This window comes from Apodemus sylvaticus, chromosome 16 (assembly GCF_947179515.1).
Source record: "Apodemus sylvaticus chromosome 16, mApoSyl1.1, whole genome shotgun sequence".
In the NCBI taxonomy this organism is placed as follows: domain Eukaryota; kingdom Metazoa; phylum Chordata; class Mammalia; order Rodentia; family Muridae; genus Apodemus; species Apodemus sylvaticus.
The window spans coordinates 83583549-83655637 of record NC_067487.1 but is presented as its reverse complement, the minus strand read 5'-3'; the positions used below and the strand labels follow the sequence as shown (position 1 = coordinate 83655637).

The 72089-nt window shown below is 42.9% G+C and overlaps 1 protein-coding gene, 1 long non-coding RNA gene and 1 pseudogene across 2 annotated transcripts in view; 1 reads left to right on the top strand and 2 right to left on the bottom strand.

Moving 5' to 3' along the window:
• Nr2f1 (nuclear receptor subfamily 2 group F member 1) overlaps positions 1-5390 on the bottom strand; it is a 9674-nt gene extending 4284 nt beyond the window's left edge. Inside the window, exons 1-2 of the mRNA XM_052159617.1 lie at positions 4663-5390; positions 1708-2235 (exon numbers count right to left, since the gene is read on the bottom strand). Of these exons, the coding sequence (XP_052015577.1) occupies positions 1708-2235; positions 4663-5113 (979 nt within the window). The 5' untranslated portion in view covers positions 5114-5390. The remainder of the gene's footprint in view (positions 1-1707; positions 2236-4662) is intronic.
• Positions 5391-42843: 37453 nt separating this feature from the next.
• On the top strand, positions 42844-64654 carry LOC127666791 (uncharacterized). The gene is made up of 3 exons (XR_007973716.1): positions 42844-42905; positions 44687-44788; positions 62839-64654. It is a non-coding gene; the product is annotated as an uncharacterized LOC127666791 (long non-coding RNA).
• Positions 57807-58130, bottom strand: LOC127666790 (bolA-like protein 3; annotated as a pseudogene).
• Positions 64655-72089: the final 7435 nt, after the last annotated feature.

Genomic DNA, 72089 nt, shown 5'->3' with positions numbered 1-72089 from the left:
TCTCTTCCTGGTGGATTTGGCTAAAGGGGTGGGTAGGAGAGCGCCAGCCAGGCCTGGGCCTGCCAGAGTCAAAGGATCCTGCTCACTGCTTCCCAGGCTCTTTGTCACTTTTGAAAAACACATTTCCATCAAGAAGACTTATTAAGATAAAATGCATTCAAAGTCGGAGGAAGCTATTCAATAAATCTTCCATTTGTTTTAAGTTTTGCACTTTATCCCCTTGCAAAGAATGACTCCCTCCCTCCCTAGCAGAGCCGCATTTGCACTGAGAGTAAAAGGGGAGGGGGGGCAAGTCCAAGGCTCTGGCCACCTTGCATACAAATGAGCTGCTCTTGTCTAAATAAATTATCTGCTGTTCAGATCGATATTAATACTACATTTGCTACATTACAATATTGTGCAAATTTTAGAGTCATTTTGATACAATGTAAATATGACTCTCCATGCATGGAAGAGGAGAAATCGTGATAGATTACCCCACTGCTTACTGTTCAACAAGGCCTTGGGAAAAAAGAGTTTTGCCATTTCTGCTCAAGAATGGTTTTAATTTGGCTTTTGGAGGGCCTGACTGGGATAGATTTATTAGAATGATGTATTTGTTCTCCTAATCGAGGAATTAAAAACAATAGTATCAATAACGGTAGTAAGATTGTAGCTAACCTTACTTACAGTAGGCAGAGCCCAAGGCCCACATCTTAAGCAGCTCTGCCCAAGCAGAATTCTCTCTGGCTTTGTTTGTATTTCCCGTTACCTGCTGTCCCTGGTGTGTATATATTTTCCTCTTATAGGTTCCAATAATAAAAAGCGGATAGTGTTCTCACAGGCTTAGACCAGAGCCCTTCAAAGACAACGTTAATGCACTTTCCTGGAAGTTAATTTGAACCATCTATCATAAGAAAGATTGTTAACATGCATGTTACCACCGCCTGCACTTAATTTGATATTTTAAGGCATCCTTTTAAATTTCCAGTGTTTGTGTGTTTGCATAGCTATGAAATTTATCTCCCGGCCCTAGTCCTCTCATGCTTGCGGTTTTTACAGTATTGCTTTTGTTTTTATCTTTCTTGTTTAGATCGAATCCGTTTTTTACGACCCTCAATAACCTCAGCAACTGCAAACATGAATGGTTTCCGATAAGGGAAAATCAGGCAGCAATAAAGCGGGATTATTTATGATTTATTTGTGCGTATTCTTCTCTTTCCGCCTCTGTCTGTCTCTCTGTCGGGAAACTCATCCAAGGAGAGTGCCACACAGACTAGGAAGCCACCTTCCCACGTTCTCTCCTTCCTTCTGTATCGTTCCTCCCCCAGAAACACTGAGCTCTTGTACACACACACACACACACACACACACACACTCACAGAGAGTTCACACACAGAAGCTAGACGATCCACAATGCCCTGCCTCCCCAGACACACAGTCGCCCCACTCTCGGGGCGCGCGGGGTCCAGGCCATCCATCAGGCCAGGCCGCCGGCCTCACCCGAGCCTCCTCTGCTCCAGCACCGCTATTCTCCCAAGATGGCAGCGGCGCGGCCGGCGACAGCCACGCACCCGGGCTGCAGACCCTGGGCAGGCCCAAGGTGGCTCGAGCGCCCGGCCGGCCTGGCGGCGACAGCGGCGGCGCGGAAGCTGCAGGAAGCCAGGCACCCGCCGCGCCCGCGCCAGCTCCCCGCACTGCCTGCCCTCCCCGCGACCGCAGCCTCACCTGACGTGAACAGCACGATGGCTTTGAGGCAGCTGTACTCGGCTGAGTCGACGTGCAGCGCCTTGAGCTTCTCCACCTGTTCCTGAAAGATGCGGATGTGGTCCATGAAGGCCACGACGCGGTCCGCGGACATGGGCGAGGCGTGCAGGCCGGCTGCGGCCAGCAGCGGCGCCACGTGCAGGGGCATGGAGCACTGGGCCGCGTTGAGCACGAACAGCTCGCTCCAGGTGAGGCGTAGCAGAGACACCTGGTCGGTGATCTGCAGATCCGGGAAGAAGGGGATGTTGCGGGCCCACTCGACGGCGCTGAAGAGGAGGCGGGCGGCCAGCTCGCAGATGTTCTCGATGCCCATGATGTTGTTGGGCTGCATGCACTGGCTGCCATAACGCGACGTGGGGTAGGGCTCTGCGCGCAGCAGCAGAGAGATGTAGCCGGACAGGTAGCAGTGGCCGTTGAGGGGATCCCCGTTTGTGAGTGCGTACTGGCCTGGATTGGGCTGGGTTGGAGGCATTCTTCCTCGCTGAACCGCTGATAAAAAGAAAGAGAGAAAAGAGGCAATGTGCAACCAGGGGGGCTTGTGAACATCACCGAGCCGCAGCGCGCCCGCCCGACGCAACGTGGGTCTTCCCTGCAGCCACTCGCTCCCGAAGCATCTTCTCTTGCTGGTTCTTACTCACAGACCACACTGCCAGGAGATCTGGGGTGAACCTTCATCGGTCCCACATATCCACCCACAGTCTGCATCCCTGGCTATTATAGCTCGGGAAGAACTAGGCCTGACTGCAAGGCCCCTAGCTCAGGATAGCTTAAGAAAGTACCACCCAACCTCCCAGCTTCTAAGAAGCAACACAGAGATAAATGAAACCCCATTCATCCTTCCAGAATGATACTAATCAAAGTTTTTTTTAAAAAAAATAAGTGAAACCTGAGAAAAGCTGTGGTAGCAGCCACAAACCTTAGAGCACTCTTCCCTTGCAAAGCAGCAAGTGTATAAAATGTTCCCATAATCTCTAAAGTGCTAGAGAATAATCTTTAAAAGAGACACAAGTTCCATATCTTACTGAGCACTTACACGTTGGGACCAGGAGTAAAGCATCACTCACACCTCCTCCCGTCCTCCCTCCTCCTGATTGCCCCACACAAAGTTCTCACTATTAAAAGCAACAGAAAATTTAAAAATTTCAAGAAAAAGTTGAACTTACAGTAGCCAAACATTATTGAAAAAAGTAGAAACTACAATTAATGTCTGTCCTGTGCGATGCCCCACTGCAACCTGCAGCCAGCTTTGCCCAGTGACTGTGCGAGCTTGCAACTGCAGAAACACTGGATTCATTAGCCATCTGAATGCAAAACGTAAGCATGCTTTGAGTTCTTAAAGCTGACCAAAGTTTTTTTTTTTTTTATGTGTATGTTTTACTTCAACAGTGCCAGCATTTTCAATTGCCATGTAAACAAAGACAACTCTAGAGAAAGTTACCGAGCTGCCACCCCCACCCCACAAATTAGTAAGGTAGGTTCATGGTCACAGAGCTACCCTACCTATCTCAGGCTCTACACTGTTTTCTTTGGTTCTAATTCCAACAAGAGTTCCAGTGCAGTTTACGCTCTTGAAACACAATGGTTAGAAGACTTTTTCTAATTATAGTTTTGAACTTGGCAGTTATTTTTCAATTAAATGAGAGCACAATTCAAAGTTTTCTTTTTTTCAGATGCCTGCACAATTTCCCTGGAGCTAGAAATGAAGTCGTCACATTTGCCTTCTCCCTGAGATCTGAAGGAATTCAATTTCTTTTCTTGTGGTATATAAAATATAATTTTGAAGTCAATTACAAGAAGTAATCTACATTCTTCGAAATTGACTGGTTTACTAATTTGACTGTAAGATATCTTTAATGATTGTCAGGAGATAAACTTTAACTATAAACCGCTACATATATTTGAAAGAAAAGTGTTCCATCTCATGCCACACGAACATGAAGCATATCCAAATTAAACATCAAAAGTTGTGTTTAATAAAAAAAAAAAATCCCACACATCGATTAAATGACGCAGAAGCTCATGCCAGCCGCAGCCTATGCATTAGAGCCAAATCAGAAGGCTCGGTAAATGCCGCTGTAAATTGTAATTTGTATGCAGTATTTAAACAGAGGGTGGAGTTTGATGAAGAAATAAACCGAGTATCAAGCTTTAAAAATGACACTACTATGAAAGCAGGGTTCAGTCACAAACTTTCCTTTCAAAGTATAGGGGTGAAAACAAGGCCACAGCTCGGGAGGAGGCGGCCCTAGATCCCCGAAGAGGAGAGGGAGCCAGTGAGCAGGCCAGACGCCCCCCTTCCCCCCTAATTAGACCTACAAGTGCAATAAATCTCACTCCTCTTTTTCCAAGCTAAGCTTCCTAAAGGATGGTGGCAGCAATGAATCTACGGTTCAGGCTCCTCTAGCCCCAGTCCTCTCCCATTCTAAATAAAAGGTACGATGAGACAGAGGAGAAAGTGGAATGGAAAAACAAACAAAACAAAAAACAAAACCAAAAATACACACAGAGAGAAACGGTTTTCTGTGGAAAATCAGCACCCCTCCCAAGTTCATGCCAGCACAGCCCCAAGCATCCTCACACACAAGCGGGAGCGAGACACACACGGAGCACATCCAACAGAGGAAGGGAGGGATTTTGAAGCCACAGCTCACGATCCCAGGGACACAATCTTGAGCAGGCAGCGGGCGGGGTGGAGGAGCCAGGGAGAGGAGCGCAGGCCGGGAGGGGGAGGCAGCGGCAGCGAGCTGGGAGGGGGGGGGGGACGCTGGGGGAGGAAAGCAGCGAAGATTGGGAAGCCCGGACGGGCTGGGACCACAGGAGCCCCATCCCCACAGCCACAGGCACCAAGGCGAGAGAGAAAGAAAGAGCTGGGAGGCGGGCGAAGCGCAGGGAGAGAAGCAGAGAAGAAATATTCACCTTCCCGCCTCATGCCCACTTTGAGGCACTTCTTGAGGCGGCAGTATTGGCACTGGTTGCGGTGGTGCTGGTCGATGGGACAGTTCCTGTTGGCACGGCATGTGTAAGTTAAGTTCCTGCGGACGCTCCTCTTGAAGAAACTTTTGCAGCCCTCGCAGGTGAATTGGCCGTAGTGCTTGCCGCTCGACTTGTCCCCGCACACCACGCACTCGATGTGCTGCTGGCTCTGGCCCGAACCGGGCGGGCCCTGGCCCTTGTCCCCCGCCGTGCCGGGGGTGGCAGGCGCTCCGGGCTGGCCCGGGGTCTGCGGCGTGTGCGGCGCGCCGGAGCCCGCCTGCTGCTGCTCGCCGCCGCCGCCGCGGGCTGCCTGCGCTGCGGGGTTGGGGCCGCTGGGGTTGCCCCCGGCCACGTCGTCCTGCGGATCTCGCCAGCTGCTAACTACCATTGCCATATCTTTGGGCCCGGGGAGCGCTGGGGGGAGCCGAGCTGCTCGCCGAGGGCCGCGGGGCGCGCGGGCGCGCTGGGAGGGGAAGGGGAAGGGGAAGGGGGGAGGGGGAGGGGGCGGGGGGCCCACCGGGCGCCCCGGGGTCGCCGGAGCCGAGCCCGAGCCGGGCACCGGCCTCTGCCTGCGCCGCTGCCGCCGCCGCCGCCGTTACTGCCTCGGCCGCCCCGCTGCTGCTGCGCGCCCGCCCGCCCGCCCTGCTGGCGTTTTGTTGTGGTTCCTGCTGTTTTCTTTCTCTCTTTTTGCAGCCCCCCCAGGCTCTCAGGCTCCCCCCCCCAACACCCCTGCTCCCCTCGCCCGCTCCCCCCGCGCTCCGTTCCTGGGGGGGCCGCGCTCTCTCTCCCCCCTCCCCACCCCCCGGCGAGCGAGCTCCCTTCTCTCGCTTTTTTCTTCTTCCCCAAGTTGCAAAATCAGAAATGGCACAGGCGGCAGCCGGGAGCGGCGCGGGGCGCAGCGCCGGGGGCGGCGGGCATGGGCCACGGCGCGCGCACACACTCGCCCTCCGCCTCGCCCGCACCCCCGCGCACACACACACTCGCACACACACTCGCTCACCCGCGCCGGGCGCCCGCCCGCCCGCCCGCCGGCTGGCCGCTGGGGCTACGCGCAGAGCGCGGGCTGAGCCGACATAGAGGAAGCGGCGAGGGCGGCGGCGGCCGCGGAGGAGGAGGTCGCGGCTGCAGACGCTGCTGGAGGAGCCGGCCGCCCCTGCGAGCGCCGCTGGAGGAGCCGGGGCCCGGGCGGGAGTCCGAGCCGGAGTCGGGGCCGCAGCCCGAGCGCGAGCCGAGGCCGGGGCTGCCCGCGCCGCCGCCGCTGTCCCGGCGGGAGCCCTCGCCCGGTTTCAAGAGTGCGGGGAGCTGGGAGAGTCGAACAGGATGCGGGGCGAAGCTGCCGGCGACGATCAGGGCGCTCGGGTGTCGGGGGGCCAGGTCCAGGGCCGGACGCAGCCAGCCATTCAGGAAGGCAGCGCTGGAGAGCGGGAGGCAGCCGGCGAGGAAGATCACACACTTTGCTCTTTTTGTTGTGCGGGTGGCGCCGGGTTTTCTCTGCCTTCTTCTTTCGGGAGGTGACGGAAGGGGGAGAAAAATACGAGATAATTCACGCCAGCGACGAATTCACAGCGAAATAGGAAAAAATAAAAATCAGAAGAAAATACTTGAGAACAAAATGAAAAAGAGAAAGCGAGAGAGACATCCAAAGTAGGTCGAATAAATAATCCTCTTCTTTTCCTCTTTCTTGCTTCTTCTGCTTCTTCTGCTATAACACACAGAGCTAGTTAAAAAACCCTGGAGATCGCCCAAAAATGTTCTTTTTTTAGTATTTTAAATAAGTGCTCTTCAGCCGGGAACCAACACCCTCCCTCCAAAAAAAATCATATATATGTATATATATATACATATATATATAATAACGATAAGAAGAATACTGAGGGGGTGCCTCCTTTTTTCAAGTTTAGTCACTCTTCTAGAGGAAAGGAGTGAAAGAGAAAAGGAGGAGGGAGAGAAAGAGGAAGGGCGACAACTAGTAGAGTATGTAAGGAAAAGAAAGGGGAGAGATAGGGCAAGAGGACAGTGGGTGAGAGAAAGGAGAGGAGGGAAGAGAGGGGCGAAAGAGAGGAGAGGTGAGGAGAGGAGAGGAGAGAGAGGAGAGGAGAGGAGAGGAGAGAGGAGGAGAGAGGAGGAGAGGAGAGGAGAGGAGAGGAGAGAGAGGAGAGGGACCAAAAAATTGAATGCGTTTAAACGGGAGGACACTCAGAGCAAGGTTTCCGAAAGGGGGATCTGCGCGAATGTCTGTATATAGTGAACTTTGACACTACTATTGAAACTGACACGTTTCTATGGAGATCGCTGCCTTATATGGAGCTCGTGTCAAGGAGCCAAGAGAAGGGCTGCTGGCAACTGATAATCAAAGGCGACTGACTGGTCAGAGCCCTGAGTGGGGGTGTGTGTGTGGGGGGGAAGAAAATGGGAGACTAAGGTTAGCCAAGCCTCCTGTACGCCATTGGTTGGAAAGTCCTTTTCCCCTCCCCCCAGCTACCTACAGCCTGGGACGTCGTGGGGAGGAGGAGAGAAAGTGAGGGAGGGGGTGTGCTTCTGACAAGCGTAATTTACATTGAGATCGCCCTGCGCCGCTATTTACTCTGAGACCTGATTAGTATGGGTCGTGTTTGGTCACACACACACACACACACACACACACACACACACACACGAGGGGGGAAGGGATGATGAGGGGAAAAGGCGTTGTGATGGGAAAAAAAAACGAGAAAGAAATTACTGTATATCTTCTGAAAAGTTTTCAGAATTAGATTTTATGAGCGTAAGTAGTGTCACTGAAAACGTTAAGAAAAAAATTAATGAGGACAAAACTCCATTTTAATGATTTGTGAAGTATACTTGGTTTAGAATCTTAGTTCACATTCAATATAATCTTAGTCTGTATCCCGCTCATTTTATATAATTATGGAAAGCCTCCTCATTTTAAAATCTGAAGTATATCATAGTTTCGGAGGCATAATTGCGACAAAGCAGACGCATGCAACTGCAGCCCTGCCACAAATTCGATCCGAATCGATGATTCCTATTCATTCCAATGATGATCTTAAAATAAACTTTCCAATCAATCCTGCTTTTCCTTCTTCATCATTCTTATCCCCAGGATGCTCCAACTCCAAACAATGCTTCAATAATTATTAATAAAGCATTAGTAACTCCTCATATTGTCGTGGGACGGCTGTTAGGACCGACAAGTCAGTCACAGGAAAAAGAGCAAACGAAGACCGGGAAGAGGGAGAGCGGAGGGGGGGGGGGCGAGAAGTGGGAAAAGGAGGGGGAGGGGGAGAGGAGAAGGAGAAAGAAGAGGGGAAGGAGGAGGGGGAGGAGGAAGAGACTGAGTCTCTCACTTGCTGTGGTGTGTGTGTGTGTGTGTGTGTGTGTGTGTGTGTGTGTGTGTGTGTGTGTGTGTGTGTGTGGGGGGAGTGTGTGACTGAGACCCCATTCCCGAAGGTGATTGGTCGCAGAAGGAGGGGCAGGCAGGAGGAGCGGGTCCCGCCGCGGGGCTTGCTGGAATCGCTAGGTCCGCCTGCCACCTAGCGGACGGGAGCCGCTCCCAGGCGGCACGCAGCCGAGTCCCTCCTCCCTTCCTCACTGGCAGCCAGTGCCTTTTCTCCAAACGAAGACAGCACTTTGAAAATTCTTTCAATGGATTTTTTTTTTCCTTGAAAGATCGTACTGGGGAAAATGATACTTCTATTAGTTACATATTCTCCAATCCCACACTCGCACCCCACCCTCGTTTTAAAATCGCTCCCCTAGGCAGGCTCAGGCAGGCACAGAGCGGCAGAATGACAAAGCCGCGGCTGCCACCACCCGAAGTGGGAGTGGGAGAGGGAGTCCCTCTTACCAGCCCTCGGCTAGGGAGAGCATAAAAGTTTGTCTCTGATCAAGCGTTCCGAGCCCCCAGGTAAATGGCCAAGCTGTTTTGAAAGAGGTAGGGTTTGGCTTTTAATACTGGTTCCCACTTTAAATCTCACTAATAAGGGCTTTAGGAAGCTCTGAGTGTTTGGGGCACGCTTTTCCCCCCGTTTCTTGGTCTCTGGGACCTACCACTTAGTGGCCAGTAATAATTTTTTAAAGAGCAGAATAAAGACTTTCTTATGTGTGTCCCACAACCCTTCTATTTGGAATAATGGAGACTTCATCCTGCGTGCTGCGGCCCATTGTACGCAGCTGATGGAGAGGAGGGACACGGGGTGGCAGGGGCTCCTGGCCTTAGTCTCTCAGCCCTAATATTCGTGATCAAGTCTTCCGGTTCGTTTAAAGGTGAAATTGATAGGATTTAAAAAAAAAAATAGGAAGGAAGGAAAGAAGGAAGGACGGAAGGGAGGAAGAGGGAGCACGCGTGCTGTTTATATAGAAATTCTTAAATTTACTCCCCGAACAATCAGAGACAGTGAGCGGCGGAACGCAGCAGAAAAAGGGAGGCTGGGGGAGGAAAGAGTCGCAAAACAGTGGGAGAGGAAGCAGAAAGCAGGCGTCCGGGAACCGAAGGCCTGCTGGGTGCGGGGCTGCCTGCCCAGTCTCCCCCGGACGCTGGGCTGTGCACGGTGGGCACCAGAAGCGAGACTCGGCCAAGCCCTACCGTACCAGGCAAGTAACGCAAAGATACTCGGGTTTTTTGTTGTTGTTGTTGTTGTTTTGAAACATGGGGTCTGTAACCTTCGATAACGTGGCTAGGCAGAAAGGCAACCGTTACTCGGCCTCGGCAGCCTAGAAAAACAGTCAAGGCAGCCCAGGTAAGACCGGGAGAACTTTCGTCCGAGCCTGGTTGGGAACTACCACCATCGCCCATCCTTGCTGCTGCACCTCTTTGGAGGCGAGGATCCCTGCTAGCCCACCAGTCCAAACCCACAACAGCTCCGCTCTCTAATCTCCCCCCACCCACCCCTGGGAGCGGGAAACGCTAGGTGGGCAGGGACCGGAGACCGCATCAAGTTTAGCTTCGGCGCGGCCAGCCCGCGGCTTGCGGGGCTGGAGCTGCGGCGGAGTCGGCCGGCCTGGGCACCTGTGCCTCGCCGCGCCGCAGACGGGACTGCTCGAGCCGCGCTCCGTCGCCAGCCTGAGGTCGCGGCGAATGAATTAAATAAGGCAATCGATGGCTGCCCGTTTGATGTGGACGATAGTGTCAGCGGATTAAAGGGGCCGTCAGCGGTTCTCGCCAGCATTGAACCTCGGTGAAGGCGCAGAGCTGTGAGGTAGTAGAGCCAGATTCCACTCGCTGGGCTAGGCGGGCTGGAGGCGGGGAGGGGGTCGCCTCCCAGGAGTGGGAACCGAGGTTGTGTGTGTGTGAAAAGAGCTTCAATTAAAACCAACAGGAGCGCTCACCGCCCCCCACCCCCAACCTCCCCTGCGCCGGGTAGGGGCGCGCGTTTGCGTCAGAGGGCGCGCAGGGCGGGCTCCCTAGGAATGGGTGGGGGTGGGGAACGGACACCCGGGACCGAGCCCGGGGGGCTGGGTGGGCTTTAGAATGAGTCAGCCCTGACTGGAAGGGCTAGTTGGGGGTCAAGTCTCGTAACAAAGCTTCAGGGCCAGCCGAGACTCAGCGGGAGAGATGGCGCCCACCCATCCTCACTGTGGCCTCTCCTTCCCGCGTTCCTACCCCGCCCCAAGCTTCCAAACTTGCAAAAGGCCTCTGGGACTTAGACTGACACCCAGAGTGGAGGAAGTCGGCCTCTCCAGGCCTTGGGCGAAGCTGCGGGCTCCTCTGAAAAGAGATTGCAATTCTCAGTCTTAGCTCTAGGAGCAGGGATGGGATGCTGTTTGTTGGGGCGGCCCACAGCATAGGAAGCCTCAGGCTTTCCGATAGGGGAACTGGTTGTACGCTTTTGAGTCAAGTGTCCTCAGTCTCTTGCGATGGGGGCAGCATGAAGCAGAGACTTTTTGTAGAGGGCCTTACCTACCTATGGGACTCGGTCTACTTACGACTCTATCTCCTGGGATTCTGTGCTCCTCAGAGCAATTGCACACCCACATGTGTTCACAGTCCTGCCTCTACCAAAATGGCTTCCCTAGAGGTCCAGAGGTCAGCTGAAGTCTTGGGAAGCTCTGGCTTTGTTTCTTAAAGCTATGCCTGTCACTAGTCCTAATATCTGTTGTCGTATTGGTAGGTCACCTAAGAGGAAAAAAAAGCTCCAATTGTTTCAAAGGCACCAGAGTTCTCAAACTGAATTTCCACACATGTTCAGCTGTTGGAATAGGAAAAGCAGTTGCAATTTCCACCCTTTCCTCTTCTGTTCTCTTTTCCAGATTTCATCCCTTCCCCCATCCACTCTGTTTGCCCCACACCAGTCAGAGCCTTGGGAAAGTTAAATTGGGTTTGAAAGTGGTTACTGGACAGACCAGCACCCACTACGGCCCTGACTTAGCACTGTTGGAGTCTTGTTGGTGCAGGAGGAGAGCAGGGACTCGGTGTTCTGCCTTCTCCAGGGTCAGGTAGGTCTGGGATCCCAAGGGCCTTGCAGGAAGACCTGGGCAATGCCTCAGATCCACAGCCTCCTTTTTTTAAATTTTCTTCTACTTTCCTAGTTCCCACAGACCTGTTCTACGCACAGGGGGTCCTGTGCTTGGGTGGAGGAGTTAAGCTGTGACTTTACTATATTCTTTATGAGCTTCTAGCATCGTGGCTGGCTGTTAATCACCTTTTTAAAAAGCTTGCCACACAACACTTGATCCCTCATCCCAGCATCTGGGAAATAGCTGGTGGGAGAAGGGAGAGTCTGAGGGGAGGGTAGTCTGCAGCTGCCCAAGCGGTAGGATGGTGATCCAAGCCCCAGAGTCTGAATCTAAATGGTCTCTTTACCCCCTTTACATAGCTTTTTAATATAATTTTTAACTAGGTAGGAAGAAGGCTAACCTATTCTTCACTAATCCTCGGGTTTCTTTCACTTTCGCAGCTTGCTTTACAGAAAGACACCAGATCATGCATTTTAGGTTATTGTTAAATCACACTGAAAAAAAAAACCAGTACTGTCATATAGACATTTCATAAATCTAGCTCAAGAGCCAGTGAGCCCTACCAATGGCCACACGTGTGTAGAGAATTCTCGGGTACACCACTTCCGTACCCTTAAGTCTTCCAGACAGTATTATTCTGTTTAGAGAAACCACAGGACAGAAATAACTCCATTCTCAGGCTCACATGGAGTGACAAACACGCCTGAGAACCCAGAGGGAAAGGTCAGCTCCTCTGATCGTGACACAGACATCCCCAGAGAGCTTGTCTTAAAGGTATCAACACAATTAGTCTCCCTTGGCATGAGATTAAAGCCAGGAAGAATACAGTTAAAGAAGGTGTATTTAACATGAGAGAGTGAACAGATCTTGGAGAGAAACAGAGAAGAGGTACAGGATTGCTAACCTAATGTTTTAACTTAAAAAAAAAAGACCCCCCCTCAGGCTAGACCCTAAATATCTCTCCCATCCCCAAGATTGAACTTCGTCAGCATGATAGCTGCCCAACTACAAAGTATGACTGTCAACATGAAAGCCAGGGTGGAGAGGCTAGGCTGGCATGGGCTCCCGCTGGCCTGCCAGGGCACCCTAGCTGCCCGCAGGCTTCCCTGAGGCGGGGGCTAGCAGGCTTCCATACAGTGGCACTCTGGTACTCTGGTCTGGGCTTTTCTTCTTTGTCACCTTTGAGTAAAAACAAGCTCAGAGATAAGAATTTCACTTTAGTGTTTTAGTTGTCTTATTCAGACCAAGACATTTATAAGACATATTTTGGAAAAGATAAGAGAGACAGCTCCATTGTTCCTGGGCTTCAGGCTAGAGGGCTTAACAACCTTGGGGGTGGGGGTCAGCAGGAGAACAACCTTGGGGGGTGCAGGAGAATAAGGGCTGACCTTTACATGCAAACTGAGAGGAAGAGCTACAGCCATTTCTAGTACATCAGTGAAGACAGAGGCAAATATTTACCTTTTATAAAAACCAAGTCTTGATTATATAAGATCATTTGCAAAAAAAAGAAAGAAAGACAGACAGACAGACAGAAAGAAAGAAAGAAAGAAAGAAAGAAAGAAAGAAAGAAAGGGTTGGCTTTTCATGTTACAATACATATTCTTTTATTTTTTAATGCTGGACTTGATTGAAGAATAACTGCATGGCTACTTTTTTTTTTCCAGAGAAAATGGGCAGGTTTAAATGAAAAGTTGAAGTTTTGAAATGAGTTTGAAGGTTGTTAGACAATACAGTCAGCTGTGCTATATAATCATTTCCCTAATACTTAGCTGTCTGAACACCTATTTCTTTTACTACAGGATTAGCCCATCATAGGTAAAGCTGAGTTGGATGTTTTACTGACTAAAGACTGCTTGACCATGTTTAAATCTCCAATGCCATTTTCTTCACTGACTATGATGCAAACTAGTGACTGGAGAAAAGCCCAGCAAATCTAGTAACCGCAGTCATATTGCAATTGTATTTACCTACCAGAAAATGGATCAAAATAGTAAAGCTAATATTTCCTTCTAAACTGTCAGTAGAAAGACATGTTTATTACAGTGTCCTCCATCTTTCAGGGGGAAGGGTTCAGGTAAAGTTTAAATGAAAAATGATGAATACAGTCCACCTCTGATACAAACCATATAGAAAAGTAAGAAATTATGCCCTATGCTAGGATATGCATATTTTATTTACCCCGTTCAGAGGTAGAAAATCCACATAGCCCATCCACAGGAGGAGTTAATAAAGTATTCCAAATGCATGACCTAACAAAACTCAGGGTAGTTTTATGTTTTATTGTTAACCCTTTGCATGAAGTCTTCTGCAGCTGAAAGGAGACAGCAAAGGGCTTTTGTGTTAGCTGATCCTAGGCAATTCTGGGGCTCAGGTTGGTGTGAAAGGGATGAGGAGGTCACTTGAAATCTCCTTTTATCTACTCTTATTTTCTCTCTGGATCAGCAACTTTGAATAGACATCATCTAATCACTCTTAATGGAAAAAAACTATGGGACCAACACAAATGCCTTTGCTCCAGAAGCGAATGCATGTCTGTGGACAGTTAGCTGAGCTTACACAGGACTGCATCTCTGTACACATGAGCTTAGGGCATTTGGGGGCCAAATACACATGATATGTGTATGTGTCTCATACGCTGAGGAGTTTCTGTTGCTCTTCGTGTCTAAGTGTGTACACACATGCACATTTTAATTTGAGACCACATTGGGTGATACTTTTAGCTGGACCTCCCTTAAGCTTTTCCTTGTGATCAATTTCTGGCCTCATTTAAGTATTATAAAAACACAAGCCCGTGAGAACTCAATTGTCAGCCTTTTAAGAAAGCCATCTTATTTTCTCTCTGTTTTCGAGCAGAGGTCATCTGACAGAGGGTGAGACGCTGTGACAGCAGGGTAGCAGTGGGGGCAAGCTTTGCTTTCAATTTCTCTTGCTTCAAATTTGATTACACAAAACACAATAAATACGTGGAAAACAGGAGCCCAACTTAAAGTTGCTTAAAACTTTTCCTCCTTTACATTTATGTCTTTAAATCCTTGAGGCTGATAATTGTTTACAAATTATTTTGAAATTAGAAATATTTTAGTAAGACTCAGGCTGACTCAAATAGGACTCAGTGTGTCTTCCCTTTGGTTTGCTACATTTATTTTAAAAAGAAATATGAATAGCTATCCAGAAAAGGACATTTGCTTTCTAGGACTGAAAGCAATGGTCTTCCCCCTCCTTAGGAAGCACCCCCCTTCATGTTCTTCTAAGCAGAATTCTAAGCTGGGGACACTGCTATAAATTCCTTTAGGGGAGGACTCTGTTACCAGGGCTACAGGTTCTCCTGTCACCCTGCAGCCTCTCTGCTCCCAGCTACAGAGACCCTTGGCTGTGGAGGCTGGGAGCGCCAGCTGCTTTTGGGCTACCAGCACTCTGAGATTGCAGCTCAAAAGTTAGAAACTGGGTGGGGGCGGATTAATCTCTCTTTAACGCCTCTCTTTCCCTCCCAGGGTTTTGAACCCCAACTGATGTATTTCCTCAGGTTTTCTGGTGAGCAGAAGCACAGGAGCAGCCCTGTCCACTAAAGATTAAATGAAGCAGAAGAATCTTAGCCGTGGATACTTGGAAGTACTGGTGGGGTGTCAAACCAACGTTTAACACATTGTTTCCACTCAATGTGCATACATCCTGGACTGATTGAGTTTAACTTTAGGAAAGAAGGAAGAAAAAGATCTAGCAAGGAAAAAAGTGAAAAGGGAAAACGACAAAGAAAAGAAAGTTAAAACTTATGAAGAAATCCCATTTTTAAAGGGGCAGCAGCTTTCTGCCTAGAGTGGCAGCGGGCAGGAGACAGGCTTCCTGAGCTTCCTAGCCTTTTCTTTCCTGGAGTCACTTTGGAAATTAGAAACTGCTTCTTCCAGATGAGGACTCAGAGCTCTTCTTGGGTGGGTGTTATTAGATTTACATTTATGTCTTAGGAATAGTAGGGATGGTCCTGGGTGACTGTGAACATTCAGAACCCACTTGCTTCTGCATTTTGATTTAAAAAATTTAATGAAGGTTTTGATAGTACAGACTGACGTTTTCCTCTTATTACTACTCAGGAGAAGAAGCAACAATTTTTCTCTGTAGGTATTCAGCTTGATGAATTCAAACCTTGAAGTTTGAACTGGAGAGGGCACCCCCTACCTCTTAGCCCCCAAATATCACTTGTTTACTCCCACCTGCTCCTTTAGTTCCTGGGTGCAGTCCAGAGGGGGCAAAAAGCAAGTCCCTTTGTGGCAAAGGCTTGTCCACGCAAATTCAACATTAAATAAATTAACCTCAAACCAGCAAGTTGGGGTGTAGTAGTTTAGCAGGACTAATTGCAGACACTGTAGCTGAAATGACTTTTCCAATTAGCTGCTGGTTGGAGTTTAGTTGGAGGAACTGTCAGCTCCAACGATGGGTAATTGCTTCATTGCTCACAAAACTATCATCTATTTAGAACATATGTGCTAATTACTCTGCATGGGCGTCGACAAAGAGACCATAAATCTAATAGCACTTTAAAAAGTCTATAGTGCTTGTAAGTAACCCTAGTCCCTTCACTTTCTGACAGGGTCTAGGCTAGTGTGCTAGAAGATTCAGGAAGGCTCAGGTTGGACTGGAGATGCCAACCCTGTGCTCTGGTCAAACTGCGTATAAAGAGCAAGTGTCCTCTGCTTCAGTCTGAAGGAGATAAATCACTATCATCAAAACCAGACTCCCCACTCCCTTAACCGCACATCTTTTAAGTCGCCCCCCCCTCGTAAAAGATTAGTTTAGAAATCTTTTAATTGGATTATGTTGGGAAATTAATCTCCTTTAGCCTTGGCTTAATTCATTGTGGATAGTGTCACGAAGGAAACCTTGTAACTGCAGTAAGGACCACGTCCCTTTGTTTCTTTCCTTAGCGCTCCAAGGTCCCTCAGCTGCAGGTGGAGACAGTGGTGCCTTAAAGTGTCTGGACTGAGAAAGGGTGGAAAGTCCCATCCGGGTGGACGACCACAGGAGTCCCAAGTCTCTCTCCTTTGTCTTAAACGCACCTTTCTGTTCCGGATTCTGTAGCTCCAAATTCCCAATTCCCACTGCACCATGCTTTGATCTACAAGACGTTCGGGATTTGGGGGAACCTGCTACCCAGGAAGCAGGTTGGAAAGGCTGGAGGAGGAAGCAGAGTACCCAGTAGGAGACTGCCAGGCACTCTCGCTCCTTTGCCTTCTCCATCGTAATCTCCTCTTTCTGCATCTCCAGCTGGGAGCCAGCTATTAACAGATATTCTTCACTTCTCTGAGACAAAAAGAAAAAAAAAAAAAAAGAAACCCGTTCAGCTAGCTTTTGGCGTCGTTCTCCTCTTAACTCTGTAGACACTAATTGACGTGCACAGAGCTTGAAATGTGCTAGGGTCCATTCCTAGCACCGGCGCATTGTTTAGGCTGCGACCTTCGGTTCAGCCTCTTAGCTGCGCGCGGGAAGCGGGGTCCAGCACGGCTGGGGCGGTAGCGGGAAGCGGAGGTAGAGCCGAGCTGGCCGTGCCTCAGCGGGAGAGAACAACATCTGCCTGAAATGGGATACCTACTTTTGCAGCTCAATTTAGCTCTTAATAGCAGTCCTCTGAGGTGTGCTTAATTGATGGGATAAAGGCGTAATGGCTTGACAGGGAGACGCCAATGATCCTTTAATATACTTTTAAAAGAACAACAACCACCCCAAACACCCGCGGGTCCTCACTCGGTAGGGAGTGTGTGGGAGGAGGAAGGGAGGGTCTGAGCCTGGGAAAGTGCGCTGGGCTGGTCCTACCTGGAAGCGCCGGTGTGCCCTGGCTCTCGGGAGCCTGCTGGCTCTCAGGTCAGTCCGGCACTGTGTTTTCCTGTAGCTTCTGGGAGGGAAGGGCAGCCTAGTGAGCTAAGGTTGTCAAGTGTGGCAGGTCTGATTGGCAGTGAGGAAGCTAGAGACCCGGAGATGCGGTCCCTTGCTAGGTTCTGGATTGCCTCGCATCTGCCTGGTCCCGCAAGCCTGGACGCACTGCAGTCTAATGCCCGAGAAAGGGTCGAGTGTGGGTGCTCTGCGGGACCTCACAGAGTTCTGTCGCTCGAGTAGCCGTAGAAGGTCTGGGATGCAGGGGACCGAGAAGCACGCGCCGTGTGTGAGTGCATGCGCGCGCAAGCCGCCCCCAAATGCAGAGTTAGGACACAGCAGCCCTGAGCACGTGGCGGTGTCTAGGCCTGGGGTGCCCAGAGGCCTGAGGCCAGGCACACAAGAGATGCTCTGGAGGCAGGTTCCAAAGCCGGGTCAAAGCAAACCCTGAGTGAGCAGCTTCGGCCTAGGACCTCGGCTCAACTACGGTCTCCTAAGCAGCCCCCCTTTCTTTGGCCGATTTTCCCTTTGCGTAGTTCCAGATGGACCTCTAGGATTAAAGGAATGCTTCCTAGGCTCAGGCTGAATTAGGTTCACATTAGCACCGTAAGGAAAGGGGGTGGACAATCGGGTCTCCTTTTCTGTTTGCAAGGGGACCATCCCAGGATATGGGCAGCAGTGACTTTAGATGGTTTGTGCAAACCTCTTGTTGCACCCTTTGGAGAGGAATTATCTTAATGCTCCAGGGTTCGCTCACGAACTGCAAGAAGAAAGCAAAATCACCCTGAAATCACTCCGCAAATTGGGTTGCTGTATGAGATCGCAGGTATTTAGGTTGTAGCTATTGTCTACCTTACACATGTATAACAGGGACCAAAGAATGTTAGAAACTGATTTTTCCCAAATCCTCTTGTGGAGGGAATATATGTTGCTTGCCGGGCTAGGAAATCACCCTCACCTTAGTGGTTCTGGCCCGATACAGGATACAGCTTAGCTTTGAGTTTGGGATTTCTCTGCAGCCGCAGGCTGGGCTGTATGGTGAGGACCTGGCACCGTCCTCAGGCTCTAGGAGTTAGAAGTAAGGTCACAAACCTAAATTAATGGCCTGGCTGATGACTCCTACTCAGACGCACCCTTCACCCCCAAGATGAAGCTGGGGAGGGGTGGGTTCTGACTGAAGTACCGCCCTGACCAGGGTATCCAAGCCTTTCAAAGGCCCAGTGCTTTTTGGGACCTGTCCTGGCTACGGAACACCCTTGTCCCCGGGGGTCGGGGTGGGGTGGAGGGGGGTGGATCCTTGCAAGTCTCGATGTAGACAAATTCAGATTCCTTATCCACCACAGCTAAGGGTCCTTACTCTCCTGTGTAACCTCATCTCCCAAAAGGTAGGTCCTTGGGCCGAATTTCTTGGTCCGGAGGACTAAACTTCCCCTTCCCGGCCTGGGGAGCTGTAGTCTCAGATTCCACTTTGCTAAAAGCTGCTTCTGCAAGTGAGGTCCACATCCAGCCTCTGTCGCAGGGTCATCACCCAGGCGCTGTGTGCGAGTGCAGTGCCAAGTATGGCCAGAGTCCCCTGCCATAGGCTGCCGCGGGGTATTAACAGGCCATGGGCTTGGGGGCACTGAAGGCCACCAACGGTTAGCCCTTGAAGTGACAAAGTCCACAGCTTACTCAGGGGGGTATTCTGGAAGGAACCGTGGCCGGGCCGGGGGTGGGGGGAACGGGGGATGGTGGCGCACGCTCCCCCAAACCCGGATTGGGTGCTTGGATTCATGCTGCGACTGACTCCTTGGGTCATTCTCGCTAAGCGCCCAGGAATGGGCCTCACTGGAGAGTGAGCTGCCCAGTCACGCTCTGTCATATTTAAAGACTCTCTGTCGGCTGAAACCACTTTTGCCGAGTCACTGCCTGTGCATTGGCCAGAGCTTGGGGGCCTCACAGCTCCTGAGGGCTGCCTGGAGATGCAACACGCCTGTTAAAGGTGTTGGGAGGGAGGAAAAACCAGTTTGAGGGCAGGTTGCAGAGCCTCAACGCAGAATTTTTATTTTAAGGAAGATCCTGGGTTTAAGTGCTAGTGGAAGTTAACGATGGCCTTCTATTTTTAATATCGATTCTCTCCCACCCTGCCTTGTGTGTGGCAGAGCGCATGCCTGGATTGTTTGGAGGCCAGAGAACAACATTCAGGGTTCAGTTCTCCTTCTGAGGGGATCAAACTCAGGTAGAAAGGCTTGGTGGCAAATGTCTTTTTATCAACTCAACTATCTTGTAGGCTCCTTTTATTCACTAAAGCATCCATCAGAAAATTAGGATCTACACAGACAAACTTTCAGCATCGTTCATAACATACCAAATCTTAATTGTGTTTCCAGAGGTTGCTTTATAATCTCTCAGTTTAGGAAGATAATCTTTACTGAAAACAATACATTGAATAGCATCTTCCTCCAGACAGGAATAGGATCTAGGAACAGAAATACCATCACCTTCCAAACAGAGTGTTGGAAGACCTGACTGCAGGAGAACTGGTGTTCCAGATGTTGACCTAGAGGGGCAGTAAGTGTGAGCAGGTAATACAGAGAGAGTGACATTGTTAACAAAAACTCATCTAATTAACAATGACTTCATTTGATTGGAAGGATGAAGAAGCCTTTTTAAATCAATCCAGATTTATAGTCCTAAGCACAGCCAGTTTATGAATATGGAGCCCGACTGGGGTCTGCTTTCTTTCAAAGATGTCATCTCAGAGGTAATAGCATAGGTGAAGTCATTTGGTTACACTGTGGAAACTTTTATAGTGCCTTCCTTGGGAATTTAATTCAGTGCTTCTTCATTTTATTAGGAACAGGCTGACTCCATCAACTGGGCTCTCCCTCTTTAGAGGCAAGACTGCTTGAAGCAATTAGGTTGCAATTAGCATAGTTTTAGTGACCCCAGCACCACCACTGTTCCCTTACATTAGCCATTTCTTCAAAGTCAGGGAGAACCTGGGCAAAATGCGCTTCCCAGGCGTGCAGATTGGGGAACTCAGCAACTAACAGGGGGATCACCCAGTCCTAAGCATAGGAGCAGGGTTCTATCACCAGTACCCAAGAACCCAGGACCTGGTGGGTTCACTTTAAAAACCTTTCCTTTGATTCTATTGTGTTAGCTGTGCCTTTAAAAAATGAATTTCTCCCATTGTGTTCAGTCCTTCTGTGTGCTTTGTAGTGCTGTAGAAAATGTTAGGATCCAAGGAAGAGAGGACATTAATTACTTAAAATTCTGTTAGGTGCCAATGTTCAGATGTGTGAGGTGTGTGTGTGTGTGTGTGTGTGTGTTTCTTAAACTGATAAGAATTCAGAATTCAGGAGAGTGATTTAGGAGGATCAAGAATTTGCAGTCAGCCTGGGCCCATGTTGAGTTCAAGGCCAGGCTGGACAGCTCTGTTAGGAAAACAAAACCCACCAATCTGAGGAGAGGCTAGAAGGTACGTGTGGGCCAATCTTTCCCCCTCAGTTTTAAAGGGACCTCTGCCAAATCACATTTCATACCACACAGCCTTCACTGCCAAGTCCATCAGTTGGGAGGCAGCACCTTTAGGAACATAAACTGTAGAGTTCAAAGCTGTTGGAAAAGAACCATTTGGCTTTTGCCACGGTCATGAGCCGTGAGTGCTTATACATTGGTCTGCTGCTCCCTTTCAATCTCTCCCACACCTAACACAAGTCTCTCTGTAAGATTTCACTAGATTAAACTGTGGACAGTTCATCAGTATCAGCAACAATGTCATTCCTCTAACCTTATTAAATCAATAACTACTAGATTCATGCATTGAATTAAAAATGCATCAGCATGGCCAGGAATTGTGAGCATATGCTTACAGACCTTGGGATTGAAGATGCCACTCAAAAACAGAATGGGAGTTAGCATTTATTTAATATGATAAAGTAAGTATTCTCCAGTTTCAGCTTCCCAGGAGCATTAGGGATTTTAAAATTTATTTTTATTTTTATTTGCTTAGTTCTTTAAAATCTCACTAACTCTTCATGCATAACCTCAGAACTTTTGACTGCCTGGAACAACAGTACTGCGCTGTGACATCATTACTTCCCCTTAGAACACATTCGCTAAGTAAGGCTCTTAGCTGTGTTAAGAGCATATATATGTTAGAAATGCATAGATTTATAATAAAACATGTAAACTTAGATCATATATTTTTGTTTATTTGGGGGTGCTACATATCAAAATTAAGGTTTCATGCATACTAATCTAGCAGTCTGACACCAAGCATATCCCCAGCGAATGCTTTTTGTATACCTAAATTTGAATGTATCAGTATACACTGACTGTAACAATTTTGTTTTAAAAAGTCACATTTATCTCTCAGCACTGTTGATGATTACGAACAAAATAATTATATATCACTTTATTTTTTATCTTTTTATTTTTTTAAAGATTTATTTATTATATATAAGCACACTGTAGCTGTTTTCAGACACACCAGAAGAGGGCATCAGGTCTCATTATGGATGACTGTGAGCCACCGTGTGGTTGCTGGGATCAGAACTCAGGACCTTTGGAAGAGCAGTCAATTCTCTTAACCACTGAGCCATCTCTCCAGCCCCTATATATCACTTTAAAATGCTATTTATTTATACAACCTGGTTTGCTTGGTAAAATCCACATTATAAGAAGTGATTAAAATTTTCAACTTTTACACTTGAAATTTACATATATCCTTAACTTTGCATCATAAAGAAACACCTCATCTGGGGTTTACTAGGAAGTATTATATGGGTTGTAGATTTGGATGTAGATTTACAGTTAAACCCAGCTGAGAATAGGACACTTCTGACATGTGGAAGTTAGATGGGAAAGGCGAGATTGCTTGCCAGACATTCAACCGTACTAATTAACCATGCAAATGGTTAAAACATGGATCCCCCTTAGTGAAGGCTGGAGTATTTGGTACCAAATTCTAAAGATACAGTCATGATTCAGGTCCATCACACTGTGGAAGAAAAAATATTTATTTGTCAAAACAGGCAATCAACTGAAATCTATCCTCTTTAAATAAACTGATTCTCAGTGTTTTCCCAGTGTTGGTGGAGTTGTTGTCTGTGACATCCCCCAGGGCTCTTTCTGCTACTCTCTGATTTGGTATAGAAAGCAGCTCTGAATGATGGATTACTGTGTCATTGCAGCCAGCGAAGGATTAATTTGTTTCATTGATTTCTCTTTAGGCAGATTGCCAGAATTTGCTGCTTCCCACCTTTCCTCAAGACTTGTAGAAGTAATAGACAGTAATAGTCTAAGACAAATCAGCTCCTTCTTATAAAATAGAACAAGGGAACTAAGAGTCCTAAGAAAGCTGTGGCAAATATTTTTATTGGCATAGAGAGAAGAGCAATTAATAAGCTACTTTATTGGCATTAGAAATACTTTTAATTGGAAAATTCTGGAATTGATGGCATATAACAGAACACATATATTGGAAGTAAACACATGTTTATGCTATAAATATTTTATAATTTGTAGTTCACCTGTTTAGCTAAGGGGAGAATGTATATTACCTATGTGATTGGCAAATGCTTTTCTTTCTCTGCCAGATTTAGAAATTAAAAAACATATTATGCAATTTTAAGTCAATTTTCCTCATAGAACTTTCTTTGCGTAGAATTATTTGATCCAAAAATATTTTGGAAACTCTGGACATTGACAGCTGTATTACAACACAGAAATACAATATTTAAAGGAAAAGAAAGCCATAACATTTTCTGATTCAAAAGGTAGTGTCTCCTCATAAGAGAGAATTTGTCAAAATTAAAGTGATATTTTTGTGTGTTTTTCCAACCTATTTCCCCCCAAGAATTTAAATATGTTTAAATTATTATTAACGTGATTTATATTGACTTCATGATGTTTTAACATATGCACTGTAATTAATCATTGCTCTACTTTTGAAGAAATGAGATTTCTAATTTTTTATTATTACAAAGTTGAGGATTTAAAACAAATCTTTATTCATATATGGCTATTTCCACACAGTATATTATTAGAGAAAAGGAACAACTCACACTGAAGGTTCAGACTGTTTTGCAGACCTTTGGCACTGATCGCTGTGCAATTTTCCAGAAATGTTCTAGCCATTATACCAACATCCTGAAAAGAGGGTCTCTGTAAACGGAGCATTCTAGTTTCTGCGCCAAGATGGCAGGGCAACTTTTTTTCCCTTGTGTTCTGAAGGCAGTGATAGGTAGAGTCTTGCATACACTTAGTATCTCAGATGTGAAGTAGGGAGGCTGGTTATACAAATCTACCTTTTTTAATTTTTAATTTCCTTTCTGTAGTGCCGAAAACTATATTGATTTAATGTTTTCAAGTTATACTTTTTATGCAATTAGTTGTAGAGTAAAAACTAATACTGTCAGGCACTAATATCTTTCCCCCTCTCCTGTGCTGAGGGGCAGCCCATGCTGCATCAGCAAGTTTACACTTCTCCTGTGTGCTGCTGAGAAGAAAATGAAGCATCTGTTTCCATTCCGTATCTGCATCACAGTGACAATTACTGAGACATTATGGTAGTATACAGTCAATATATTCCACTGAATGGTCTACATTTTCTTGTCGGAGAGGTTCAGCTATATCAGAGGCACTTGGGTTTTGTAGGTAGGTTCCAGGTAGTAGCTTACAAGGACCTGTGCTTTCTTTAAGGCAAATTATTGCAGTTGTAACTTGCCTTAATAAAAACAACCAACATAAGACTTTCAGATGTGACTCTCACATGTTCCTTAGGCATGTGTGTAGAGTACAAATCACTGGGAATCATCTGCCTCACTATTCTTAAATGGGTTTTTATCAAGCTACCAATATAGCTTACTTTATGTTTTGTGCCCTTTGTGACCGTTTTGTTTTTACTTTAATGGAAGAGCAGAATTAATACTCAGGAAACATGATAACTACACTGAAGATGTATTACTAAGGGCAGAACCCACGTTCTTGCACATGCTGAACACATGCTTAGTGAACTGCATCTCTGCCCCGAACATTTACCTTTTAAGTTCAGCAGGAAAATGTTTGGAACCACACACAACTATTTCCACTGGTCTTTAAAATTCCAGAGAAATGTTTTCATTTATTTTAGGTTTCAGTTACAGATGCTTTGGTGGTTACATAAAAGATCAAAATATTTCATATAGAATGATTGAATGTTTATGTATGATTGTAGGTATATCTATTCATTAGCTTTAAACTTGCTTGAAAAATAAAACATTACTTGCTTGAGAAATAAAATTGAAGCCCTCTGGAATATGTTCTCATATGTCTTTTATTGACATGACTTTGTTTTAGGTTTGGTGATCATTATCTATTTGCCTTAAAAAATGTAGTCTAAAATGTGACATCAGTGATTTGTACTTAAATAAGTAAAAATGTTGGATCTGTGACTGCTGTTAGAATGTCTAATCACCTCTGACTAGGCATTTCTCTGCTTAACCATCTTTCTCCATAAAGCTGTTCCTGATGTTATTGTTTTTGTAAAACCCAGAAACGATCAACGTCCTCCATAGTAAGCAAAGTAAAAAGAAGTAAAGAGAGGACTTAGCCAGGTTAGCTAGCTTGACTAAGAACATATAGACAGTAACTCAAAGCAAGATCCAAGATCAGGAGCCCATTTCCTACTCCATGGTGTAATGGCTGTATGCGTTAGAGATGGTTCTTAAGGAGGAGAAGAGTATAGAAAGAGAGGCTCTGGTGGGGACCAGAGAAGAAAGGTTTTTCTCAAATATTTAATACTTCTGTTGGGGGGAAAATAGTGAGGTTAAGTCAGCCTAAAAGTTATATATGGTAGGAGAAGACTGTTTCCCCCAGAGCCTTTGAATCCCTTTTATATTTTTCAGAAACTTTTCCTGGAAAGAATGATAGTTTAGATACTAAGATAACTCTGCTACTCTCTTTCAGTCTCTTCACTTTCAATTAATCTTCTGACTTCTTTAGTGTAACTGGACTATGAAAGCAGGGAAGGCTGCAACTATCTTTCACACTTGTATCTAGTCATTGATACATTCTTCCAGTCAGGGTTCTATGGAACAGTCCAGCGGTCACTGGCAGACTGGGTTTACCTGAAAGGGAGGCTGGAATTAAGGTGGGGGGGGGGGGCAAGAGAAGAATGGAGCCAAGACAACAGTTCTGATCAAGACTCAAAGTTTAGTTTTCATTTCTGCATTTATATCGGTAAAGACCCATCCTTAGGTTCAGCTGAGTTGTTTCCAAACGAGGTTCAGCAGGCGGTCTTGTTTTTGCAGGAATACTGTGGGTGTGGTAAACAGGAGCCTCCACTCCAGGTGGACTAGGCAACTGTGGCAAAACAAGGTCTGAAGGTCTGATTAGCCTGCTCAAGGCTGGGGGAAGAGTACAGCTCTAATTACTTTGTCCTTTTTGTTTTTAGAGCTTGTTCTATGTTCACTTTAGACATGACTTTTTTTTTTTTAAAGTGTTTGGTTTTTTTATTTAGTGCAAAAGCAGGAGAGCACAAATGCAGTGGTTTGTAGACAAGCTCTTAACATCTCTCTGGATAATACCCTTAAAACTGTAGCCAGCTTACACCAGTCAGTATGGCTAAGATTAAAAATTCAGGAGACGCAGGTGTTGGCGAGGATGTGGAGAAAGAACAACACTCCTCCACTGCTGGTGGGGTTGCAAATTGGTACAACCACTCTGGAAATCAGTCTGGCGGTTCCTCCGAAAACTGGGCACCTCACTTCCAGAGGATCCTGCTATACCACTCCTGGGCATATACCCAGAGGATTCCCCAGCATGTAATAAGGATACATGCTCTACTATGTTCATAGCAGCCCTATTTATAATAGCCAGAAGCTGGAAAGAACCCAGGTATCCCTCAACAGAAGAGTGGATGCAAAAAATGTGGTATATATACATAATAGAGTACTATTCAGCCATTAGAAACAATGAATTCATGAAATTCTTAGGCAAATGGATGGAGCTGGAGAACATCATACTAAGTGAGGTAACCCAGTCTCAAAAGATCAATCATGGTATGCACTCACTAATAAGTGGATATTAGCCTGGAAAACTGGAATACCCAAAACATAATCCACACATCAAATGAGGTACAAGAAGAACATAGGAGTGGCCTAGTTCTGGAAAGACTCAGTGTAGCAGTATAGGGCAAAACCAGAACAGGGAAGTGGGAAGGGGTGGGTGGGAGAACAGGGGGAGGGAAGAGGGCTTATGGGACTTTCGGGGAGTGGGGGACCAGAAAAGGGGAAATCATTTGAAATGTATATAAAAAATATATCGAATAAAAAAAATAAAAACAAAACTGTAGCCAGGTAAATCCTTATGCATCCAGGTTGTTTTTCAGGCTTTCACTCTAGCAAATTCAGATCATTCTTGGTTGAGATGACTAAGCCTGATTCATGATGCTCACACAAGGCCATGTTCCTTTTGTGAACAAAACAATAAAAATTCATCTTTTCTCAGAACTTTTTTTTAATTATATTTTTATTAGATATTTTTTATTTACATTTCAAATGTTATCCCCTTTCCTCATTACCCCTCCAAAACCCCTCTATCCCATTCTCCCTCCCCCCCCCCCATTCAACCAACCTACTCATGCCCACTTCCCTGTCCTGGCATTCCCCTACACTGGGGCATTGAGCCTTCACAGGACATCTCATTGATGTCTGACAAGGCCATCCTCTACTACCTATGTGGCTGGAGTTATGGGTCCCTCCATGTATACTCTTTGGTTGGTAGTTTAGTCCCTGGAAACTCTTGGGGTACTGGTTGGTTCATATTGTTGTTCCTCATATGGGGCTGCAAACCCCTTCAGCTCCTTAGGTCCTTTCTCTAGCTCCTCCATTGGGAATCCTGTGCTCAGTCCAATGGTTGGCTGTGAACATCTGTTTCTGTATTTCTCAGGCTCTTGCAGAGCCTCTCAGGAGACAGTTATATCATCAAGCACTTGTTGGCATCCACAATAGAGTATGGATTTGGTAACTGTATATGGGATGGATTCCTAGGTAGGGCAGTCTCTGGATAGCCTTTGCTTCAGTCTCTGCTCCACACTTCATCTCTGTATCTCTTCCCGTGGGTATTTTGATCCCTCTTATAAGAAGGACCAAAGTATCCACACTTTGACCATCCTTCTTCTTGAGTTTTTGGTGGTCTGTGAATTGTATCTTAGGTGTTTTGAGCTTCTGGGCTAATATCCACTTACCAGTGAGTGCAGACCAAGTGTTTTCTTTTGTGATTGGGTTATCTCACTCAGGATGATATTTTCTAGTTTCATTCATTTCCCTAAGAATTTCATGACTTTGTTGTATGTAATAGCTGAGTAGTTTTCCATTGTCTAAATGTACCACATTTTCTGTATCCATTCCTCTGTTGAGGGACATCTGGGTTCTTTGTAGCTTCTGGCTATTATAAATAAAGCTTTTATGTATGTAGTAGAACACGTGTCCTTATTACATGTTGGAGCATCTTCTGGGTATATGCCCAGGAGTGGTATAGCTGGGTCCTTAGGTAGTACTATGGCCATTTTTCTGAGGAACTGCCAAACTGATTTCCAAAGTGGTTATACTAGCTTACAATCCCACCAGCAATGGAGGAGTGTTCCTCTTTCTCCACATCCTCTCCAGCATCTGCTGTCCCCTGAGTTTTGATCTTAGCCATTCTAACTGGTATGAAGTGGAATCTCAGTGTTGTTTTGATTTGTATTTCCCAGATAACTAAGGATGTTGAACATTTCTTTAGGTGCTCCTCAACCATTCAGTATTCCTCACTTAGGAATTCTTTGTTTCAGCCGTGAACCCCATTTTTAATAGGGTTTTTTGGTTCTCTGGCGTCTAACTTCTTGAGTTCTTTGTATATATTGGATATTAGTCTTCTACCAGATGGGGGATTGGTAGAGATCTTTTCCCAATCTGATGATTCCAGTTTTTTTTTTTCTATTGACAGTGACATTTGCTTTACAGAAGCTTTGCAATTTTATGAGGTTCCATTTGTCAATTCTTGATCTTAGAGCATACGCTATTGGTGTTCTGTTCAGGAAAATTTCCCTTGTGCCCATGTGCTCAAGGCTCTTCCCCACTTTCTTTTCTATTAGTTTCAGTGTATCTGGTTTTATGTGGAGGCCCTTGATCCACTTGGACTTGAAGTTTGTACAAGGAGATAAGAATGGATCAATTTGCATTCTTTTACATGCTAACTGCCAGTTGAACCAGCACCATTGGTTGAAAATTATGTTTTCCCTCCACTGGATGGTTTTAGCTCCTTTGTCAAAGATCAAGTGACCATAAGTGTGTGGGTTCATTTCTGGGTCTTCAGTTCTATGCCACTGATCTGCCTGCCTATCTCTGTACAAAAACCATACAGTTTTTAATCATAATTGCTCTGTAGTACAGCTTGAGGTCAGGGATGGTGAGTCTCCCAGAAGTTCTTTTATTGTTGAGAATAGTTTTAGCTATCCTGGGTTTTTTTTTTTATTCCAAATGAATTTTCAAATTGCTCTGTCTAACTCTGTGAAGAATTGATTTGGAATTTTGACGGGGATTGCATTGACTCTGTATATTTATGTTGGCAAGATGGACATTTTTACTATATTATTCCTGCCAATCCATGCATAGGAGATCTTCCATCTGAGATCTTCGATTTGATTTCTTTATTCAGAGACTTGAAGTTCTTATAAATTCCAGGAAATTTCCACACTAGATTTCCACATCACCTCCCAAATGCCCTCCAAACCCAATTGTCACTCTCTCCCTACACTCTCCCCCAACACCTGATCCATCCTATTACCATTCCACTTGACCCCACTCCAGCACAAACTGTATTCTCTTTCCCCTTCCCAGGGATATTCATGCATCCTCTCTCCCTGCACTGCCAACACCCCAGAGTCCTCCTTGTTACTTTGTCTCTCCAAGTATGTGAATTATCCTTAACTTAATAGCTAATATCCACTTATAAGTGAGTATATACTACATGTGCCTTTCTGGGTCTGAATTGCCTTACTCAGAATGTTTCTAGTTCTATCCATTTGCTTGCAAAAATTTCATGATTTTTTTTTAAACTGTTGAGTAATCCTCCAGTGTAAATATACTACATTTCTTTATATATTCTTCAGTTGAGGGACATCTAGCTTCTTTCCAGTTTCTGGCTATTATGAACAAAGATACACCAAACATAGTTTTAGGATACAATGTACTTTGGGTATGTGTCCAAGAGTGATATAGCTGAGTTTTGAGGTAGAGTGATTCATGTTTTCTGAGAATCATTCCTACTAATTTCCCTAGTTGCTGTACAAGTTTGTACTCCCATCAGCAATGGGGGAGTGTTCCCCTTGTTCCACATTCTCACCAGAATGAGCTGTCACTTGTGTTATTGATCTTAGCTATTATGATAGGTGTAAGATGGAATCTCAAAGTAGGTTTGATTTGCATTTCTTTGATGACTAAGGATGTTGAGTATTTCTTTAAGTGTTTGTTAGCCATTTGGGACTCATTGGAAAATTCTCTGTTTAGATCAAACAAATGATTATTTGTTTTGTTGATATCTAGTTTTGTGAGTTCCTTATATATTTTAGATTAGTCTTCTATCAGATGTGAAATTGGTGAAAAAATTTTCTCATTTTATAGGCTGCCATTTTGCTCTTTTGATAGTATCCTTAGCCTTACAGAAGCTTTTCAGTTTCATGAGATTCTACTTATTCATTGTTGATTTTAATACCTGCACTATTGATGTTCTGTTCAGGAAGTTGTTTCTTGTGGTAATGCATTCAAAGCTATTCCCTTCTTTCTCTTTTATTGGGTTCAATTTCTCTGGTTTATGTTGAAGTCTTTGAGCTACTTGGATTTGAGTTTTTCCCAGACTGATAAATATGTGTCTATTTGAATTCTACATGCAGATATCCAGTTAGACAAACACAATTTGTTGAAGATGATTTTTATTCCATAAGTGTATATTTCTGGCCTCTTTATAAAAAAAAAACACAGGTGTCCATAGGATTTATGTTTGGTACTTTGATTCCATTGATTAATTTGTTTGTTTTTATGTCAATATCACACAGCTTTTATTGTTATTGTTCTTGGAGATAGGGATGGTGACATCTTTAGAAGTTCTCTCATACTGTTCCTCAGGATTGTTCTGGCTATCCTGTGTGTTTTGCTTTCCTATGTGAAATTAAGTTTTGTTTTTTCAAGGTCTATAACGAACTATGTTGGAATTTTGGTAGGGACTGTGCTGAGTATGTAGATTGTTTTTCGTTAGATGGTCATTTTTATTATGTTAATCTTACAGATCTATGAGCATGGGAGACCATCTTCAAATAAAAATGAGTAGTTTTTATCATACAAGTCTTCAACTTGCTTGATTAGAGTTACCTCATGATATTTTATAGTATTTGTGTCTATTGTGATTTCTTTCTAAGTCTATTTGCCACATGTGCAAATGAAGGTTACTGATTTATTTATTTTTTTTAGTTCATCTAATATCTAGCCACTTCACGGAAGGTGTTCCACTATCAGCTGTAGGAGTTCCCTGCTAGAATTCTTTGGACTCATCATATAGAATATTTTTTTTAATATTTTTATTTTCTATATTCTTTGTTTACATTCCAAATGATTTCCCCTTTCCCGGATCTCCCCTCCCCATATGTCCCATAAACCTTCTTCTCTCCATCCCTTCTCCAATCATCTCCCTCCTTTTTCTCTGTCCTTATATTCCCTTCCCATGCTAGATCAATCCTTTCCAGGATCAGGACCTTCTCCATACTTCTACATGGGAATCATTTGTTATGTGTTTTGTGCCTTGTGTATTCAGGGTTTCTGGGCTAATTAATATCCACTTATCAGAGATTGCATTCCATGTGTATTCTTTTGTGATTGGGTTACCTCACTTAGGATGATATTCCAGTGTCATCTTCTCTGCACGTTTTCCAGTTGTGAGTTCCTGTGTTAATTACCATCTGACAAAAGAAGCTTCTATGATAAGAGTTGAGGAACACAGTGATCTTTAGGTACAGCAATATGTCATTAAGACCAATGCTACTGTTTCTGGTTTCTGTCTGTGCCCAGAGCTGATACAGTGACACAGTGTTCCATACCCAAAGCCCACAGGGAGACGGCTGGTCTCCTGGGAGTGCTGGCACACCTGTGAGCACAGGTAACACCACCACTTCTGCTCAAATTCCTGGCCCAAGAGGGACCACCCTAGAGTCATTAGGACTCAGGAATCAAGGAACAGCCAGGGAAAGGTTTTTCAGGTTTCTGTCTGTACCTTGGAGCTGACCCTGTGTTACAGCTCTCCATATTCAAATTCCTCCTGGAGAGAACTGGTCTCTGGCAGGAGGGACAAGCCACAGTCAGAGATAGCAATTCAATAGATTATATTTTTTGTTAAAATGTTCATGTAGTTTTATTACTATTACTATATTGACAGAGAAAATATCTCATTTTCTTTCTGTTTTAGGTTTTTTGTTTGTATTTTATTAAGACAGGGTATGGGCCTTAATCCCTCTAGGACATTGAGCATCTGAACAGCCTTCCTGATACCATTAACTAGGTCAAAAATTCATGGAAAAGCCAGTCTTAAGTCCTAGGTCTTAGGGAAGAATAAAATGCCATTCATCTGTTAAATGGATATAGTGCTGAAAGAAGTCCCTGTGATTCGCCATGCCCATGGGTCAGTGCATCTCTCAGCCATCGATGGAGAAGGTTCTCTCGGTGGTAGATGGTGGTGAATAGACCCACAGTCAGTCAACATGCAGAGAGTAAGAGACCATGGAGTGCTTAGGTCTGCATGGACTGTCTACATCTCTCCCCATCGCCAAGGCTGAGAGATTATCTCAGAGTTTAGGGCAGAAAGAGCCAGAGCGGGTAGCACTCTACATAAGTGAGCTCACAGTGGCTGGGAGTGCATGTACAGAACTTACACAAGATTAAGTCAGTTTAAATCCCAGTATGAATGGTGGAGGAACTCATGAAGCTCACCCTTAGCTAATGAGCTGATGGCAATTGAGGACGAGTCAGTTTTCTCCAAGGAGACAGACCACCACAAAAGGCTGCCCACACTTCAGGAGATAGTCCCGTATCTATGAAGGCAGCACTGAATGGATCAGTGAGTAATGAAAATAAAATGAGCATATGATGATGGAGGTGAAGAGCAGGGAGAAGTGGGTGGGGAGGAACTTGGAGGCAGGGTTAGATCCAAAGGTAGTACACGCACGCCTGAATACTAAATAGACATTTTTGTAAAGGATTGCAATAATATGCCATTATATATACCTTGATGTGTACTTTTGAAAAATATTAGATTATAGTTTTGGGACAATGAGAATCATAGCATTCATACGATGATTCCCAAGTAGTATGTGACATTTGCTGTCTTCATCTCAGTTTTAGATTTTTCTCAACATTAAAAAAATATTTTGTTTAAATTAAACATATCAATTTAATTATTTTTGATAAATAAAAATATTATGTAGTGATAATTTTCTGAAAAAAGGCCCTTATGTTGTTTAGGTTAGTAAGAAATAGGTTCGTGTTTTTCTAAAGTGTGACGACAGCTTATTTAATTTAAAATTAGGGAACACTAAGTACAAAGTAAGACTGGCTTTTACAAATATTTAGAAAAATCACTCTGTCTGATCTTAAACACACATGAGCTTTGATACTAATGTGGAGCTTTTATAGAATTTATTTTTTAGCTATTTAGTTTTTTAAATAATATTTTAAAATAATTACTATTTAGCTATCTTGAAAGAATTGGGCTTTTTACCAGCTAAGGAGCTGTGCTAGTCTGTGGCCCCGGGGACAATGTGGAGCAGTGGTCTGCCTTGCCTGGCCTCAGTAGGAGAGGAGATGCTTTATCCTATGGAAACACGATGCTTCAGGGAAGAGGGAGAGGTAGGTGTAGGTGGATGGGTGGAGGAGTGCTCTCTCAGAGGCAGAGGTAGGAGATGGGGTGATGAACTCTGGGAGGGAGGACCAGGAAGTGGGGTAACCTTTGGAATGTAAATAAATAAGATAATTTAATAATAATAAAAAAACCCTCATGTGACAGCAGATGCTGGAAAGGATGTGAAGAAAGAGGAGCAAATCTCTATTGCTGGTAGGACTGCAAGCTGGAACAGCCACTCTGGAAATCGATCTTGTGGTTCCTCAGAAAGTTGAAAATAGTTCTACCTGAAGACTCAGATATACTACTCCTGGGCATATACCCAAACGATCCTCCAACATATAACAAGGACACATACTATTATGTTCACAGCAGTCTTATTTATAATACTCAGAAGTTGGAAACAACCCTGATGTCCCTCAACAGAGGAATGGATACAGAAATTATGGAACATTTACACAATGCAGTACTACTCAGCTCTTAAAAATGATGACTTCAAAACTTTTGCAGGAAAATGGATGGGACTAGAAAATATCATGCTGAGTGAAGTAACCCAGACACAGAAGAGTACTCACTGAGAAGTGGATATTAGCCCCAAAGCTCAGAATACCCATGAGACAACTCAGACCATATGAAGGTTAAGAAGAAGGAAGACCAAAGTGTAGATGCTTCAGTCATGCTTAGAAAGGGGAACAAAGTAATTTGTTTGTCAGGATCAGGTATTGAAACAGACAGGAGAGAAGTACAGAGGGCCAGGAAATTGAACAGAATACGTAGCAGTCAGGAATGGGGAACTGGGAGTAACCACTAGAAAGTCCCAGATACCATGGAAACAAGAGACTCCCAGGACCCAAGGAGAATGACATTAGTCCAAATATCCAACAAGGGGGAGTTAGAACCCGTAGAGACCATTTACAGTAGATAGGCATGGCTCCCAGTTGAGGAATGGGACCACCCGCCCATCTCAAAAATTTTAACCCAGAATTGCTCATATCTAAAGGAAATGCAGGGACAAAAAAATGGAGCAGAGACTGAAGGAAAGGCCATCCAGAGATTGCCCTACCTGGGGATCCATCTCATATGCAGACACCAAAACCAGACACTATTGCTGATGCCAAGAAATGTTTGTTGACAGGAGCCTGATACAGCTGTCTCCTGAGAGGCCCTGCCAGATCCTGACCAATACAGATGCAGAGGCTTGCAGGCAAACATTGGACTGAACGTGGGGACCCCAATGGAGGAGTTAGAGAAAGGACTGAAGGAGCTGAAGGGGTTTGCAACACCATAGGAAGAACAACACTATCTACCAACCAGAACCCAAGAGCTCTCACAGATTAAACCACCAATCAAAATGTACACATGGAGGGATCCATGGCTCCAGCTACATGTACAGCAGAGGATGGTCTTGTCAGGCATTAATGGGATGGGAGGGAGGCCCCTGGTCCTGTGGAGGCTTGATGCCCCAGCATAGGGGAATGCCAGGGCGGTGAGGCGGGAGTAGGGTCATGGGTGCGGAGCACCGTCAGAAACAGGGGGAGAGGGGATGGGATAGGGGTTTGTGGAGGGGAAACTGAGAAGGGTAACAACATTTGAAATGTAAATAAATAAAATAACACCCCCCCAAACAAACAAAAAAGAATTGGGCTTTTGTTACACTTTCCATTAAATTTATCTAAGTGTAGATAGCTATCTTAGATTTTAAAGGGTTGACAAAAATGCCAACATTTTCTCCATAACAACTGCAGCCTTCCTTTCCCTATGTTATCATTCGTTAAATGAATATAGCAGAACACCATTAGGAATCCTTTCACTGAGTGTTTTTGGAAAGACTTCCTCCAGCAGCAGATGGGAGCAGATGCAGAGACTCACAGGCAGACATTGTGTGGAAAGAGTCTAAACTGGAGGTCTCCATTGGGTTCTTCTGCCCGGAGCCTGGTGCACCCAGTGTAAGCAGGGGAAGAAAGGGTGTAGGTGTGGCAGGGAACCGAGGCTCACTGGTCTCACACGGGCTGGCAGAGACTGAGAAGGTAAGTCTGTAGCCTTCATACGTCTGCGTAAGGTCTCTGCATATGTGCTTTGGCTGTTAGCGTGTGCTTCTGTGAGATTCCTAACAGTGGAGCAGATATGTCTCTGGCTCTTTTGCCTGACCTTGGGACTTTTTTCTTCATACTGGGTTGGCTCGTCCAACCTCCATATGTGTTGTGGACAGACAACCTCTGTCTTGTGTTATTGTATCTTGTTTGCCCAGGAAGCTCTGTTGTGAGGCTATGTCATTGAGTTTGTTTGTTTTTTTAAACTAGTTCTCGTTATGTACCCCACCATGGCCTTGGCTGCAACAGTTCTCCTGCCTCAGACTCCCAGATTCCTGAGATTATAGATATGGATATCTGCAGCATTTTTTGTTTGTTGTCTTTTGGAGACTTACTCTTTTCTGAGGGGAAACAGATTCTTTGTTCACACAGGGTGCCTGACAACCATGTGTAATTTAAACTCTAGGGGAGGTGGGAAGCTGGGAGGAGTGGAGGGAGGGGAAATTGTGGTAGAGATGTATTATATGAGAGGACAGTCTGTTTTCAATAAAAAAGAGAAGTCAGATAATCAGTCTGGCGGTTCCTCAGAAAACTGGGCACCTCACTTCCAGAAGATCCTGCTATACCACTCCTGGGCATATACCCAGAGGATTCCCCACCATGTAATAAGGATACATGCTCTACTATGTTCATAGCAGCCCTATTTATAATTGCCAGAAGCTGGAAAGAACCCAGGTATCCCTCAACAGAAGAGTGGATGCAAAAAATGTGGTATATCTACACAATGGAGTACTATTCAGCCATTAGAAACAATGAATTCATGAAATTCTTAGGCAAATGGATGGAGCTAGAGAACATCATACTAAGTGAGGTAACCCAGTCTCAAAAGATGAATCATGGTATGCACTCACTAATAAGTGGATATTAACCTAGAAAACTGGATTACCCAAAACATAATCCACACATCAAATGAGGTACAAGAAGAAAGGAGGAGTGGCCCCTGGTTCTGGAAAGACTCAGTGAAACAGTATTCAGCAAAACCAGAACGGGGAAGTGGGAAGGGGTGGGTGGGAGGACAGGGGAAGAGAAGGGGGCTTACGGGACTTTCGGGAAGTGGGGGGCTAGAAAAGGGAAATCATTTGAAATGTAAATAAAAATATAACGAATAAAAAATAAAGCACCAAAAAAGATGTAGATATAGATATTTTTCAATTTCAAAGCTTTGTTATTAGTTGTAGAAGAATAAAAAATTGTGCTTGACCAGTGTGCTTTCACAATACCTCAAGATTTACTTGGATTTGATTATCTATTGGTTTTTTATTTTGAGTATTTCTAAAATTAAAATTTGATGTGTCCTTTTATGTACATGGGTGTTTTGCTTGCCTGCATTTCTGTAAGAGGGTGCTGAATCCCTGGATCAGGAATTACAGACAGTTGCAAGATGCTTTGTGTGTGCTGGGAATTGAACCTGGGTCCTCTGGAACAGCAGCCAGTGCTCTTACCTGATGAGCCATCTTGCCAGGTCCCTGAATTATCTTTTTAAATTAGCTATTATTATTGTTGTTGAGGTGTTGTGGACACACTGCATATAGTGTGTGTGGGAGTTGTGCTTGGCCATTTTAAGCTATAGTTCCAATCATTGCTGGCTTTTGAGATATATATTTTTCTTTTCTTTTCTTTTTTTTTTTTTTAACAGAGCTGAGGACCGAACCCAGGGCCTTGCACTTGTTAGGCAAGCGCTCTACCACTGAGCTAAATCCCCAACCCCAATATATATTTTTCTAAGACTCATGTTTATAGAGACACATGGACACATCAGAATATCTGGCAGACATTTACAGCCTATTTAACCATATTACGTGATTTTGGTGCCATTTTGATTTTTTGAGGGTAGCATCTTGACCTGGCTTACCTTGCTGATCTGGTAGAATAGAAATGGAACTCTGAAAGGAATACTAGGCAATGCCTGTGATAAAGCCCAAAGTTACTAAGATCCTGCTTCTATTTCAGTTGTAAGGCTAAATTTGGTGTGTTTTGGGAAATAATTTGAAAATTGTGAAAATTTTGTATAGTTTTACCGAGGAACTAAACAAAGGCATTTTTTTTATGCTGTATGCATTATCAATACTGCATGAATCTGTTTCTATAATCTCAGAAATCTGGTAGTCTGAGGCAGGTAGTCAAGGGCATGGTGGGATACATAGTGAGAACTAGTTAATAAAAATACCTCAACAACATAGCCTCACAACAGGGATTCCTGGGGCTTATATATACATTCCTGGGATTGATCCACAAAACCACAAAACCCACTACCAATTCCACACACCTTAATTTATTAATTTTCCTTTCCTTCAAATAAACCATTATTATAAAATCATTGGCCAATCATTTTATGTCAGGCACATTTTATTCATTTTAATGTAAAATGAAAACTTCCTATTTTGTGGTAGCGAGTCTGAGATTGGGTGTTGAGGGGACGGCTGGGATTGAGAGCATGACTTCCTATGGGGTTGAGGGGACGGGTGGGACTGAGAGGAGGACCTTCTCTGGCACAGGAGCAGAGTTTGGTTTTCAGTGTTCACAAAGGGTGCTTGACAACCATCTGTAATTTACACTCTAGGGAATGCAATGTCCTTTCCTGACATCCATAGGCACTTGCCCTCAACTGCATCGTCCCTCATATAGACTTAATAAAATAAAAAAAAAAAGAATCTGAGACTTAGACATTAATCTACCCAAGTTGAAGACATGGCAATTGATAGAATAAGGATATCAGATAAAATATGAATCAATGTGGAACCTGTTTCTGATGTCAAGTACTTTTTATGTTACCTTTTAATAATGCACAAAGTCATACTCTCACAGAAACCCAAACCTACAGAAACTACTCCTATAAAGCCAAGGAGAGTTTATATAACCTAACATTGCTCTTCTATTGGGATAGAATTTGTCTACAGTAAATTATTCTGTAACATTTGATAAGTGAAACTATCTGTATAAGTGGTACTATATAGCGTAGAAGTGCAATTACGTAAAGATATAGAGCATTTTTGCCAGCAGGCTGGCTTATATATTAAACAGTGTTTATTGTTAGACTGAATGGAAAAATAAGTTTTTTATTTTAAAAACAATAAATAATATTCTTATAATTTATTTACCTTCTCCCCCCTCCCCCGATATTTCAGTTAATTACTTGGGGGATTTCAAACAATGTACTTTTTTAAAAAAGATTTATTTATTTATTTTATGTATATGAGTACACTGTGGTTGCTGGGAATTGAACTCAGGACCTTCAGAAGAGCAGTCAGTGCTCCTAACCACTAAGCCTTCTCTCCAGCCCTCAAACAATGTACTCTAATCAAACTTGCTTCCTATTCTTCCCAGGTCTACCGTCCCATCCACGTGGGACGGTGGACCTGAAAGAAAGAAAATCCGCAACAAATCCAATTTGCATTGCCAATATATTCAGTGGAGCATGGTCAAACTCCCAGTGGCCAGACCCTTAAAGAAAATTGAGTCCTCTCCTACCCATACAACAGAAGCCATCAACTGTTGTTGCAGTGAATCTTCAACCCAAAAAGGCCTGGTTAAAGAAATCACAACTCAGTTCTTCGGAATACAAGCTACACACCTAGGTTAGGCAGGTCTAACACTATACTAATCTATTCCCATCTATTCCCATGGCACTTGCCATGTCTTCAACTTGGGTAGATTAATGTCTAAGTCTCAGATTCTTTTTTTTTTTATTAAGTCTATATGAGGGGCGATACACTTGAGGGCAAGTGCCTATGGATGTCAGGAAAGGACATTGCATTCCCTAGAGTGTAAATTACAGATGGTTGTCAAGCACCCTTTGTGAACACTGAAAACCAAACTCTGCTCCTGTGCCAGAGAAGGTCCTCCTCTCAGTCCCACCCGTCCCCTCAACCCCATAGGAAGTCATGCTCTCAATCCCAGCCGTCCCCTCAACACCCAATCTCAGACTCGTTACCACAAAATAGGAAGTTTTCATTTTACATCTTCAACCCAAAAAGGCCTGGTTAAAGAAATCCCAACTCAGTTCATCGGAATACAAGCTACACACCTAGATTCGGCAGGTCTAACACTACACTCCTCTATTCCCATCTATGAGATCCCTTATAACTTGTGGTTTCTCCAAGCCACACGCTTCTCTCCACCCTCCTTCTACCCCCTCCTCCATCGATTCTCTCTTCCCCCTCCCTTCTCCCCCCAAACTTTTTCAACTCCACCTTCCCTCCTACTGCCCAATCACCTGCTCCAGCCTTTATTTGAAAAGAATGGATTGATTTGCATTCTTCTGCATGCTAACCCCCAGTAGAACCAGCACCATTTGTTAAAAAAGCTATCTTTTTCCACTGGATAGTTTTAGCTCCTTTGACAAATATCAAGTGGCCATAGGTGTGTGGGTTCATTTCTGGGTTTTCAATTCTATTCCATTGTTCTACCTGCCTGTCACTGTTTTTATCACTATTGCTCTGTAGTACAGCTTGAGGTCTGGGATGCTGATCCCACCAGAAGTTCTTTTATTGTTGAGCGTAGTTTTAGCTATTTTTGTTATTCCAGATGAATTTGAGAATTGCTCTTTCAAACTCTATGAAGAATTTAGTTGGAATTTTGATGGGGATTGCATTGAATCTGTAGATGCCAACAAGGACTTGCTGACTTGATACAACTGTCTCCTCAGAGGCTCTGCCAGTAGCTGACAAATACAGAGGTGGGTGCTCTCAGCCAACCATTGGACTGAGCACAAGGTCCTCAATGGAGGATCTAGAGAAAGGACTCAAGGAGTGAAGGAGCTTGCAGCTCTATTGGAACAACAACAATATGAACCACCCAGTACCCCCAGAGCTCCCAGGGACTAAACTAGCAACCAAAGACTACACATGGCAGGACTCACGTCTCCAGCTGCATATGTAGCGGGGATGGCCTTGTTGGACATCAAAGGGAGGAGACCCATGGCCCTGAGAAGGCTGGAAATCCCGGAATAGGGATAGGGGATATGCCAGGACAGGGAAGCCAGAGTGGGTGGGTCGGTGAGCAGGAGGAGAGGGGGATTTGAGAGGGGGTTTTTGGAGGGTAAGCCAGGAAAGGGAATAACATTTGAAATATAAATAAAGAAAATATCTAATAAAAAAGGAAAAGAAAAGCTTAAGGTGGGGAGAAGGTTCACAGCGGAATTGGCATCAAAATACAAGACCAGGGCTGTCCACAACAAACTGTGAATAGCTACTCTTCAGCATCTTCATCAAGCTTTTACTGACTCTGTTCAATAGCTTCATGTCGTTTTTGTTTTTAGGTTTGTTTCTTTTTAAAAAAATCATTTAATTTGTTTATATTTCAAATGATATCCCCTTCCCAGTTTCCCCTCCATAACCCCCATCCCATGCCCCCTGCCCTTTGCCTCTCTGAGGGCGTTTCTCTACCTACTCACTCACTCCAGCCTCTGCTCTAGTGTCCCCTTAGGCTGGGGCATTAACCTCCACAGGATCAAGAGCTTCCACTCCCATTGATGCCAGATAAGGCCATCCTGTGCTACATATGTAGCTGGAGCCATGGGTCCCCATGTGTATTCCTTAGCTGGTGCGTTAGTCCCTGGGAGCGCTGGGTGGTCCAGTGAGTTTATATTGTTGTTCTTCCTGTTGGGCTGCAGTTCCCTTCAGCTCCTTCACTCCTTCCCTTAGCTCTTCCACTGTGGTCCCTGGGTCCAGACACATGGTTGGCTGTGAGTATCTGCATCTGTCTCAGTCAGGTACTGGCAAAGCCTCTCAGGGGACAGCCATACCAGGCTCCTGTTGGCATAGGTCATGTCTTGAGGGAGAGGCTGGCACAGTAGCTTTCTGTGTCTCTCATTCTTAGCTATGAGTCTGCAGACATTGATAATCACTGCAAAATTCTTCCCCACCCTTAGCCGCTGGTGGCAGTCCAGGCCATGGACATCAATATGGGTTTCTTCTGGCAGCAGCACAGATCATGGAAGTCTTTTCAGGAGACTTTTCTTTTTTTTAATTTTAAAAAATTTTTTATTATATATTTTTATTTTCTATATTCTTTGTTTACATTCCAAATGATTTCCCCTTTCCCAGTTCCCCCCCTCCAATATCATCCTAAGTGAGGTAACCCAATCACAAAAGAATACACATGGAATGCAATCTCTGATAAGTGGATATTAATTAGTCCAGAAGCTCTGAATACTCAGGAGACTTTTCAAATGCAAAAAAAGTGAATCATTCTTTATCTTGGATATCTGTTGTTGCTCAGAGTCAGTTGTTATATAGTTAGGCTGTGTTTCTAGAGGCAGGACCTCCGAAAGCTCCAGACTGCTCTACAGTACCCTGCACAGTACCTTGCCTTTAGTGCTGGCTGTCCTGTGGTGGGTACCCTGGCATGACCATCTTGTGTTTGTAGCTCACAGGCAGGCCTGCAGCAATGCACCGCCCCTACCCCTCATGCAATCCCACCAGTGTTCATCTTTCTCCACATCCTCACCAGCATCTGCTGTCACCTCAGTTTTTGATCTTAGTCATTCTGACTGATGTGAGGTAGAATCTCAGGGTTGTGGCTTCTGCCATCAACACTTGATCCTCCTGGGACTCCTCTCACATACCCTGTTGTTACCTGTGTCATGGAGATTCTGTAGTTTAGGATCTGCAGGACCACCCTGTTCACAGCTCCTGCGGTTCTTTGATGTAGTAGATGTTGGAGTGGGCCGATTCAAAGCCCTGGATCTGGGCATTAGAGATATCTAAGCTTGTCAGCATGCCAGCTGTCATGAACTCACCAAACTGAGGTGTGCTCTCCTGCCCTATCCTGGTTGGCCCATCTAATGTTGCTGTCAGCAAGGGGCAGTGCCAGCTCCTCAGCTCTCATGCCCTCATGGCTGGCTAATCTACACCCACAATGTCAGGGCTAACTCAGGTGAGGTGCTGGGCCTGCTTTCCCAAGTACTGCAGCAGGCTCAGCTGACCTTCAACCCTGGCAACAAGGACCAACTCTATCCTGTTGCCCAGGTGAGGTGCAGGGCCTGTTCTCCTGCTCTCACGACCCCAGGGCCAGCTCTCCTGCTTGCTATAGGTGGCAAGGGGTGAGGGTTGTGGAGGGTGTCTCTCCCTCACCCACACCACTACAGGACAGACACGTTGTGGTGCCTGTTCTCCAGAGTGCTGCAGTAGCTGAGGGCCAGGGCCAGCTCTCCTGCTGTGATGACTTTGGGGCCAGCTCTCCTGTCGGCTGTAGGTGGCAAGGGGCATGATGGGAGGATGTCTCCCTTGCCCATGCCACTGCACAGCAGGCACCTGGTGGAGCTGGCTTTCTTGGTCTCCTCACACCAGGGTCAGCTCTACTGTGCTATCCAGAAAAGGTACAGGCCTGCTCTCCTGAGTCTCAGCAAGTACTTTCTTAATATTTATCTCAAATCATATTGTTCCCTTGAAGCACTTATCATAAACCAGATTTCTTTCTTTTAGTGTCCATAGTATTATCTATAAAACATATTTTAGAACTGATTATAGGATAATATAGAGGCCAGTTTTTATATTTTTCATTTCTACTGGACTTTCATTTTGCTATACTAAAAATAACATGTTTAATTTATTATTCAAGAATGTCATACATACATGCATATAATATATTTTGATAATATAGACTTTTGTTTAGTGCTCAGCCATATATTATAGAAATTGGAAATCAAAATGAAAAACCATCTTCAGAGTTTGTGGCCTTATAGAGAACTTCCAGTTTTAGTGATTTGAAGGGTGAAAGGTGGATAAAGAGAATATGTCAAAATATGTTTAAACATGCAATTATGACTGACCATGTTTTTACAGTGCTTAAAAGCTAACAGTGTATTTGTTCGCAGGTGGCCATGGAATGGTGTAGCAGCTTGCTGCCGATGGTTTCAGCTCTGCTGGATGCTCTTCCTTTGTGCCTGTAAGAGGAACCCCAGGCTCTATGTATGGTTAATGCTATGATCTATTGTGATGCTCTCTTTTTCCACTGAACTCTACTTGCTCTAGCCAAGGAGCTTGGCTATAATTTAGCCTTTTCTTTATGTAAGTAGCTACACATAGCTAAGACAAAATTATCTTGATGTTTAAGAAACAATTTTATTGATTTTTAGCCATTTTAAAAAAGTTATAGTTTCTCTTGAGAGTCACAGGTTTTTGATCAAAGGTTTGTCTTTCTAATATTATTTCCAATATGATTCTATGTACTTTATAATGTAATCATATTTCCTATGTGATTACATTATAAAGTACATAGAATCATATTGGCTTACTGCAAATGCCAACTATTTCAAACATTTCAGAACATATAAATTCAGTCCCCATGACAGTATATTCTACTTCATTAGTTACTAATAGTAGAAACTTGGGATTTGTTCATCTGATCTTTCAACATTTTTTTCTGAAACAATTGTTTTAATAATATTGATGCTGTTATTATCCTGAAACAGTGAAGCTCAAGTACTACTGTGCTCCTAAAACTGTGATTTTGTATTTGTTACCTGCTTCTGAAGGATTGCTAACAGTTTCACTTGAATATATTAACCTTTTGCATAATACAGAGGCACGGCATTAATTCTACTCATAATGTTTCTTTAGTAATGTCTACTCCTCTCCCTAACCCTCATGAACTAGAAACCAGAAAAATTCTATTTCAAGAATCGGTAGAAGCACTTTTTTTTGTATTAGTCAGGGTTCTCTAGAGTCACAGAACTCATGGGTAGTCTCAATATAGTAAGGGAATTTGTTGATGACTTACAGTCTGTAGTCCAACCCCCCAACAATGGTCAGCAGCAGCTGTGAATGGAAATCCGAGGAACTAGTAGTTATTCAGTCCCATAAGCCAAGTAGGCAAAGAACAGAGAGCGAATCTTCCTTCTTCCAGTGTCCTTATGTAGGTCTCCAGCAGAAGGTGTGGCCCAGATTAAAGGTATATGCCACCACACCAGGATCTGGGGCTTGCTTTGTCCCTGATGACCTTGAACTCAGGGATCTTCCTGTCTCAAACTTCTGGTATTCATAGCCACTATGCCTCAAGATTTCCATGACGAGATCCAGGCCAGAAACTTGTTTCTCCCAACCTCCAGATTAGGATCACAGGTGAGCCTTCCAATTCAGGATTGCACTTCATTCCAGATATAGTCAAGTTGACAACCAGGAATAGCCACTCCAATTTTATTACACAACTTCTCTACTAAGCAGAGTGAATACAGTGAAAAGTGGCAGTATTTTTCAGAATTCTGGGAAATGTCAAAGTAATTTTGGTTGTAGTCATATTGCGTTTAATGCTATTGAGAATATTGCTAACATTAACAAAAATATTCTGTAATTTCCCCAGTTATTGCTATTGGTGACAAGGGATGTCACTTGGCATGTGTCCTTGCTTTGAGCATCACCATTAGACACATCTGATTGTACATGTCAGAAACAATCTTTCCTTTTAAGACAGCTGAGAAAACTAAGTTGTGGATGGTGGTTAAGGTTGATTATCCTATATTTGCATCAATGATATTTTAGCGTATAATAAATGAATCAGAGTAAACACAAGTGTAAAATTACATGTATAAGACAATTTTAAAACATCTCTATGACTTTCTTTAAAAGTTTATCAGAATATAGTGGCTTGGAATCAAAAGCAAGTTTTACTCTATATTAATCATTTTATCTTTTTTTTTTCCTGTGTCATTGGCAACATCTACTCTGCAGATATTCAGCGCTTGTTGAGGAAGGAGCTTTCGTAATAGAAGTCACCAAGCAGCAGGTCCATTTCCACTGTTGAAGGCAGCTGGAAACTCATCCCTGCTGATGGTAAGGGCCATCTTCACGGATGGGAGATGCTATGAAGACTATTCTATTCGATGGAACCCTATTGGGATGTTGAAATATGATGCTTCATTGGTTGAGTGTAAGCAATCAAAACAAGAGTGAAAAAGGAAGACCTGGGGGTGGAGTGGGCAGATGTTTGCTGGGTAAACTATTTGTGGCATAAACTTGAAGACCCCACAGAGAAGCCGGATGTGGTCGTGTGCCTTTAACCACAATTCTGATATTGAATGGGGGCTCACTGGGCAGTGGCCAGCCAAAATGGTGGGCTTCATGTGCTGAGAGAACCACCTATCTCAAAAAATAAGGTGGAAGGGCTGGAGAGGTGGCAAAGTAGTTCAGAACTTTCAGAGGAGAGCATGGGTTCAACTCCCCCAGCACCCACATAGCAGACAACAGCAGTCTGTAACTCCAGTATCAGGGGATCTAATGCCTTTTATGTTGTCAGTGAACATTGCACATATATTGTGCACAGACATATTCAGGCAAACACTCAGACACATAAAAATAAATGAAATCTTAGCTGGGCGGTGGTGGCGCACGCCTTTTATCCCAGCACTTGGGAGGCAGAGGCAGGCAAATTTCTGAGTTCAAGGCCAGCCTGGTCTACAGAGTGAGTTCCAGGACAGCCAGGGCTACACAGAGAAATCCTGTCTTGAAAAACCATAACTAACTAACTAACTAACTAACTAACTAACTAACTAACTAACTAAAATCTCAAAATATTTTAAAAAGATAATGTGGAGGGTCTTTGGCACCTGGTATTTATCTTTAGACTTTGCAGAATGAGTTTTATACAGACACACACTATATGTACACATATATGCACAAATATATATTTGAAAAATGTTTTTGCTTAATATTTTTTAGATAACTTGTCTCGTTTTCTTTATTAGTGATTTCATTATAATATTTATGTTGAGTCTACAGTAAATCTTTATGCTGGAACTAGACTTCAGGATTATTATAAGGTAAATTTAATGTATAAATTTGAGTTCATAATGGCTAGAATAATTATTTTATAGCTATGGTAATAAAGTATCATTATCTTCTTAGATCTAATGTAAGATTCAAATTCTGACCAACTAACCTCCAAGTCCCTTCTTAAAAGTGTGGTATTAAATTGCACAAAGCTTTTATCTTTTTTTCTTTTTCAAGTTAGTTTTTTTTAAAAAGTCCTGATTGTCCTGGAGCTTACTCTGTAGACCAGGCTGGCCTTGAACTCAGAGATCTACCTGCTTGGGACTAAAGGCATACGCCACCAACGCCCAGCTTGGTCTTTCTCTCTCTCTTTCTCTCTCTCTCTCTCTCTCTCTCTCTCTCTCTCTCTCATTGTTGTTTCATACAGACACAGGCACAGACACAGAATACACACACACACACACACATCTATCTATCTATCTATCTATCTATCTATCTATCTATCTAATCTATCTATCTATCTATCTATCTATCTATCTATCTTACTATCTATCTATCATCTATCTATCTATCTATCTATCTATCTATCTATCTATCTATCTATCTATCTATCTATCTATCTATCTTACTATCTATCTATCTATCTATCTATCTATCTATCTATCTATCTATCTATCTATCTATCTATCTTACTATCTATCTATCTATCTATCTATCTATCTATCTATCTATCTATCTATCTATCTATCTATCTCTGCTCCACACTTTGTCTGTGTATTTCCTTTAGAAAGGAGCAATTCTGTATTAAAAATTTGGAGATGGGGGGGCCCATCCCTCTACCAGGGGGACATGTCTAACCTCTGGAAATGGTCTGGACAGGTTCTCCTTCCCCTTTGTGAGGTATTTCAGCTAACGTCATCCCTGTGGGATCCTGGGAGGCTCTTGCTTTCCTGGCATCTGGGACTTTCTGGTTGCTGCTTTCAGTTCCACATCCCTCATTGCTCACACCCCTGATTAATTTCCTGACCCTCTGTCCATCTCCTCCATCTCCTCCCTTACCTGATTCTTCCCTTCTTTTTCCCCTCCCTCTCCTCTCTTCCTCCCAAGTCCCTCCCACCCTCTACTTCCCTTGATTATTTTGTTGCTCCTTTATAAGAAGGACTGAAGCATCCACTTTGGCCTTCCTTCCTTTTGAGGTTCATGTGGTCTGAGAGTTGTATTGTGGGCAATTCACCCCCTCTGCTTAATATACACTTATCAATGAGTATATACCATGGGAGTTCTTTGGGACTGTGCTACCTAACTCAAGATGATATTTTCTAGAACTTGCCTATGAAATTCACTTGCCTGTGAATTTCATGAAGTCATTTTTTTAATAGCTGAGTAGTATTTAATTGTGTAAATGTACGACATCTTCTTTATTCATTCCTCTATTGAAGGACATCTGGCTTCTTTCCAGCTTCTGGCTATTATAAATAAGGCTGCTATGAACATAGCAGAGCATATGTCCTTATTACATGTTGGAGCATCTTCTGGGTATATGCCCAGGAGAGGTATAGCTGGGACCTCAGTTAGCATTATGTCCAATTTTCTGAGGAACCATTGCACTGATTTCCAGAGTGGTTGCACCAACTTAACAAACCCACCAGCAATGGAAGAGTATTCCTCTTTCTCCACATCCTCACCAGCATCTGCTATCCTCTGAGTTTTTGATCTTTGCAATTCTGACTGGTATGAGGTGGCATGAGTCATTTTAATTTGCATTTCCCTGATGACTAAGGATATTGAACATTTCTTTAGGTGCTTCTCGACCATTTAAGTTTCCTTAGTTGAAATTCTCTGTTTAGCTCTGCTCTCCATTCTTTGATAGGGTTATTTGGTTCTCTGAGTCAAACACATAGAGTTTTTTTTTTTATATATATATATTGGATATTAGCCTTCTATCAGATGTAAGAATGGTCAAGATCTTTTTCCACTCTGTTGGTTTCATTTTGTCCTATTGACAGTGTCCTGTGCCTTAAGAAGCTTTGCAATTTTATGAAGTTCCCTGTGACTATTTTTGATCTTAGAGCATAAGCCATTGGTGTTCTGTTTAGGAAAATTTCCCCTGTGCCCATGGTCCAAGGCTTTTTTGCACTTGCTCTTCTATTAGATTCAGTGTATCTGGTTTTATCTGGAGGTCCTTGATCCACTTGGACTTGAGCTTTGCACAAGGATGGCACCATTTGCATTCTTCTGCATGCTGTCCCAGTAGAACCAGCACCATTTGTTGAAAATGCTGTCTTTACTCCAATGGATGATTTTAGCTCCCTTGTCAAGGATAAAGTGACCATAGGTGTGTGGGTTCATTTCCGGGTCTTCAATTCTATTCCATTGATCTATCTACCTGTCACTGCACCAATACCATGTAGCTTTTAGTCACTATTGCTCTGTAGTAGTCAAGGATGCTGATTCCCCCAGAAATTCTTTTATTGTTGAGAACAGTTTTCAGTATCCTGGGTTTTTTGTTATTCCAAATGAATTTGCAAATTGCTCTGTCTAATTCTCCGAAGATTTGAGATGGATTTTTTTATTGAATATATTCATTTACATTTCAAATGTTATATCCTTTCCTGGTTTCCCCCTCCCAGAAAACTCCCACCCATCCCCCACCCCCTACCTCCAAGAATATGACCCTCCACCCAACCCACTCCCACCTAATCCCCCTTGATTTCCCCATGCTAGGGCCTCTATTGAGCCTTTATAGGACCAAGGACCACTCTTCCCACTGATGCCCTACAAGGCCTTCCTCTGCCACAGTTTTGGCTGGAACCATGTGTACCCCTTGGTTGATGGTTTAGTCCCTGGGAGCTCTGGGGTGTCTGGTTGGCCGACATCATTGTTTTTTCCATGGGGCTGCAAACCCCTTCAGCTCCTTCAGTCCACCCTCTATTGAGTTGGAATTTTGATGGGGATCGCACTGAATCTGTAGATTGCTTTTGGCAACATCGTCATTTTTACTATATATATTAGTCCTGCCAATCCATGAGCATGGGAGATCTTTTCATTTTCTGAGATCTTTGATTTCTTTCTTCAGAGAATTGAAGTTCTTATTGTAGAGATCTTTCACATGCTTGGTAAGAGTCACACCAAAGTATTTTATATTATTTGTGACTATTGTGAAGGGTGTCAGTTACATAATTTCTTTCTCAGCCCATTTATCCTTTGAGTAGGGGAAGGCTACTGATTTGTTTGAGTTAATTGTATATCCAGCTACTTTAATGAAGTTGTTTATCAGGTTAAGACGTTCTCTTGTGGAATTTATGAGGTCACTTTAGTATAGTATCATATCATCTGCAAATAGTGATATTTTGACTTCTTCCTTTCCAATTTGTATCCTTTTGACCTCATTCTGTTGTCCAATTCCTCTGGCTAGGACTTCGAGTACTATATTGAATAGGAAGGGAGAGGGCAGCCTTGTCTAGTCCCTGATTTTAGTGGAATTGCTTCAAGCTTCTCTCCATTTAGTTTGATATTGGCTACTTATTTGCTGTACAGTGCTTTTACTATGTTTAGGTATGGGCCTTGAATTCCTGATCTTTCCAAGACTTTTACCATGAAGGGTATTGAATTTTGTCAAATGCTTTCTCAGCTGCTAATGAGATGATCACATGACTTTTTTCTTAGAGTTTGTTTATATAGTAAATTACATTGATTGATTTCTGTATATTAAATCATCCCTACATCCCTGGGAAGAAGCCTACTTGATCACGATGGGTGATCATTTTGATGTGTTCTTGGATTCGGTTTGTGAGAATTTTATTGAGAATTTTTGCATGGATATTTGTATTAGTCTGAAGTTCTCATTCTTTGTTGGGTCTTCTTGTAGTTTAGGTATAAATCTAATTGTGACTTCATAGAATAAATTGGGTAGTGTTCCTTCTGTTTCCATTTTGTGGAATAATTTGAAGAGTATTGGTATTAGGTCTTCTTTGACAATCTGATAGAATTCTGCACTAAACCCATCTGGTCTGGGCTTATTTTGGTTGGGAGACATTTATTGACTGCTGCTATTTCTTTATGGGTTATTGACTGTTTAGATGGTTTATCTGATGCTGATTTTACTTTGGTACTTGATATATATTTAGGGAGAATTGTCCATTCCATCCAGATTTCCAGTTTTGTTGAGTATAGGCTTTTGTAGTAGGATCTGATGTTTTTTTTTTTGAATTTCCTTGGTTTCCTTTGTTATGTCTCCCTTTTCATTTCTGATTTTATTAATTTGAATACTGTCTCTGTGCCCTCTGGTTAGTCTGGCTAAGGGTTTATCTATGTTGTTGATTTTCTCAAAGAACTAGTTCCTGGTTTGGTTGATTCTTGGTATAATTCTTTTTGTTTCTACTTCGTTGATTTCAGTCCTAAGTTTGATTATTTCCTACCTTCTACTCCTTTTTGGTGTATTTGCTTCTTTTTGTCTTAGACCTTTCATGTATGCTGTTAAGCTGCTAGTGTAAGCTCTCTCCATTTTCTTTTTGGAGTCACCTCAGAGCTATGAGTTTTTCTCTTAGCACTCCTTTCATTGTGTTCCATAAGTTGTGCCTTCATTTCATTAAATTCTAAAAAATATCTTTAATTTCTTTCTTTATTTCTTCCTTGACTAAGTCATCATTGAGTAGAGCCTTGTTCAGCTTCCATGTGTATGTGGGCTTTCTTTCCTTTTCTTTTCTTTCCTTTTTGTTGTTGTTGTTATTGAAGACCTGCCTTAGTCTGTGGTTATTTCATGGGACTTTTTCAATCTTTTATCTGTTGAGGTCTGTTTTGTGACTGATTATATGGTCAGTTTTGGAGAAGGTACCATGAGGTGCTGAGAAGAAGGTATATTCTCTTGTTTTAGGATGAAATGTTCTATAGATATCTGTTATATCCACTTGGTTCATAACTTCTGTTATTATCATTGTGTCTCCATTTAGTTTGTGTTCTTTGCTAAGAGTGGGGTGTTGAAGTTTCCCACTATTATTGTGTGAGATATAATGTGTGCTTTGAGCTTTAGAAGTTTTTATTTATTTATTTATTTATTTATTTATTTATTTTTTTGTAAATGTGGATGTCCTTGCATTTGGTACTTAGATATTCATAACTGAGAGTTCATCTTGGTAGATTTTTCCTTTGACGACTATGGATTGTGCTTCCTTATATTTTTTGATAACTTTTGGTTGAAAGTAGATTTTAATCAATATTAGAATGGCTACTCCAGCTTGTTTCTTGGGACCATTCGCTTGGAAAATTTTTTCCAGTCTTTAACTCTGAGGTAGTGTCTGTCTTTGTCAGTGAAGTGTGTTTCCTGTATGCAGCAAAATGCTGGGTCCTGTTTATGTACCCAGTCTATTTGTCTATGTGTTTTTATTGGGTAATTGAATCCATTGATGCTAAGAGATATTTTAAAAAGTGGTTGTTGCTTTCTGTTATCTTTGTTGTTAGAGTTGGAATTATGTTTGCATGACTATCTTCTTTTGGGTTTGTTGAAAGATTACTTTCTGGATTTTTCTAGGGGTTAGTTTCCCTTCTTGTGTTTGTGTTTTCCATCTATTATCCTTTGTAGGAATGGCTTTGTTGAAAGATAGTATATAAATTTGTTGTTTTTGTCATGAAATATCTTGGTTTCTCTATCTATGTTAATTGAGAATGCTGCTGGGTATGGTAGCCTGGACTGGCAATTGTATTCTCTTAGGGTCTATATGGCATTGGCCCAGGATCTTCTGGTTTAATAATCTCTGGTAAGAAGTGTGGTGTAATTTTGATAGGTATGCCTTTATATGTTACTTGACCTTTTCCCCTTATTGCTTTTCATATTCTTTCTTTGTTTTGTGCATTTGGTGTTTTGATTATTATGTGTCAGGAGGAATTTCTTTTCTGGTCCCATCTATTTGGAGTTCAGTAGGCTTCTTGTATGTTCATGGGCATCAATTTCTTTAGGTTGGGCAATTTTCTTCCATTATTTCATTGAAGATATTTACTGGCTCTTTAAGTTGAGAATCTTTGCTCTTTTCTATACTTATTATCCTTAGATTTGGTCTTCTCATTGTGTTCTGGATTTCCTGGATATTTTGGGTTAGGAACTTTTTCATTTTGCATTTTCTTTGACTGTTGTGTCAATGTTTTCTATGTTATCTTCTACATCTGAGATTCTCTCTTTTATCTCTTGTATTCTGTTGGTGATGCTTGCATCTATGACTCCTGATATCTTTCATAGGTTTTCTATCTCCACAGTTGTTCCCCTTTGTGATTTCTTTATTGTTTCTAATTCAATTTTTAGATCCTGGATGATTTTATTCAGTTCCTTCACTTGTTTGCTTGTGTTTTGCTGTAATTCTTTAAGGGATTTTTGTGTTTCTTCTTTAAGGGCTTCTACTTGTATTTTAGTATTCTCCTGTATTTCTATAAGGGAGTTATTTATGTTCTTTTGAAAGTCCTCTATCTTCACCATGAGATGTGATTTTAAATCAGAGTCTTGCTTTTCTGGTGTTTTGGAGTATCCAGGGCTCTCTGTGATAAAAGAATTGGGTTCTCAGCGAGTGCACATGGTGTTACCCATGGCTCCAGACGCATAGACAGCAGAGGATGGCCTTATTGGACACAAAGGGAGGAGAGGCCCTTGGTCCTGGAAAGGCTCTATGCAGCAGTGGAAATACCAGGACAAGGAAGTGGGATAGGATTGATTAGGGAACAGGGAGAGTGGAGATGGATTATGAGACTTTGGGTGGGGGGACCAGAAAAGGGGATAACATTCAAAATGTAAATAAAGAATATATCTAAAAAAAGAAAAAGTACTTGGTTCTGATGATGTGAAGTAGCTTTGGTTTCTGTTGCTTATGTTCTTGCCCTTTCCTCTCACCATCTGGTTATCTCTGGTGCTAGCTCATCCTACTGTTCCTCGCTGTGTCTTGTCCTTCTTGTAAGCCTGTGTGTCAGTACTTCTTGGAGACTAGCTCTTTTCAGGTGGGACTGGAGTATGGAGACCTGTGGCACAGGGTCAGTTCTGGGGCACAGGTAGAAACCAGAAGAATCAGTTCCCTGGGACTCTTGGTGGGTCCCTCTTGGGCTAGGTATTTGATCAGAAGTGATGGTCTTACCTGTGCTCTCAGGTGTGTCTGCACTCGTGGGATACCTACTCTCTCCCAGCTGGATTTGAGTCCAGAGAGCTGTGCACAGGGTCAGCTCTAGGCACAGATGGAAGCCAGAAGGTTGTTGGTGAGATTTTATGATTTTCACTTCTCACATCACTAGGAGACACAATCACACAGCAAACTTTCTGATCTTCTGACACTTAACAATCTTTAGGCTCTTCCTTCCATAATGATCCCTGAGTCTTAGGTGGGGAGTTGTTCTATAGATGTATTTACTGAGATTGGGTTTTTCAGCTCTGCATTTGATTGGTTGTGGTTTTTTTTGTAGAGATCTCTATGTGTTGAAAATAGAAGCTTCCCTGATGAGGGGTGAGGACTACACTTATCTGCGGGTATAAGAAGAAGTATTTAAATGTAGTTAGAGATTATGCTGGTATGGTAAAGTAATTGCAAGTTCTCCTTCAAAACCCATGACTTTATTGTGGGTAGTTGGATAGGTTTCAAGTTCCAAGTATAGTTTCCCTCATGTTGAGTGGGTCTTTAAGTCCAGTTAAAAAGCTGTTGATTCTCAAGAATGTATGCTTTACATTACTGCATCCGTAGGGTTATTGTTCCATGCTGATTATTTTTGTGGGGATTTTTGGTTTTCCTCATTAACGGTTTCTACCTGTTGACCCATATTCTCCTGTGTTTTTTTAAGGGATTTTTGTGTTTCCTCTTTAAGGGCTTCTACCTGTTGTCCCTTGTTCTCTTGTATTTCTTTACAGGAGTTATTTATGTCCTTCTTGAAGTCACCATGAGATGTGATTTTTAAATCCAGCTCTTGTTTTTCTGGTATGTTGGGGTATCCAGGATTTGCTGTTGTGGGAGAAATGGGTTCTGATGGTGCCATGTTGCCTTGGATTCTGTTGGTAATCATTTAGTGTTTGCCTTATGACATCTAGCTTCTCTGGTGTTAGCTGGTCTTGTTGTCTCTGATTTTGGCTTATCTGTCCTGCAAGCTTGTTTATATGCACTCCTGGGATTCTCGTTCTCTCTGTGCACACAGGTATGTATGCTCTCCTGGGAGACCAGCTCTCCTGTGCTCCAAGGCCTCTCCTCACTCCAAATGACCTAAGTGTGGCTGGTTTTCAAATGTCCTGAGTGGCTGGTTCTCTAGGAAGTATCAGGAGATGGTGTCTTCACTGTGGCAGATCTGAAAAGGTTCTGTCACAGCAGAAAGGGCTGATGGCGGAGGAAGGCTGATAAGGAAGGGGACTGCTATTTGGAGGGGCTAGGCTTTTGGTGGTTGCTGGGTAGTGAGTCCTGCCTGACATCAGGCAGCAGCTCTGGGCCTCCAGAGGTGTGTGTGTGTGTGTGTGTGTGTGTGTATGGGGGTGATTCTTACCAACTTCCCAGAGTGGCTGGTTCTCTAGGAAATATCAGGAGAGGGAATCTTCACTGTTGCAGGCCTGGCAACGTTCTGCCAGAGCAGAAAGGGTTGGCAGTGGTGGAAGGGGGATAAGTATCAGAACATGTAATTTTGAAGGAAAATGACCTACAAAATTAAGTAGATAAACTTAAAATAGATTTTAGATTTTAAGGTCCATAGACCTTAATCTAGTATTTTCCTGAAGAAGGGCTCCACATGCTTGGGTATTAGCAGTTCAAGTCCAAAAAGGACATTTCTGCTTGGAAGTTATGAAAGGGAAATAAAATGATGTCCCATTTGTTATCAAATGAAAAATTTCATCTGCTTTAAAGATGTCACCCTGATGTCATGAAGGTTTGATTAAGATGATTATTATGTCTTGAACTACTAAACTGAAACATTTTACATGATTCAATAGTTTTACATTTAAAAATACCCATTTATCTTATTACTCTGTGAGTAATGTGTAAAGATTTTCATTGGCTTTGTACTTTGTTTTATAATTGTAAGTGTATATCAAACCTTTTTTTTTAGTACTGGTTATGTCACAATTTTGACAGAAAGAAGAATGAACAGTAAACACACTAACTTGGTGTAGCAGGAAGCTTAAAGTCTCTGATACAAACTGCATTTCACTGAGTGACTTAGTTATTTTAGAATATTCAGAAATGCATCAGATATATGGCTTTTCTGAATCACTCATCTACTAAATAATTTAAAAATAAATGGGGAAATGTTTTGGAAATACAGTTTTCCTTGTTTGAGCAATAATCACTCTGACTTAATTTTATAGGAAAATATTATATGCTTTGGCAATTCAAATTGTATGTTCTTAGCCTAATAAATAATGAAAAACTTATAAGAGTGATATGTGATCTAATTTTTGCTGCTAAGAAACAGTGATCATGGGCTGGAGAGATGGCTCAGCGGTTAAGAGCATCGACTACTCTTCTGAAGGTTCTGAGTTCAAATCCCAGCAAACACATGGCGGCTCACAACCATCTGTAATGAAATCTGATGCCCTAGGCTTCTGGACTATCTGAAGACAGCTACAGTGTACTTATATATAATAATAAATAAATCTTTAAAAAAAAAGAAACAGTGACCAAACAGAGGAGCTGAAGGGGTGTACAACCCCATGGGAAGAACAATGATTTCGGGCACTTAGGTGCCCCCAGGACTCCCAGGGACTAAACTATCAACCAAAGGGTACACATGGTTTCAGCCAAAAATGTGGCAGAGGAATGCCTTGTTGAGCATCAGTGGGAAGAGTGGTCCTTGGTCAGGTCAAGGCTCAATAGATGCCCAACAAAGGGAAATCGAGGGTGGGGAGGGAGGTGGGAGTGGGTCGGGTTGAGGGGCATACATTTGGAGGCAGGGGTGGGGAAGGTGTTGGGGGTTTTCGGTGAGGGGGAAACCAGGAAAGGTTTTAGCATTTGAAATGTAAATGAAGAATATATTCAGTAAAAAAAAAGAAACAGTGATCAAACATGGCAATAACAGACATAATGAATACAATACTAAAAGGAAAATTATGAGGTGCTTGCCTTGTTCGTCGTTCATTCAATCTCTGGCAACCTTGATGATTACAAATCACTTGATTGACTAACTAAACATTCTCAACATGAATTATGAGTCAGATTAATTTTTCCTGGTTGATTGTTGACACATGCTGCAACTCTTCTACTTTGTGATATATCAAATTTTCTAACATGTTATACCATCTACTTTATATTTAAGAAAAAATAAATTGACTTCAAACAATGAAGCCCGGTTCTGAACAATTTTAACAACAGTGTAATTTTTGCCTTTGTATTGCAAAGTGGATTCATGGTGACAAATTTAGTTTTCAAATATGAAAAATCATTAATGTGCTTGCAATTTCTATAAACTGATATCAGTTTTATATGCATTTGGGCATTTGCCTGTATCTGGGCTATAAATATAAGTTGTTTTCCTTTATTTAATCAAAGAAAATACACATAGAGGAACTGCACATTAAAGAAATGACTTTTGCAAATACATATAAATCTATTTGCATGATTTGCACCGGCATGGCACTGCAGTTTTAAGGAAACGTAATATTTTGGTGGTGGCTGATGGTGAGCGTGTCTCTTTCTGAGTAGGACAAAGTTCTCCAGGGACCTGAATCTTGAGTCTTTCCATTTGTAAAACTGATTATAGTCAAATGCACTTTCAAATATATCTGTATTCATTTGACTTTTAACAATTCTTTATATTGGCAGGTGAGTGGCAGAAAAATGCTTCACAGCTATCGCATCATGTTTAATTCCATCCATCCAAACAATCTAAGAGAAATAGTTCATGAGCTCTTTTTACTTGAGCAAAAATGTTTTTAGGGGTGGGGATGTAATTTAGTCATATTACTTCCCTCACATGGGTTCATTCTTTAGCAACAGAAAAAATAAATGAACATGATTTTAGTGTTACACATAGCTATAGGGATAGATTAATTGTTCATTTTATGTTCTGTTCTGTATAAAGTGTGAGCCAGAGAATGGCTGTCAGCTTCTCACGTGTGGATCCAGCTTTCCTTTTTAACCATTTGAAGGCTGTCTTTTCCCTGGTGAAATTCTCAGCACATTTGTTGACTGTAAACAACAATTTATTTATGTGCTTTTAAGTCTGCTTTAATGATTTATATAATTCTTTCTGTCAATATTACATTATGTTAATAGCTAAAGTTTATAATAGGGTCATTTAAAATTTCTTTAGGCTGTCAAATTGTGTAGCACTAGCAAGATTGAAGTTTTTTTCCTCCTCCTCCTCCTCCTCCTCCTCCTCCTCCTCCTCCTCTTTCTCCTCCTCCTTCTCCTCCTCCTTCTTCTCCTCATTATCATCATCATCCTTCTCCTCCTCCTTCTTCCTAACGCTGGGGTCAAATACAGGGCCTTGAGCTGCTGAACCCAGTAATGTAACTGTAGAGGGTATGAATTGTTTCCTATGCGTTCTGCTTGCTTTGAAATCTGTAATTTTTATGATAGTAAACATTTCCTCAGTTTTGCTGCTTGATACAAACTAGAAAAAAATAGCATAGCTTAATATACTTATGTTTGGGTCCTGTAGATATTAGTTGTCAGTTCAGGAGAATGTAACCACTTTATTGTGGTGATTATTTCAATTATGAACATTTGCTTCTGGAATGTACTGTCCCTCTACCTACACTTTAAAAACTAGTTACCTTTTTGTGTCTGTGTCTGAGTGTGTATATGTATACCATGTGCATGAAATTTTAGAGGATGCCAAAAGAGTATTTAATTTCCTGGTGCTGGTGTTATAAAAGGTTTTGAGTTTACACGTGACCTCTGGGAATCAAACCTGGTCATCAGCAAGAACAGTAACACTCATTTTCCCCCCTGATCAGTAGGTAACTGTTAGCTTTAATTAACTCTAAATAGATAACATAACTCCCATTATTGTAATATAGAAATGTCTATGAACAAAAAATAGGTATTTTTGGAGGTGGGCAGGGGTTTTTCTGAAACATTGCTGTGAGTGAAGTGTAGTCCAGGTTTTAAGCATGAGCGGTCTTGTCGCCAGGGTGTGGTCAGCACTTGGGGACAGAGGTGACTATCTGCAGGCTGTGAATGTCCTTGATCTCTTCTTTTAGTGCCCGAGTGACCACCTGGTGCTGGTGGACAGTCCTCTTTAAATTCTCTGATTCGATTTTAATTTCATTCATCGCCCCCTCAGACTCCTGAGATGTCTGTGACTTGAATAGCTGTGGTTCAAGGAAACTTTTTTTTTGAGAACCTGGGTCACGTTGAGCTCCCCTCCATCCGGGAGGCAAACATCCGGTGTGCACAGGGCCACAGAGGAAGCCTCGGCTCCAGTGCTGCAGAGGCACAGTGGCCCGGCCCCAAGTGGCCATGCCTGACAGCCAACAGTAATACTCTTAACCCTTGAGCCATCTCTCCAGCCTCTCTATATACACTTTAAACAATTTTCCTAGGCTATAATAGACATCACATTAGAATGAATGTGCTGCCTAAAGTTTGTGTGTTTGTGGTTAACCTCTATTCTTTGTGTCAACAGGTAGAACTCTTGAGAAGTCATAAGGATTCTGCTTTCAGGAATTGATTAGTATCATTATCTATGAAGTTGGTTATTACTAAGAAAGGCTTATTATAAAAGTTAGTTTGGGTGGGCATGGTAATGTATAGTTTTAGTCCTAACATTCAGGAGGTAGAGGGAGGAGGATCTCTGTGAGTTGAAAGCAGCCTAGTCTACATCACAAGATTCAAGAGAGCCAAGGTTACTTACATAGAGAGACCCTATTCCAAAACCACCACCACCACCACTACCACCACCACCACCAACAACAACAACATCAACACCATAACCATCACCACCAACACCAACACCACAGATACCACCACCACCACCACCAACACCATAACCACCACCACCAGTACCATCAGCCCCACCACCATAACCACTACCACCACCACCAACACCAACACCATAACCACCACCACCACCACCACCACTATCACCACCATCACCACCACCACCACCACCACCAACAACAACAACCACCACCACCACTATCACCACCATAACCACCACCATCACCACCACCACTATCACCACCATAACCACCACCACAACCACTATCAGCACCAACACCACCATCACCACCACCACCACCACCACCACCACCAAGTGTGCTTGGCTTCCCTTTGCCCCCTCTCTTCCTTTTGCTTTTTTGTTTTCTTCTGCTACCATTAGATGACCATAGCAAGAAGGCTCTTGTTCAATGCATGTCTCCATCTAATTTGTTTCAACTCCACATTTGTAAGAAATAAGCTTCTTTACTTTAAAAATTACCCAGTCTGAGGTGTTCTATTTGCTACATGACACAAAAAGGTCTAAAACAAGCATTTCCCTGTCTGAATAGATAATTCTTAAAGTGCTTTTAACAGCAAGTTGAATTTCTTTACTTATCAACAGACAGTACATGTACATCAACTGATGTGACAGCAACACAAACAGCACAAATATGAAAAGAGTACTACTGGGTCAGAGAAGCCACCAGCTTCTGCATGTATTTTGATTCAAAGATATTTAAGATGTTAGTACATTACCATTAGTAACGGATGTGGATATGAATACTTCCTGTATCCTTTCTGGAACCGAGAAGACCTGTACATTAGATTTTTTTCACCCTTCTCTGCTTGATGGTCTTGGATTGTTTGCTGCAGATTTTCGACTGCATAATTCTCCACTTCATTAATTCTGTCTCTGGATTAAATCTACTGCTAAAGAAAAATATTGACTTATGACATTTCAGAGATTATATTTTTCACCTCTAAAAATTTCATTTGGATTGTTTTCAAATTGCTTTCTCACTTTTATAGTTTCCTGTCCTTGTACGGCATTTAAAATGGTAGTAAGCATCACTTTATATAATATTTATATAATAATGCTAATATTCTTGTCTCTTTTAATTGTCTTTTATATATGACAGTTTTTAATCCCCGATGATCTATGTCTTTGGAAGTCTACCCTCCTCATGGTCCTTGCAACAATATCTGATGCATTTTGAAGGCTGATAGTAAAGATGACTTTTTTTTTAAAGGAATAATTGATTTTTACTGGTACTTGGATTGTTAGCCAGCATCCCAGGTTAGCATTCCCTGGTCACTTATGAGAACTTAGCCAGCGAATTCCTGTAAGTGGGAAGACGAAGGTCACTTTCTCTTGCCCTCTCTCTCTTAAACATTTCAACCCTTTGTGTGCATCATAGTAGCCTTCATTAAAACCCTATGGGAACAGGTAGAGAGTGTGGAACAGGTTTCAGGCTAATTCAAGGCTTAAATTCCATCTATTAGTTACTATTACTAGGGCTGGAGAGATGGCTCAGCAGTTAAGGGCACTGATTGTTCTTCCAAAGGTCCTGAGTTCAAATCTCATCAATCACATGGTGGCTCACAGTCATCTGTACTGAGATCTGACACCCTCTTCTGGTGTGTCTGAAGACAGCTACAGTGTACTTACACATAATAAATAAATCTTTTTTAAAAAGTTGCTATTACTATAGTTTGCACATGATGATATATATGTATGTGTGTGGGGAAAGGTGGGCATGCAGCGGTGCGTGTGCATACAACAGTGTGTGTGTGTGTGTGTGTGTGTGTGTGTGTGTGTGCGCGTGCGCGAGCATGCGGGATTGTTTTTTGTATATGTCTCTTTTTATTCATTTTTGTTAAAGTGACATATCCTATTGTATATTAATATAGTTTTAAAGTTTCAGATTGTCATGGTTATTGCAGATTAGTAAATATGCTCCATCAGTCTATTATAAAAGGAGATTTTCTTAGTATTTTTCTCTTTTAATTTTCTCTTTAAACTATTTTTGGTGAAAATCAAGTTTTTCATATAGTATATTCTAATTACAGTTTCTCTTCTCTCATCTCCTCCCAGATCCATCCTGATTTCTCACCAGGTTTCTCAGTGCCACATATTCTTTCTTTGTCTCTTAATTGAATGAATAAATGAATGAAAAGACAAACAAGAGTAAAAAAACCAAGCAGAATAAAGAAAGAATTTGTGAAACATACCGATACATACATACACTTACACACACATCTACATGCATGCACATACAGACACACTCAGACACAAATGAACAGACTCACACATAGATACAGATACACATATACATAAATGCATATACACACAGACTCACACGTAAACAGACAGACAGACACACACACACACACACACACACCATAAAAATACAAAATCAGAAATCGGATTGTATAAGTAAAAAACCCAGTAAGGTAAAAAATGGCCAAACAATTTCCAAAAGTGTTGTTGAATTGGTTTTGTGTTGGCCATCTTCTTTTGGACACAGGGTCTGCTCTTAACTGTGGTGTATATCTAGAAAGACTCCACTAGAGAAAACTAAATTTTCCTTTGTGAGTGGTTGTCAACTGGGAATAGTTTCAGAGTTTGGGATGGGAGGCTCATGCCTAGCTCCCTTCTTAGTACTTGGATCCCATCTTGCTTGGATTTCTGCAGGTCCTGGGAATGCTGCCATAAGTCTCTTGTGAGGTTGGATGTGCTTCAGTCCTATTGTGACTGTGGGATGTTTCCTTTGTGTCTTCTCCCCACTCTGGCTCTTACAATCTTTCTCCCTCTTCCTTGAGCTCTGAGGAGAGGCGTTTGATGAAGGCATCCCATTTAGGACTGAGTGTTTGACTTCTTCCTTTCCAATTTGTATCCCTTTGACCTCCTATTGTTGATTAATTGCTCCAGCTAGAACTTCAAGTGCTAATTGAATAAATGGGGTACAAGAGAGGGACAGCCTTGTCTAGGACCTGATTTTAATGGGATTGCTTCAAGTTTCTCTCCATTTTGTTTGATGTTGTCTACTGGTTTGCTGTATATTGCCTTTACTATGTTTAGGTATGGACCTTGAGTTCCTGATCTTTCTAAGACCTTTTACATGAAGGGATGTTGAATTTTGCCAAATGCTTTTTCAGCATCTAATGAAATGACCATGTGTTTTTTTTTCTTTAAATTTGTTTATATAGTGGATTACATTGATGGATTTCCATATATTGAACTATCCCTGCATCTCTGGGATGAAGCCTACTTGATCATAGTGAATGATTGTTTTGATCAGCCAGAATTTTATTGAATATTTTTGCATAGATATACATAAGGGAAATTGGTCTGAAGTTCTTTTTCTTTCTCGGATCTTTGTATGGTTTTGGTGTCAACTTAATTGTTCTGTCATAGAATGAGTTGGCTCATGTTATTTCTGTTTCTATTTTGTGGAGTAGTTTGAAGAGTATTGGTATTAGGTCTTCTTTGAAGATCTGATTGAATTCTGCACTAAATTCATTTGGACCTGGACTTTTTTCTGGCTGGGAGACTTTTAATGACTGCTTCTATTTCTTTAGGTGTTATGGACCTGTTTAGATGGTTTTCTGATCCTGATTTAACTTTGATATTTGGTATCAGTTTAGAAAATTGTCCATTTAATCCAGATTTTCCAGTTGTGTTGAGTATCTTGTTGAGTTTTTCTCAAAGAACCTGCTCCTGGTTTTGTTGATTCTTTGTGTAGTTCTTTTTGTTTCTACTCGGTTGATTTCAACCTGAGTTTGATTATTTTGGGCTGTCTACTCCTCTTGTGTGTATTTGGCTCTTTCTGTTCTAATGCTTTCAGGTGTGCTGTTAAACTGCTAGTGTACACTATTTCCATTTCTTTTTGGTGGCTCTTTTTGGTGGCACTTTTTGGTGGCTAAGTTTTCCTCTTAGCACTGCTTTCATGAGTTTGAGTATGTTGTGCCTTCATTTTCATTAAATTCTAAAAAGTTTTTAATTTCTATTTGCTGGGTATAGTAGCCTGGACTGGAATTTATGTTCTCTTAGGGTCTGTATGAGATCTGCCCAGGACCTTCTAGCTTTCATGGCCTCTGGTGAAAGTTTGGTATAATTCTGATAGGTCTGCCTTTATATGTTACTTGACCTTTTTCCCTTACTGCTTTTAATATTCATTTTTTGTTTAGTGCATTTGGTGTTTTGATTATTATGTGACAGGGGGAATTTCTGTTCTGTTGGCACAGATAGGATGACCACTGCTGCATAGAGAAACCTGTTCAGAACCCTCCGGACACAGGAACCAAGGAGCTGCCTGGGCCAGGAGCCTTCCAATTTCCATCCGTGTCCAGAGCTGATCCTGGGTCACAGAGCTACATACACAAATTCTTCCAGTAGAGAGCTGGTCACCCAGGAGTGCCTACACACCTGCAAGCACAAGTAAGACTTCCATTTTTCTTCAAATTCCTGGCCCAAGAGGGATGCACCCATAACCATCAGGACAGAGGAACCCAAGATCAGCTAGGGACAAGATCCTTCTGGTTTCTGTCTGCACCCCAGAGCAGACCCTGTACCACAGCTTTCCATACCTAAATTCCTCCCAGAGAGGAATAGTCTCCCAGGAGTACTGATACACAGGCTTGGAGGACAGACAAGACACAGTCAGAAACAGCAAGTTCAGCTAACACCAGAGATAACCAGATGGCAAAAGGCAAGTGCAAGAACATAAGCAACAGAAACCAAGGCTACTTGGCATCATCAGAATCTCCCACCACAGTGAGCTCTGGTTACCCCAACACACCACAAATGCAAGGCTCTGATTTAAAATCACATCTCATGATGCTGAGAAAAGACTTTAAGAAGGAAATAAATAACTCTCTTAAATAAATACAGGAGAACACAGGTAAGCAGGTAGAAGATCTTAATGAGGAAACACAAAAATTTCTAAAAGAATTACAGGAAAAAACAACCAAACAGGCGAAGGAACTGAACAAAGCCATCCAGGATCTAAAAATGGAAATAGAAACAACAAAGAAATCACAAAGGGAAACAACACTGGAAATAGAAAACATAGGAAAGAGATCAAGAGTCATAGATGCAAGCATAACCAACAGAATACAAGAGATAGAAGAAAGAATCTCAGGTGGAGACGATACCATAGAAAACATTGACACAACAGTCAAAGAAAATTCAAAATGCATAAAACTTCTAACCCTGAACATTCAGGAAATCCAGGAAACAAAGAGAAGACCAAAGCTAAGGAATATAGATACAGAAGAGAGTGAAGATTCCCAACTTAAAGGGCCAGTAAATATATTCAACAAAATTATAGAAGAAAACTTCCCCAATCTGAAGAAAGAGATGCTCATGAACATACAAGAAGCCTATAGAACTATAGATTGGACCAGAAAAGAAATTTTTTTCTGTCACAAAATAATGAAATCACCAAATGTACTAAACAAAGAAAGAATATTAAAAGCAGTAAAGGAAAAGTGTTTGTAGTTGGATTGGTGTTTGCCTTTCTCTGAATAGCTTTCAGTGCCATGAATACTAGTTAGTAGGGGTGAAGGCACCAGCTTGACTTCTCTGTGTTCAGTGAATTATACAGGTGTTATTTTCAGTAATAGTGGCTTATCATAATTGATGGAGTGCAACCAATCGTCTTGACAACAGCATGAGTTGTTTGGGGGTCTCCATGGGGCCCTTTGGCCAACAGCTTGATCAGATGCAATCCATTCCTGGCACTGAATCTTTCATTCAGATTGAGAGATGTCTTGTTGGGATTATGTCTCCCTTGTTATTTGGTGATTCCATTTATACTTCCTTCACATTTATATTCAAGAAGCTTCTACTATAGCAGGCTCCATATGACACCACAAGAGTCCTTAGTTTTAGTTCTTCTCTGCATTCCTTCTCTTTCTCTCCTTTCCCTTCCCCTCTCTATGTAATATTCCTGTTCCAGTCTCCTTCCTCCCATCTACTCGTTATATATATTCTATTTCCCCTTCCTGGGAAGGTCTGTCCCTTCCCCCTAGTCCCTTATGCTATAACTAGCATCTGTGATTATCAGGATTGTAGTCTTCTTATCAAATATGTAACAGCTAATATCCCTGTAAATAAATACATTCTGAATTTGTCTTTTTGGGTCTGGGTTACCTCACTCAGGTTGATTTTTTTCCCTAGCTCTATCATCTTATCTGCATATATCATGATTTTTAAAAAAGCATCTGAGTAAGATTTCATTGTATAAATGTACCATATTTTTATAATCCACTCATCTGTTGATTATATTATCTGTTAAATTATCTGTCCAATTTCTGGTTATTATGAATAGAGCAGCAATTAACAAGGTTGAGTGTGCATCACTGTAGTAAGCCATGGAGTCCCATTTTAATTGCTTTATTTTTTCTCTTGATATGGAGATTTTTTGAGATTTTTACATATTTGAGATAGTAGCCTTCTATTGGATGTGTAGTTAATAAATACCTTTTATTATTCTGTAGCCTGCCACCTTTTCTGAATGATAGAGTCCTTTATTATAAAGAAGATTTTCAGTTTTATTGAGGTTCTTTTAATTAATTGTTCTTAGTGCCTATGCTATCTTTCAGTGTTGGGTCCAGAAAGTATTTACTTGTGCCAATTCTCACTTTCTTTTCTATCAGATTCAGTGTGTCTGGCCTTCTGCTGAGGTCTTTGATGTATTTGGAATTCAGTTTTGAGTAGGTTGATAGGTATGGATTTATTTGTGTTCTTCTACATGCAGGCACCCACATTGACAAACACAATTCATTGAAGATGCTATCTTTTTATTCCAGTGTGAATTTCTGGCTTCTTCACCTATAATCAGATATCCATAGTGTGTGAACTTATATCTTGTACTTCAATTCAGTTCTATTGATCAAAGGGTTTATTTTAATGCCAATACCATACTGTTTTTAATTACTATAACTCTATAGTACAGTTTGAGATTGGTTATAGGATACCTTCAGCAGTGCTTTTTTTTTTTTTTTTTTTTAAATTCAGGATCATTTTATCTACCCTGTGTTTTCACACACATACTTTAAAAAAAGTGCCTAATGCATTTATAGTTATATCTATCTCTTTCTTTTCTTGATTCTTTTTAAAAATAATGGTTGTAGCAATTCCATAGCTATGGCCAAATAAAGGTACAATAAACCAAGGAAATCCAGAAACTGCCATATGGATGGAATACATGATAGAATTAAAAAAAATTACAAGAAAATTCACACACACACACACACACACACACACACACACACACACACACACATTGTTGGAGTCAGCGGGCAGTGCTGGTTCCAGAAAGACCATGCCAGGCCAAACAGTTCCAGATGAGGTTTATTGAGAGGGGAAAGGGCAAAGGTGATGGTGGAAAGAGAAGAGGGGAAGAGAGAGAGTGAGGGGGTGCTCCTTTTATATATATGGATAGTGATGTGGTCAAAGGTAAAAGTGAGTCCAATGGATTCTGGGAATATGGTAGCTGTTGCCTTGGCAACAGGTGTATAGGTCTCACTGTCGCCTATGTGATGTCACAGGTTTTGGAGGTCCTGGTACCAACATTTTTCCCTTCTTATTATAAAGAGAAGGAAAAAGAGGAGGGGGAAGCCAATGTTGAAAGGTAATGAGGGCGCCGTGTCTCTTAAACTGCTTCCTGATGTCTAGGGGTGTCATTAATTTTGGGGTGTAGCTGACTTTCACCATTGGGATCCACTTGGTAAATGTTCACATCAGGTACCTCTGTGAACAGCAGCTCTTCTGTGGGCAGTGGCTGGTAATCCTGTAACAGGAACTGGTTAATAGTTTGGTTAGAAATTTTTTCTATTTGCCATTGGAGGAATGTAGAGACAAGATTAATGAGGTAGGGAGCAAACAGTAACACCAGGAAGATGGCTACAAAAGGCTAACAAAAGGGAGTATCCACTTCCATATAGGGTTTTAAAAAAATCCCAGAACTGGAGGTCTCATGATCCCCAACTGTAGCTCCTGGATTTTATTTCTCACTATACCAGATTGGTTGAGGTAGAAACAGTGTTCTTGAAGGAATAGGCAAAGACCACCTTCTTTAGCTGTGAGGACATCTAGGCCCCATTGGTTCTGAGGCACCACAGCTGCCAAAGAATTGATTTGTTTCTGGATAGTAAGCACAGTTTCAGTCATTCCTTTAAGACTGCTTTTAAACTGGGAAGTGAATGTATTTTATTGGGACATGGAAGTTGTTATCCCTGCAACTCTAGTACCAACACCTATGGCTATTCCTGTAGTGACCAAGAGTAGCACGACCTGAACTACCCCTTTATGTCCGTCAGCTATCATATCTACATCTGGGATTGGCAGGGGCTCATTTCCCTGGATTACTCCCAGTTCATGGAAAAGGAGTACCAACGTGCAAACTCCTGATCACCTGGCAGGTAGGCGATGATATACCTGAGTGCCACAAAGAATTGACATGTTCTGGACTGCAGGGCATTGTGGCAGAGATGATATATCAAGGCTTATGGGTCTATTGCAGTCTAGGGAGCTTAGTGTTCCTATAGAACATGTCCCAGAGGTCTTAAAACAGTTTGCCATGCCAAAGAGAGGGACAGCGATAAGGTACAGAGTCATGGCGACATTGGAGTCAGGACAGCTGACAAGGCAGTATCACCAGAGAGGCTGTAAGTGACAATTTTGAGTCAATTCCAGGAGGTATGCATAACCAGCAATCTTTAAAGTGACCAGGCCTCGTGACATTAAGTAGTTGGTATGCCGAGGTCAAGGTCTGAAGCAAAAGGTAAAATGACAAGTTAGTGCCATTTATGAAGGGTGCTGTCAAAGAGGTAAGGACCTTGGTGGAGTGTTTGAGTATCTCCCCTATTTTCCTGCATCTGGGGGTGGACAATCGAGATATATTTTCTCTGAATATGGATAGTACTTACTGGAGAACTGGGCTGATTTTTATGGTAGAGCTTACCAATAACTCCTGTTTCCCACCTGGAATCCCATGGGTCTTGTATGTAGAAGAAAAATGTCTTGTGGTGTTGATAGAAGAAATGACTGATTCATGATCCTAGCATATGTATCTGACAAGACCAATATGGGAAGCCCCCATAATCATCTGGCAATTTTCAGCAATAATCTTTTGCCTGGTCAAAGAGAAAGCAAGTATAAAGATCATAATACTTAGATGGGTTAACAGATACAGGGATGATAGTGATTTGGATTGGAACCTGGCATCCAGCTATGGAGCGGTTCCCTGGCCCTATTTAGAAAGACTGTTTGTTATCTGTGGGGTTTTCTTAAACCTTGAATCTCCAGATGTAAGGACTTACCTGGATGGAAATGAAGAACAGCAGGGGTAGGACAAGAAACCCATGTCTAATCCAGTGAGGTCAAGCTTGGCTGCCGGAGTGGAGTCTCATGTTCTGGGATTGGGGACAAGGTGGGTGGTCTCGATGTCCTCTGGAGCTTAATAGAGTATGGTCCTGTTAAGGTCGATGTGTATGAAGAAGAGTCATTTTCAGAAGGAGGGATGAAAGGTTTTAGGCGAGACAGGTGGACCCAATGGTAGAGGCCTTCGAGGTTAACAACTGTAGGGTTCACGAGAACCACCCTAAAAGGGCCCTGCCATTTGGGAGAGAGGGGTGAGGGCCAATGATCTGCAGGGGATAAGAGGACTTGGTCTCCAATGTTGACCGGCAGAGGACAGGCTGTGGTAGATGGTGGTCAGCAAAGTCCCATAGGCGAGAACAGAGGTGGCAATGAGGTGAGTAGATGGTCTGGGAGGGGAGAGCATTTAGATGAAAGAACGGAAGTCCATACATGAGTTCAATGGGTGAGATTAAAAAGAGGTTGCTTGGGGAGAACTTGTACCCTGAAAAGAGTCAGAGGTAAAAGTTTTACCCAGTCAAGGTGAGATTCCTGTGACAACTTAGCAAGAGTGGTTTTTAAAGAGTGATTAGCTCTTTCTACCTTACCTGAAGATTGAGGGTAGTAGGGAATGTGAAAACTCCAGGGGATGTCTAGGGCCTTAGATAGAATGTGAGAAATCTGGGAAGTAAATTCAGGACCATTGTCTGACTGGAGGGGGGCTGGGACACCAAACCAGGGGATGATCTCTCGGAGGAGGAGATCAGAGACTGTCTGAGCCCTTTTGTTAGTTGTGGGAAACGCTTCCACCCACCTCGAGAAGGTGTTCACCAAGACCAGGAGGTACTTGACATGTTTAACGGTGGGCATGTGGGTAAAGTCAAGTTGCCAATTAGTTCCAGGAAGGGAACCTCTAGCCTGATGGGTAGGAAAAAGGGGTCTACGATATCTCAAGTTGGAGTCTGACATCTGACAGATTTTACAAGAAGCAATGCATGATTTTAAGAAATGTAAGTCCTCAGGAGTAGGCTGTAGGTAGGTCTTAACAAAGAAGACAATGCTCGGCTGTTAGGATGAAAGAGTTGGTGAAGATAGAACAGAGTTTGGGGAGTGTCAGGGGGTGAGGGTGGGGATGTGGGTTACAGTGTAAGGATGTTCTGAGGAGGGTGAGATGAGTCTAGGCCCCAAAGGGCCACAGCTCTAGCTGCCTCATCTACTCATTGTTTCCCTTGGAGACAATAGAGTCATCTATCTGGTGGTGGGATCTGCAGTGGACAATCCCAATAGCTGTGGGAAGATGGGAGGCCTTTAGCATAGCCATAATGTGGTTTGCATTAGTTACTGATCCTCCTTTTGTGGTAAGTAATCTGTGCTCCTTCCAGATAGCAGCCTGGGACAGGAGGATATGGAAAGCATATTTGGAATCTGTGTAGATGTTAAGGGATTGTCCCTGTGCCAGTTGGAAGGCATGGGTGAGGGCTATTAGATCAGCTTGTTGATTAGTGGTGTGTACAGGAAGGGCCTGTGCCTCCATCACCTCAGTGTCTGACACCATCGCATAGCCAGCTTTTCTGGCCCCTTCATATAGAAAGGAGCTTCCATCTGTATACCGGGTATAAATGGCTTGAGGCACTGTGCCCTCCTGTATGTGTGAAGCATGAGGCAATAGTTGCTCTAAAGTCTCAGTGCAGGAATGAGACAGGGAGTCGTTAGTATTAGGTTGGGGAAGAAGATTGGAAATATTAAGGGGGGGGCATGATTGGAAGGTGAGCGTGGAATCCTCTATTAGCACTACCTGAAGATGCAGAACTCTGGAGGGAGGTAGAGCCTGCAAGCCTTTGTAAGTTAGGAGCTGTGACAGGTTATGAGAAGAGAGGACAGTTATAGGTGACCTCAAGGTTAGTTTCTTTAACTCTCAAATAAGGAGTTCAGCAACTGCTAAAGTACAAATACAAGGTGCCCAACCTGAATGGTTAAATCTAGTCTTTTTGACAAGTATGTTACAGGTGCAAAAGAAGGTCCCAGTTGGTGACCTAAGACTCCAAGGGCAAATCCCTCCTTTTCAGTTACATAGAGGGAAAAAGGACAAGTCAGGTCAGGGAGATGTAAGGCTGGGACCTTAAGGAGAGCCTCTGAAAGGCCTTAGTAACAGGTTTGAGAAGAGGTTCGTGGGTGGGGCCTAATGCTGCTTCATATAAGGGTAGAGAAAGAGGGAAAAGGAAGGAACCCAGGAAAATAAAAATCTAGCCATTCCTAAGAATGATAACGTCTCTTCCTTTGTAGAAAGAAGTTAAAGATTGAATCAGATGCTTGTGGCTTGGAGTAATTGTTAGTCCTAAATAGGTAACCTGAGGGGTTGGGTTTTAAAAGGTGAGACCCTGTAACCTCAATTGGAGAGGACATTTAGTAGAGCATAGGTGTCAGATTGGCTAATCTCTAGAGATGGGCTACAGACATCATCTATATAAAGAAGAATCTTAGATTTAGGGAGAGATAAAGACAGTAAGTCAGAAGCCAGGGCCTGGCCAAATAGGTGCGGGCTGTCCTGGAATCCTCGAGGCAGAACAGTCCAGGTAAGTTGGGTAGAAAAGTGGGTGTCAGGATCTGACCAGGTAAAGGCAAATATGTTCTGGGACTGGTCGTTGAGAGGGATGGTGAAAAATGCATCCTTGAGATCTAGGACTGAGAAATGAGAAGTTCCTGAGGGGATAGTGGAAAGAAGTGTGTAGGGCTTAACTACAACAGGACGGAGGGGGGACCACTGCAGCATTATATGCACCTGAGGTCTTGAACCAGGCAATATGTACCATTAGGTTTCTTAGCTGCTAGTATAGGGGTGTTGAAAGGGGAAGAAGTGGGGTAAAGGAGTTTTTTTCCTCGAGATGTGAGAAATGATAGGCTTAAGTCCTCTGAGGCTCTGGAGAGAGAGAGAGAGAGAGAGAGAGAGAGAGAGAGAGAGAGAGAGAGAGAGAGAGAGAGAGAGAGAGAGAGAGAGAAAGTTGAACTTGGGTGATGTACCTGGTAGGGTCCAGTAACTGGGTGGCAACAGGAGAATTGTGTTTAACAACAGAAGGGATGTCCTGAATTCTGGGGCCCACCTGAGAAGCTGGTAAAGGACACAATATGTTAGTGTTAGTAGGTTGACTGGCTAGAAGGAGAAGCAGAGGAGCTGTTGGCAAGCTTGGATTCAGGCGGGGGGGGGGGGGGGAACACAAAGGAAATAGAGGCTCCAAACCTATCTAAAAGATCCCTTCCCAATACCAATAGGGGAATAGGTCAAGTTGGTACTACCAAAAAGAAGTACACCCCTGAAAGTGCAACTAAGTGGTGGGCTCTAGTGAGGAAGATAAGGTTGTCCTTCTACCCTGAGGAGAGGAAAACGCAAAGGTGAAGTGGGTCCCCAAAACTCCATCAGGACCAAGTAAGTGGCCCCGGTGTCCAAGAGGAAAGAGATGGGCCACCCACATACCATGATAGCTACCTGGGGCTCACTGCTGGTGTGGGCGTGGTTGGGTCAAGGGAGCTCTAGCCCCTTCAGTTATTCATAGCCAAGCCTAGGAGGAGAGCTGGAGGAGTGCATGGATGGGATATCCCTCTGTTCTGCACGACATGAAGGCAATCGACAGCCCAATGTCCCTCCCGATAGCACATAGGACACAGTCCTCTTGGCTTGCGGGGCTTAGGGCAAGCCCTCAGCCAGTGACCTTGTTGACCACATCGATAGCAGGGAGCTGGTGGTTCCTGAGCCTTAGAAGGCCAGGGGCCGGGGTAGTGGCTGGAGCCATCGGACAGCCTTGGCCAGCATGTGGTACTTTTGCTTTCGGGCTTTCTCATCTCTCTCATGGTGCACCTTGAAGGCCAGCACCAAGACTGTGGAGTTAGGGACCCCTCTCCAAGCACCTAAGCTTAGCTTTTATGAGAGGGTAGCTCTGGGAAAAGAAGTAGGTCATCAGAAGTTGGATTCCTCCTAGATTCTCGGGGTTCAGATTAGTGTATTGTAGCAAAGTCTTTGTGAGGCATTCTAAAAACTGAGATGGATTCTCCTGCTTGTCCTGGATAACCTTTTGGAGTTTTTAAAAATTTACTGGCTTGAAGGCTGCTTTCCTAAGACCAGCCAGAAGGCACGTAATAA